Here is a 60274-nt window from a genome sequence, read left to right as displayed (position 1 = left end):
TTTCTGTGGCCGTCGCCGACATGTCAGGACGTGTCCCAGCCTCCACATGCGCGCAGATACACAGCTCCGTCCTGTTGGACTGTAGTGTCTCTTTAAAAGGCGATCCCATATGCACAGGATCCAGGGGGCTGGCCCTCGATCGGCCTGCATGCGCGTGTATGCGTGTGTATCTGTGTGTACGTAAGTGTGCAGCGCTGTGTGGAGAGAGCAAATCGAGATACAGTAGTAACCCAGAGTGAGGTGGCAGTCTTATTCCACATCGACACTGACTTTCCCTGCGTACATCCTATCTGTCTGTGTATCGCAGTCAGAGCGCACTTCAGGAGAAAAAGAGGAAAAAAGCGTCAAGATGGCACCTGGAAGTAGCCGTGGACAATCCGGGATCTAGCCTCTTATGTTTATTATTTTTTTCAAATGTTTTATATTTGGTCCTACGAAGCGCAAGTGACTGACCGCGCGAAGCATTTCATTTAAAGTGCTGTGTTCACGGCGGATTTATTTCCCAGAGAGAGAGAGAGATAGAGAGAGAGAGGGGAGTCTTGGGCTTTCTCCTCAGCCATTGATCTCCATTGGGTGGATTCAGTCGTTTGCACCAGAACGAGGATTTTGCGTACAACTCCTATTCATGAGCAGGTAATGTTGTATAATGAAGTGAGGCTCGCTGAGGCCAATTGTTTCATTGTAATCCTTGTGTTATTTATAATATTAATTGACATGAATAGGCTAGGTTGCACCTTCACACTCTGTCGTTCGTATTGTGTCTTTGAGGCTGTGATTTCACTTGGCCCTCTCTGAACGTGTTGTGTTCATTCTGTGTCTCTCTTTATGTCTTCAACAGGCGTTGATAGAAGTTGCCGCGTGTTGGTCCTGTTGGGACTTAGCTGGTGCTGTGGACTATAGCAACAAAGGACGGGAGCGCGCATTCATGGGACGCGACTTTGACAGCTCCTCGTTTCTTGTCTTGTTGTAACTTTATTTTCCTGGCTCAGCGGGAGCGAGATTGTGACCGGAGCAGGAGATCATGGCCGAGGCTCCGCTCCCCGACTTGGACGTGGTCATCGACCCGGACTTCGAGCCCCAGAAGCGGCCCAGATCGTGCACCTGGCCCCTGCCAAGACCCGACTCCAACGCGGTGAAAGCGGACAGTCATGACACGGACATTATACCAGAGGAAGAGGACGACGAGGACGACTGTGCCACTCCGACTACCGCCAGCGTCAACGGCTCTGGCTCGCCGAATGAGGACCAGAGCAGCAACAGCCCCGCAGCCGACGGAGGGCTCTCCTCCCCCGGCCACGAGGGCGGAGGCTCCCCGCTCTCCACGCACTCCCCGTCAGCCACCTCCGGAGCACTGACCCCCGGCGGCTTGGCTGCCCCGCAGACCCCGAGGAAAGCATCGTCTCGTCGCAACGCCTGGGGGAATCTCTCCTACGCCGACCTGATAACCAAAGCCATCGACAGTGCGCCGGACAAGAGACTGACACTGTCCCAAATTTACGACTGGATGGTGAGATCCATCCCCTACTTCAAAGACAAAGGCGACAGCAACAGCTCGGCAGGATGGAAGGTAAGAGAGTCGTTCCACTCACACTCAAACAGCCACCCAGCCCCCCTCCTTCCTCCATCAAAACAAAAACAAAAAGCATGTGGCCCGCTTGTAAACCCAACTGGCGTAGTTTACGCACACAGACAGACAGACAGACACACACGCACATAATTATGCCACTGCAGTTGATTTTTTCTGACGAGCGTCTATTTGGAAAGTCTGGCGCTCATTATACATCTCATTATCATTCTAATGGGAACTACAGATCAGTCTGAAAAACCTGGCATTAAGGAGGAAAAAACACAACGGGGAGGCATGTCGGATCTAAATTGACCCAAACAAACGTGTGATCTTGCTCTTATTCCCAGGCGATAATAAGACAACATCTGGATATGTCCATCTAAATTGCATCAGAAGCATGCCCTTGCTATTTCTTTCTTTTTTTTTAATGACATTTTCTTGTGATGTATGTGTATAGCAGCCTAGTCCTCTGTCACATGGCTGGAATTAGAGCAAACAAACAGTAACGTTGTTGTAACCGGTTTGTCTGGAAAGCCAGTAGCCTATTTTGAGTGACGCACATTGAAGACTCGAAAGAATGATATAATTACATAACACAGGACAGTCTAGTGAACAGCAGCAGCTTATCCCAGTAATAGGACAAGGAGCTGGATGTAAACAAAAAGATTTAACAATAAGTCTGCATGGAAAAGTAACCTCGGCAGCATTTGCTATGTAAACCTAGGCAGGGATCAGTCTCTTGGGTCAGGTAGGCCACACAGCCAAATCTCCCTGCCCTGGGGGAATTACATAACTAAGCAGTGTTGGTGAGCTCTGCTAAAGGGTGAAGGGTTGTCAAAGGCATCGTTCTGGTACCTCCAAAAGGCATATGGGGACCTGCGGAGAAAAAAAAAGGTTAGGGAAGGAGGGGAGGCGCAGAAGGTCAGAGAGCAGAGATTAACACCCATCAGAGGCTGAAGGGCCAGACCCCTTGAGGCGTGGAGCCTATGGGCCATATTTCGTCAGTGCTTCTCAAGTTTTGCTATGTGATATGCTTCGGGTTAATTGCAGAGAGGGACTGTGTGTGTGTGTGTGTGTGTGTGTGTGTGTGTGTGTGTGTGTGTGTGTGTGTGTGTGTGTGTGTGTGTGTGTGTGTGTGTGTGTGTGTGTGTGTGTGTGTGTGTGTGTGTGTGTGTGTGTGTGTGTGTGTGTGTGTGTGTGTGTGTGTGTGTGTGTGTGTGTGTGTGTGTGTGTGTGTGTGTGTGTGTGTGTGTGTGTGTGTGTGTGTGTGTGTGTGTGTGTGTGTGTGTGTGTGTGTGTGTGTGTGTGTGTGTGTGTGTGTGTGTGTGTGTGTGTGTGTGTGTGTGTGTGTGTGTGTGTGTGTGTGTACACGAGGCCCGCCGAGTCAAGGCCGGGCTCACCGTTACCATACAGGGCTGTTACTCCTGGAATTCAGGGCATGAGGGCCGGGCTGTCGGTGGTTTAGTGTTACGCATGGTCTGTCAATAAATCTTGGCTGCAGCTCACAGCCTATGCCTTTTTTAGTTTTCTTAGAGAAGACCTTTTCCATAACAGACCATGTAGTGGTTTACAAAAAATCTGGTGTTTATACACAACCTAGGCTCTGTTAACACCCACTCTGACTGCTACGGTTGGCCCCCTTTGTTTACAAACCCATGTTCACATATCAGTCTACATAGCCTAAGCTTTATATTAACACCTATACATCTGAATATGTACAGGTAGCAGATTGTGAGGAGATAGATCGTGATTTTGACAGAAATTAATTTTGACAACAAGCTTTCTCCAGAATAGCTGACTCCACCTTTCAGGCCAAAGCACGCCACACGCTGTGGTCAGGTTGTTGTAAAGAAAGCTCTTGAAACCAAAGACGTCTTCCTGCAGAGCCAGGTGTTCAGAAGATCACCTCTGTACAGGGACTTTTTTCAAAGCCCCTTCGCTCTCCATTTCACTCTCTTAGGTGTCACCTGCTCACAGAGCCGGGATGAACACCTTTAGATTCATGCAGTCAGGGCACCTTTGTCGAAGAGATTTGCTAAGCAAATCCTAGTAATCCCTCCCTGAGTATCTCTCCCAGGTTCCCAATTACATCATTCTTTTTCATATCTTTGTCAGTTAACCATTAGCCACGGTGAAAATAGGTTGAGACAGCCAAGCATACGACTTCCAATCTTTTACCACCTTAGAATGTCTTAACCCAAGAGAAGGTACTGCGCAAGCTTTTAATAGTAACACACTGTTCTGTCATGTACTTGTTCTTACACACACTTATGAGACACTTTCTTTGGGGGAAACGCTGCCCTTTCGCCAAGACATTTAATATGATACCCAACCGTAGTATTTTTAACGTTACATTCTGAAGTACATCAGTTGTGATTAAACAAAATCAAATCAAAATAAACCTTGCGTGTAGCTAAGAGTTTGTCAGCTCAGGTGTCTTGAGCCTATTTTTAGTACAACACACCATATCAGCACAGCCAAAGTTTTTCCAGCAGTAGCTCTGTCCTGGAGGGGCAGGTCTGGTCCACAGCGGCTCAAATGTGTGCTAAGAGAAGCTCTGGTATTGCGGGGGAGTGACGGACTGCGTCTCAAAATAGTACCTGTAAACACGCCTGTAATGCTCCCAGTGTGTAGCTGTGCGTCTTTCACCTGTGTGCGTCTGATGGAAAAGATTAGGTGCACCTGTGTGTGTGTGTGTGTGTGTGTGTGTGTGTGTGTGTATTTGTATGCAAGTGCACAGGCAGGCACATGCGTTCGTACGTACGTACTTGCTTGTGTGTGTGTGTGTGTGTGTAAGTATTCCTAGCTGCGTTTGAACTTTGTGCTCTAGTGTTACTTAACCCTGTTGCAACAGGCTCACTGTTCCCAGCAGCTGCCCATCTCAGGCCAATACCTAGTTATGTCACAGTGACCCTCCACACAAACACTCATGCAAACACTCATGCACACACACACTCACACTCACACTCACACTCACACTCACACTCACACACACTCACACTCACACAAGTTTATTCTCATTTAAGGTTATGAAGTTTTAACGGCCGCACACACTCGCATAGTACATAGAGTACATACTCGCATAGTACATAGAGTACATACACTTTCAGCCTGAGGTTATGTTGACAGCTTAAGTTCTCGTGTGTGTTCTGGAACCTGCTATACAATCCGTCACAGACGGACATGCTCAGACATAACCGCTGCTTTTGCCCGATCATGTTGGGGCTTATCACCAGGGTTCACGACTATGGGCGTCTGCTGAGGGTCTAAATATATACAGGGGCCTGGAATTAGTCTAACTCATTAGACTTCATTAATGAGATTACTTTAATCTTTAAGACACCTGGGGCCCAATGAGTAGTGATCATTGGCAACTCTAGGTGTTTGTTTACCACGTACATTAGTCTTAATGTCTGTGTTGAATTGATGCTTCAGATCGGCAGGTGCTTTCGTGTTCAACTCAAACATAAACCAGCGAGTCATCACCGCAAGAGTTAAAGACATATTTTTCGTAAAATCTGCTACTTATCAAGGAGACCCATATTCATACATACACAGATGATGCCGCGCTGCACCCCACACACACTCCCCCCCCCATCTGACTTTGTCTGCAGGCGTATGGAAAACAGGCCCTCATGAGCCTCATGGGCATGTTGATTATCATTTTGATGGCCTAGCACGCTGAAAGTGTTGATTCTTTCTTTGGGGGCTGAAATTATTTATTGTTCCTATCAGAATACGCCGGGGCTGACAAAAGTGGGGCGACCAAAAAGGAAAAAGAGAACCGCATTAATCTTTTCATCAGCTGTCCATCAATGCAGGTTGGGGTGAGCTTTATGTGGGCAATAAGATCCTGGGAGTCAGCCATGAATATAACCCCTGCATTGCATGGCTACTAGTGCTCGGAATTAAAACTTGTCGGAGGTCTTTATGATATGACAGGATGGTAGGAAAAGTCCTATAATACAGAAGAAAATATTAAAAATAGCCAAGCAGGGTGTGTGTGTGTGTGTGTGTGTGTGTGTGTGTGTGTGTGTGTGTGTGTGTGTGTGTGTGTGTGTGTGTGTGTGTGTGTGTGTGTGTGTGTGTGTGTGTGTGTGTGTGTGTGTGTGTGTGTGTGTGTGTGTGTGTGTGTGTGTGTGTGTGTGTGTGTGTGTGTGTGTGTGTGTGTGTGTGTGTGTGTGTGTGTGTGTGTGTGTGTGTGTGTGTGTGTGTGTGTGTGTGTGTGTGTTCTAGAGACCTCTCAGAAGGAGCTGGCACAGCGCCAAGAAGGAACTGAAGCAAAAAAAGAAGGCAATAAAAAAGGGGGAGTGGAAGAGGTCGGAGGGCGAGAAGACAGTAGAAGGAGGAGGAGAGCATTGGGGGTGCTGAGGGAGTAAATTAACAAGCTTTCCTCTAAATTGGTGTATTACAACTGCCCTCTGGCTGTGATTCCCAATGGAGGGGTGTGTGAGGCTAAAGGGGGCGATGGGTTATGGGAACCCACCAGCTCGAGACACCCCTCCAAGTCTGAATAGGATAGCAAGAGGAAAAACCCCCCCAGGCTCTGTTCTAGTTCCATTTCCAATCGTCGGACGCAAATGTTTTTCTTAAGATGCACGAGAAGGTTTTTCCTGCTGCATTCAGTTTCTACATCAGAAAAACGACCCTGTGGACCAAAGTATGCAGACGCCATGAGCAATGACAGGTCTATGTGATCTCATTCCAAAACCGTGTACATGTATCCGCAGCTATGACAGCCTCTGCTCTTCTTTAAAAAGTGCTTTTCCTCAATATTGTGTAGAACATGGCTCTAGGGATTTGAGCCCATTCCGCCAGAAGAGCATTAGTGAGGCCAGCCACAATGTTGGGTGATTAGTCCTAGCTTGCAATCAGGGTTCAAGAGGATCCCTAAAGGTGTGATATGAGGTTGAACTAGTGACAGTGGACAGAGCCAGCCTAGCTACCCCCCCCCCCCCCCCCTCCTGTTTCCAGTCTTTGTGCAAAGCTAAGGCCAAACTGGCTGCCTGCAGTAGCTTCATATTTACGGCACAGACACGAGAGCGGTATTGATTTTCTCGTCAAAGTCTTGGCATTAGGGCAAATAAGTGGATTTCCCATAATGTTGAACTGTACTCCTTTTTAAGGGAAGTCCTAATGTTACCGCCAGTTACATCTACAGTCATCATTCTGACAACTATGTGCTTTTTGCAACAGTGTGGGGAAGACCATTTCCTGTTCCATGCAACAAAAAAAGAGACGTCCATGCAAAAATCTACATTGCGTGTGGAGGAACTTGACTGGCCTGCATCAAACGAAAGACTAAAAAACTCCTGCCAACCAGCACCTTAAAAGCTCACTAATTAACACGGCATATCTCGTTTTGTCCAATTTGCACACGAACACAGACGTGTAAAAACAACACGGTGCAATTGTATGGGGGGGGGGGGGTTCGAGTTTCCTGTGTATGTGTCAAAGTAGTCGCATATTTTGTCACATTTACTGTCATAACTAGACCAGGCTTTAAACTGTGCCGTCATGCATATGGTATTTCAGTTGCAGAGTTTTAAATCCTCGTGTGTGTGTGTGTGTGTGTGTGTGTGTGTGTGTGTGTGTGTGTGTGTGTGTGTGTGTGTGTGTGTGTGTGTGTGTGTGTGTGTGTGTGTGTGTGTGTGTGTGTGTGTGTGTGTGTGTGTGTGTGTGTGTGTGTGTGTGTGTGTGTGTGTGTGTGTGTGTGTGTGTGTGTGTGTGTGTGTGTGTGTGTGTGTGTGTGTGTGTGTGTGTGTGTGTGTGTGTGTGTGTGTGTGTGTGTGTGTGTGTGTGAGAATTACGAACTTTGCGTCCCTCTCGTTTGTTTCCCCCATCATTTTCCTCATTCTAGTCCCATCCCAAACATGTCACACTCCACACGATCTGTTCTCCTCAAAGACACTCCTCAATTATTCACTACGCTCGGGATGAATTCAGATCACTGTATTAATTTTTTAAGAGCCAGTTCTTGGCTAAAGGCTAACCCGCTTTCACAGTTTCTGCCTCTCTTTCATTTCTCTATCTCTCGCTCTCTCGCTCTCTGTCACACACACACACACGCACACACAGACACACACACACACACACAAAAAAAAAACATCCCTCATTATTTTCCTGCCAGCTCCCTCATTTGTCTGGATGTAAAGCACTGCGGTGAGCAAAAGACAAGTCGTCCCCCTGTAGCCTGACGCCGGCCCTCTGAAGCAGCACTCTTGGAATCTGTTGCAGGCTCTAATGAACGGAGATAAATCTCTGGGCTTCTGCTATGCTCTCGTTACGCTCCACACTGCCTTTTCCGACTCTCTCGTTCTCTCTCTCTCTCTCTCGTCTTTTTTCATCCATCTACAGTATTTCTTTTTAGACACTTGAGACGTTACGGCCACGCTGCTGTTGTTGTTGTTGTTGCTGCTGTGAAATTGTCAAAAGATAAATAGTAGTAAAAACCTCAATGCGGGGTCCGCTGGGGCTGAGCTGTTTTTTGCACAGAGACCCTGGCGTTTGTTTCGAGGCTGATATTTAGACATGACTTAGAATTTCTCTGCGTGAGGATGACAGTTTAGGGACAGACAGGATTTATATGTTGTGTGTTTTGTGTTTGTCTGAACGTGTTGAACAGACACACGCCACAAAGCCAAAAAAAAAAAAAGACACCAGCTGCCCGCGCAAGCCCGCTCCTTGATAGCATCTGAAAACACAAACACTGATGATTCCTCGATAATGTTGGAGGCTGGATTCAAACGGGCATTTTGCCTTATGCACATTAAGTGGAAGTTCTTGACAGACATACCGTAGCCTAACTTATTTCTACACAGTCCTCATGATAAGATTATTATCAAGTGGGTTTATTCATGTGCATTTTTTTCTTGTAGGGAAGTCGCTACATCAATAAACTTTGTGCGTAAAGGAATAGTTTGAAATTAGCAGAAAGATATACTGGTTATGCTGATTACGCTGTTATTTATTTAGTTGGACTCGTCTTACCAGAAGGTCAACTTTAAACAAGTTAATAACTGTCAAAAGCTAGAGCTAGAAGAACTGTGGTGATTTTGGTTATCTTTCCAGGGCCTTTTCAATCACCTAACATTTTCTGATCCTGTTATCAAAGCACCCTCACACGGCGAAACAACTGCTCAGCGGTTTATACAACCTCAGATTAAAAACTGATGTTTCCTAACTGTTGGTTGCATGAAGACCAGTGTTCCAGCCAGATAAAGACGATAGCAAAGCGCACAGATAAAAATTTGCTAGAATTCATCCAGCTGGAGAAGTGAAAAATACTGAAGAGAAGAGCTGTGCTGCAATGACAGAAATACCCTAGAAACACCAAAACAGAACAGGGATGTACAGTAGACATCTTTTTTTTTTCCAACATCTTGGATAAGCACACACAAGCATACCAGCTCAGGACGGTGGAGCGGAGGACTTCAGTGGTTTGTCTGGCGGTTAAAGACTTGTCTTTAACTGGAGCACCAGGGTTAAACCTCTGTCTGCTCCTTAAAAAACAAGTCTTTGAATTCCTCCCTGTTCCAGACTTGCTGTTCTGTAGTTAACCCTGACCCATTGACCTCTCGGAAGAAAAAGTTACGCAAAGAAGTACAATTTTCTCTAGCCCGAAAGCGGCAGAAAGCTTTTAGTTATGTCAAAGAGAATGCAGAGACTGACTGACTGACTGACTGACTGACTGACTGACTGACTGGAAAGTCATGCTATTGACATGTTGCTCCCAAGACACACTCACTGCCCGCCACTGGAAAAATAAATAAAACATCCAGTAAACCAGCAATTACACATCACCCTTAGCTCAGTATGCTCTGTCCAAATAAGATATCTCTGCAAACAAACGTATGCAAAATCAAAAGTGCTGATGGGCTTAAAGTAAACATGACTGTTACACTTCTGCACACCATGTTTGCAGAAGTGTATTTCTGTCTGAGGCGTTTATATCAGTATATATATACACCCCAGTGTATAAATATATCAGTTGTGCCAAAAAAAAAGGCACCATTATTTATTAAACAAGCATCTGTGGTGCTTTTCGTGTGCTTGCAGAGATATTTAAATAAAAGTAAATTCACTGAGTAGTACGTTTGCATCCGCGCTACTGTAGCCTACGTATTTTCTTTTATGATTTTTAACTGTGGAAGGGCCGAAAGATGGCTGGCGTTATGTCTGTAGTATGAGCCCCAAGGACTTCTGTCATACACTACATTAATTATACATACTTGTATACATCCGAAAGTCTGTTAAATTACATTTTGGGAACCCGCTGCTACATATTTACCAAACAGAAGTGAATCTGGAGTCAACCCTCTCACGCGACTTGAAAGTGGATACCATGTGTAAGCAGAGAGGCACGCATGCTAGTGTCAACAAGGCGGCGGCCGAAGGTGAGGGATTGTTACTTGTTTGTCTCCCTAGCAACTGATAACTTGTCAAGCAGGCTAGTGGGTGGGGAGGGCACTCACAGTTTGGGTGACAGCTGATAACAGAGTGACCCACCGAATGTTTCTCCCCTCCCCCTTTTGCTTGTACACACACACATACAGACACACTTAGACACACACACATGGTCCGACTGCTATACCTCCCATTCTAGCCTCCCTTCTCAGTTTCTCCGATAACCACATTGCTGAAGTGGGCCCCTTGCCTCTCGGGTCCTGATTCCCCTTCCACTACCAAGACACACACACAACCAGACACACACACAACCAGACACACACACACACACACACACACACACACACACACACGCACACACGCACACACACAATCCACTCAGTGTGTGTGTTTTTCCTATATTGCCATATTTTCATCAAGTCATCAATAGCGCGTAGAAGTTTCATGTTGAAATGAAGATGTCATGTATTTGTGTGTTTTTGAGAAAGCAGGTGAAGGTCTGAGTCAGTCGTCTGTGCTCGGCTGATTCGATGTGATCGGCTCTAAACTCTGGCTCGCCGATGCGACTCTTGAGCTTTTTAAACTTTAATTTGTTTTCTTCCGAGCCTGTCTCTTTGGATTACACCCCTCCACCTAACTGGCATCACTGAGTCTGCAAAGGACGGCCTGAGCTACTGTTCCCGATTAACATTTAATTGGCTACAATAAAGCTTTCTGTGTCAGAGGAGGGAGAGACAGAAGGAGGAGAGGAGGTGAATGCAGTGATGGGGGATGGGGGGGGGGGGGGGGGGGGGGGGTGAAACGGATTCACTGCTGGCATACCATTCCTTCTGTGCTGCTCTCACTTGCTCTTAAAACTAATATATTTCATAGCCGCACCTGGAAATAGTTAATCCTAATACTTTTCTTTTGAGGGGGGGGGGAGTTTTTTATTTTATTGGTTAAAAGTGCAACATGCAAACAAAGGCCCCCCCCCACCAGAATCATACAACAGTTACTTACATGGTTATCGCCTTTCACTTAGCCATCAGGACGGCCCCTCAGATCATAAGATTATATAAGAAAGCATGGGCGACAGATGAGAAAAGCAGTAAAACGTCCTCACATTTAAGACCAACAGATACCAATAGTTACAACACGCTGCGGTCTGCTGTGCGTAGCTAGCCAGTGTGCAGTTTCACATTCCCTGCAGGCTCAGAGTTACGGCTGGAAGCTCTCCAGCCACCGACCCGGCACTCCCAGATTTGATAAGCAAAGAGAGTGGAGTTGAGAGTGCCGTCGAGCAGCCATCCTGCCAGCCACCTGTTCAACCCACAGGATTTCGATGTGGACACACAGGATTCTCTTGTCTCTGTGAAATCCTATAGGTCATAGTCACACATGCAGAGGGTGTCAGTTTCTGCTATGAGTTACACAGATGGAGATGTGTTGCTGTATGCAAGCTGGGCTCCAATGTTCCACATCCTCCATGCTTCACTTAAACAAGGGAATGATGTTTTTCAGTTCTTTCTGGGATCTGATAGTAGATCCCACAATGTCCATAGTGGATTTTCCTGCAGTAAGTGTGTGTGTGTGTGTGTGTGTGTGTGTGTGTGTGTGTGTGTGTGTGTGTGTGTGTGTGTGTGTGTGTGTGTGTGTGTGTGTGTGTGTGTGTGTGTGTGTGTGTGTGTGTGTGTGTGTGTGTGTGTGTGTGTGTGTGTGTGTGTGTGTGTGTGTGTGTGTGTGTGTGTGTGTGTGTGTGTGTGTGTGTGTGTGTGTGTGTGTGTGTGCATGCAAGGCCCACTCAGTTGTTTGTATGTAGCTGGCAGTTCGCTGTCCATTGTGTTTGTCCGCCTCAAGGTCCCCACACACACCGGCCTCTTAGCAGTAATCCCACTCTTCATGAAGTCACAACCATGGCCCTGGACTTCAGGGATTATTTGTGTGTATGTGGGTGTGCGTGCGGAGGCGACGGTTACTGTTGGATGAAGGCGAGCCATTGTTGAGCCTCTGAAGCCACTGAACATTCAAACAGAAAGACGAGGTTGATGGCAACAGCTGAAGTAACATCAAAGAGCGCGCGTGGGTTGATTTCTGGTGATGTGTGCATCTGAACACGTTGAATGGTTTTACACGAACACAACAGAGAAGAAAAAAAAATCCTGATTGTTTGTGCTTTTCTGTTTTGCCCTGTGCATCAAATGGGAAAATATCAGGTTTCTGTACTTTCTTTGCCTGCTTGCACCAAAAGCCAACTTCAAAAGGTACAGAGAAAACATGCGAGGGACAATTTTTTTCCTCTCTCAAGAGGCTTTCTGCGAAGCCGGAATCAATCTGCTCTATGCGGCTCTGCCTGTTTAAAACTTGACCTCCCTCCACTCGCACATACCTGAAATGCCTCAAGAACTATTGGACGGATTTCCGTGAAGTTTCGTCCATACATTCATGGTACACGCAGGACAAATTATAACCTTTATTATATTATTATTACCTTTGGTGATTCATTTATTGCATCTTTCACCGTCACCACGTCAGAATGTCAGCCTTAAGAATTAAGTTTGAAGCTCCACTGTCCTTTTAAGAAGAGCTTCATATATCTCCTGTTGAGGACTAGCTGATTGCATCGCCTTGCATCGGTGTCCCTGCCTGTGACATACTGATTACTAAGTATACACCTAAAGGCAGTCCTCTCTTCTTACTGACTAGGTTCCTGTATCCGTAATCATACCTTCAACTTATGGGAGGATGAGGCAATAAATGAGCAAGAACTTCTAGTACTTCTGCCTCTTGTAAATTTAGAATGAAAAACCCAGGTCAAGCCACAACCCAGATTAGGAGGTCACCGTGCAGCCGAAGAGCTGCCTGGTCCTCCTTCCTTTCTAATTCCCCCCTCCTCTTGTCTTATCTGCTATCGTTTATGAGGCCTAGGTAAACCTTTGTGTTTGCACACCTGGGTTTTATAAGAGAGAGTGGGGGAGGGCGGGCGGGGTTGATAAGGGTCAGCAGATACGCCTGCAGAGCACAGCAGCAGCAGATACGGGTCGATCTAATAAGCATGCCCCTATGTGTTTGCTGACTTGACCTTAAGGCAAATAATTGTTTGGACAAGTTTTTTTTTTTTTTTGGGGGGGGGGGCAAAGACTTCAGAACTGAAGTGCTGACGGAAGAATCTTGCAAATGAATTGGACTCTCTTTCAGGCTCGGGTTAAGACTGTAGAGTTTGTGTAATGTGACTCCAGGGGGGGGGGGAATATCTACCTTTTTTAAGCTGACGAAGGGAAAGGTCTGAACTGGACTGCTGGCCCAGTAACCCAGAGAGAAAGGTGTCCTCTCACCCACAAACCTGCAGTCCCAGTTTGACTTCTTCCACCATCTCCCGCAAATTTAACATGAGTGTTACATTTTTTATGTCCGGGTCTAGAACACAGATGGTACACTATGGATATGTGACCAAGGTTACCAAGTCAAATCTTTCAATCAGATCAACAGGGCACAATGGGAAATAGTGTGGAATGTTTTTTCTTTGTCTTTACAGTATTTTAGAGCATGGTTAAGTCAATAAACATGACAAAATTATACTTACTGCATCCATACAGTTTGTTCATTGACATATATTTTGTAAAATGTATGTCGACATTTTGGATGGCTATACCTGCCCACAGAACGGCTGTCCTTGCTGTCTTTAGTTACACTATACTTGACACTTAAAGCATATGAATGGGATTTAAGGCCACACAAATGACTTTACTTCAACCGAGCCCCTGCAGTGTCCAACAGCTTTTTGATCCCTTGACCGTCATACTTTTTCACATTGACCCCGGGAAAACTGAATATGTGCTCTTAAGCCAATAACATTAAAAAGGAAAATGAATAGTTAGGGGTGCTCCGCTGCTGCCATTGATAAATGCACGTTGTAGCAGATCTCTCTCCTTGCTTATCTCTTTGTTTTTCTGTCCCTCTCCGCCTCTCTCTCCACCACGTGCCAGGCTTCTTCTTTTTATTTTCTTCTTTTTTTTTCTTCGTCTGATGCTGGGCAGACAGAATACCCAGCAGTGAGTGAGTGAGTGTGTGTGTGTGTATGTGTGTCTGGGTCTGCAGCGTTTCATTGCTTATGGGGGCATGAAATCGCTCCAAAGCCCCAAGGCACATTGGGGCAGCGAGCGCTCTCCACCCAAACACAGAACCTTTTTCCCTCTCTGTTGTTCTAAACACTCTGCCACAGCCCTTCCTCTGTCTTCACCCTGTGTGCTGGTGTTTTTGCTAGGCATTATGGGTGCGTGCGTGCGTGCGTGTGTGATTCCTCTCTACTTGTCCCTCATCCCCTCAGTTCCCACGGCGACCTTTATCCCATCTGTCCATCAATCACTTTAGTCCCTCTGTGATGCTGAGGAGAGTAACTGATACCCGGAGACACTGACCTCAAGACCTGGGCACTCTCAAAATGGCTGCACGGCAAGGACAGAATGCCGAATACACACCGGCGAAACACACGCATGCACATTTTGGAGGGAAACCAAACCAGCGTGCAATAGTGTACATACCATTTAAAAAAAAACACACCACAAGCAAAGCCCACTCAGGGCGACATTTCTTACATTACTATGGTCACATTTCTTATTCCTCTGCTCCTTTGAACAAGGGGCCCCGATATAGTGAAGGCTTTGTGTTCAGCATGGGTGTGTGTGTGTGTGTGTGTGTGTGTGTGTGTGTGTGTGTGTGTGTGTGTGTGTGTGTGTGTGTGTGTGTGTGTGTGTGTGTGTGTGTGTGTGTGTGTGTGTGTGTGTGTGTGTGTGTGTGTGTGTGTGTGTGTGTGTGTGTGTGTGTGTGTGTGTGTGTGTGTGTGTGTGTGTGTGTGTGTGTGTGTGTGTGTGTGTGTGTGTGTGTGTGTGTGTGTGTGTGTGTGTGTGTGTGTGTGTGTGTGTGTGTGTGTGTGTGTGTGTGTGTGTGTGTGTGTGATACTATACTATACTATACTATACTATACGCAGAGGGGGCTGGGCCGATGCAGGGGAAAGCCCTGGCCTCAGCTGTTGTTGTGCGGAGAGATCCTCACTTTGCCCTGCATAGCCAACTTTCTCCCCTGCTCTCCTTCTGTGCTAGAAGCCTTCAGGTCACCGTGACAAGTGCGGACTTAAAGCAACAGAGCCCGAGAATTAAAGGTGCACACTTTGTAACTTTGGCTGTGTCAGAAAAGTGGCCATTTTTTAAGGTTTCTCATTCTCATTACTGAATAAACAAACTTTCCTCACAGGAAAATTGGATCCCTAAAACACCGTTTGAAGATAGAAAGCAAGGCACACATTCTTTTTTTACAAACATATTCTAGTCTTGTTTGGTTTTATGATGATACAATAATTTAATACTAATATGTTTTGTAAACTAACTGCAGGCTCCGTAAATGTGAACATCCCCTGAAACTGCATAGTGCACCTTTTTTAAGAAGAGAATAGAAAAAAGAAAAGTGGGCCTCTCGCCTCGTGCGTTGCCTTCTCCTCGTCTTCCTCCGTCCTCCCTCCATTTCTCCTGTCATTCCCTCAGCCGAGTGTTGGTGGTGGGGGAGGAGTACGTACAGTGCTGGAGCTCATGTGATCTGGCTGGAGTAGTGGAGAGAGCAGTCAGTGTGTGCAGTCCCACCCTGTTACACTCTTTACTATTATGTATGTGAAAGGCTCTACACACTGTGTGCCACTGTGACCAAACAAAAGGCACAGAGAATTCCTTCACGAGAAACTTTAGCACAATTTTAAAAAAAACAACTGTTGGTAATATACCTTAAGACTCTCTGAGAATTGTGTCTTTTAGTGATTTTGTAAGCTGTTTGGAAGGATTAAAACGTCTGCGTTATCTCCATGGAAAATAAGGAAAAGTTGGTGCTGGCCCTTCACAATCAGAAACAGGGGTTTGTTTATCTTGAGTTCTATGTTTAACAGTCACACAGCAGGCAATCCACTGTAGAATGGGCAAAGATAACAACTCTTCAGTGTAACAGAAGGCAGCCAGGAGACATGTTGCGTTTTGAGCAAAGGTCACCTTCTCTCAACGCTTTTCGCTTTATCACCATCAATAAATAGTGCATCACTATCTACACATCCGGCTGGAAGAGACAAGTTCAGGCAAAGTGTATCATGGGAAATTTAGGAAGCGACAAAACTCAAACAAAAGTAGACGCGGCGGGGTCCAAAAAGTTGTAGCAAAACAAACAAAGCTGATTGAATCTGAGGATTGATATAAGATATAATATTTAAAAAACGTGAATCACTTTGAATGATCTTTTCTCAGCTACTTTACGGCTAAACAAACACAAACCTATATGTAATTAACGGATTGCATCGACAATGCTGTTGTAATACATTCTATATTCCACCACAGTTCTATTGGCCTGTCCCATTTGTTGGTGTTGCTCTAGAGCGCGACGTCAGCAGCTGCCACTTTAAGTGCCTTATTTTGCACCAATACATGTCGTTAGCATTATCTCTTAAGGACGGGCTATGCTTGAAATAAACTAGGTCGTATGGAGTGTCGTCCAACCAAGATGTTCCAAACAGTGTAGCTGTGCTAGAAAGCTCGGCGAAAAAAAAAGCCGACCTTTTTGTATGGCCATTAGTGTGTGTTTTTCCCAATACAGTATAATTATCGTGGATACCTCAGTCTGGAGAGACCTTTGCGGGTTGAGTGCTGCTCTTTCCCCCCCCCCCCCCCCTGTTTGTTTCAAGTAGACGGGTCAATATTGGTCTGGAATCCATTTTCATATAAGCATGTTGAATCAATGTTTGCATTATTTATGAGGACTCATCACCCCTGATAGCTGTCCACTGAAAAAGATGGAGGCGTGGGGTGTGTGTGTCTGTGTGTGTGTGTATAGCTTGAGGTGTGTGTGTGTGTGTGTCGGGCGGGGGGACCGTGAAACAGACCTTTGCTGACCGCTGTATCCTCTGGGATGGATTATTGCCTATGCAGTGACATCACTGTGTGGTCGAAAGGCTTTTAGTCTGATTAATGTACAGTGTGTGTTTGCACGTGTTTGTGTTTTTGTGTGTGTGCACCAGGACGTGTAAACCAGATACAGATCTGTGTGTGATCAAGGTTTTCTTTACATGTGGATGCATGTTACTGCCTATACAGGGTTTATCTTAGTGCATTCTTGTGTATGTGTGCATGTTCGAATGTCTTTGTCTCTACACACCCGGATGATTCAAATCTTACCTTGTCCCTGGGCACCATATTATAGCTTTTTGTCTCCCCTCTCCTTCCCATAATCCATCATTTCCAGCGTGTTGGCTCTGTTGTGGAAGCTGTGTAAGCCTCCATTTCTTTAAATATGGGTTAGTGTGCCTCGCTCTGCCGCTCTGCACCCTCCACGCTGCCCCCTCTTTTTCATTCAGTTTGCCTTCCTTGGCTCTTTTATTGTTTTGCTTTTTCGGACAGCTTTTCCTACCTTCCTGTTTTTTGCTACCACTGCAAAACACACATGGCCCATAGAGTATAGGAAATAATGGAATAGAAATGCAGTATCTATGTTGGACTGAAATATAAACACTTATGTCAGGGTTTCTCCTAAAGCCTGCAGTTAGTTGGCTGCAGGCTGAGTGTTTAATTTCTGTTCAGTGCCAGGGATGTCCTCATCCTCTCTGTGGTAGCATCAAGCTGTCAAAGGTGTGTGTGTTTGTGTGTGCGTGTGTGCGTGTGTGTGTGTGTGCGCGCGCGCGTGTGTGGAAAGTGCATGTTGTGTTTGGTTTGGTGTCTATGTCTGTGGGCGAGAGTTATCTCGGTGTCTGTCTTCAAGCTGTGTTTAGATGAGACCATTGTTTTCCCTGTCAGTCTCATTCACAGACATCTACTGTACATCTTGTACACTTTTATTGATTGTTTTATCTGGCACAAAGTCCGCATTTTTCTCTCTCGTTTTAACAAGAATAACAACCAATCATAAAAGCAAATGTAATGCAGTAACAGCTTCTATCGTCTGAAGTGTGGGATTATGACGTTTTAGTGGCTCCAGTGCAAGCAGACTCCAGGTGGATATTGGCAACAATAAAAAATGGACGGCACAGCTCATTTCAGTTAGCCTGGCACCGCCCGCCTACCGACTTCCGCTCAATTTTCATTTCACTTCAGTACAAATTAAATTAAGTACGATGGTCTGGTAGGACCAGGCTACCTTTCAGTGGCGTTGACAACAAAGTCTCAAAAGGCTGACTGTGGAGGAATTCAGCAGTTTTGTTTTGACGTACTTTCATATGAATCAAGAGGATTATGAACCCAACGTAAAGTTCAAGTAAAAACATGAAAATCACCAGAAACTGAGGTCATGAGGTGTTTGCAAAAGACAAAACAAATGTCTGTCACTTTTGACACGTTTGAGTGGCTCTCTGTGTCATAGCAATGTGACGGGGGCACAGACAGCTCAGTTTCAGAAAAGGCTAGCCTGCATGCCTCGGGGCTGGGAAAGGAGCAGTGACAAATATGGGCCACTAATCCACTGCTTCACATTAGCCAGTATTAGCGTTCATCCGCCTGCAGTTGTAGCACCCTAACACACTGAGTGCCGTGAGCAAACGTTTATTTTTGTCCTTGTGAACCACGTTTTTGCCTCCACACTCGGCCCGTGTCTTTGTCTCGCTTGCTTTCTGCCAGTCTCCTCCGTCAAGCTCAAGCCTTTTCTCTCACTGTCTCTCTCATTCTCCCTGCCCCGGTATGATTACTGAAAACTGTACGGAGACAGTGCAAGAGCTCCTCGGAGAGCGGACCATGCCATTGGCTGGCTGGCACTCCACCCCCACGCGCGATTGGCCGCAGGCGTCAACGTAAGATTCAATCAGCTGGGTGGAAGTGTATGTAGGTCAGTGTGTAGCGATGTGAGTTTTCTCTCTCTCTCTCTCTCTCTGTGTTCCCCTCCTCCACCCACCTTAGTTTGGTGAGCAGGCTGTTGTGTTAATTGGCTACGTTCCAACTTTTAAATCCAGAGAGACTCGAGGCAAGAGAGGAAAAGGGGGAGAATAAAGCAGGGAGGTTAAAAAAGGAAGGGAAGTCGAAGGGGCGAGGAGGAGGAAGAGGGCAGATACGAGCGTAGAAGGGAGGGGGGTGATTTAACATGGGGTGCCCTGTTGCAGTCGACAGTGCAATAGTACAGTCTGTTAGTCACACACACACTCACACACACTCTCACACACACACACACACACACACACACACACACACACACACACACACACACACACTCTCACTCTCACACACACACAACATTCAAACAGACTCCTGGCAAATATAGCAGCTCAGGGTATTTATTTTCTCCCTGTTTGAATGTAGGGAGAGATGAAGGAGCGAGGGAAAGGGAGGATAGAGTATCGCGTATAAAGGGTGGCATGAGAGAAGGGGACAGGGGGCACTGATTGGGACATTAGCTTGAATGTCTACTACTTCATACCCCTTGCATGCTTTTTGCTTGTGAGTTTCCCGGTTGCTGACTCCTCCTCACCCAGACGCTGGTCACAGATCTGCGGACCACATGCGACTTACATAGAGGACGGCTTGGTTAACTAAGCTGCTGGGTCGCTGATTTGTGGACACAGTAAACCCATTGATGCAGGCAGCCATCCTGCCACGGCTACCCCACGCGCCCTATTCCACATTTTTCTAAAGCGAGCGCACCGCCCGGGGAGATGCCGCCTTCGCCAGTGAATAATTCACGCTAACCCAAATTCTTGTACAGTGCTTACTCTACCCCCTAAGTGCTCCCACACACAGAAACACACACACACAGACACACACACACATACACACACACACATACTCAAGTACCCCCCTCCCTGTAAGTGGTGGTCCCTAGGCATTGCCCATAGTAGTCTAACCCAGACAAGCAGACTGTCAAAAGCAGACAAAATAAAGTCGTGTACACTTCACTTTACTGCTCCCTCTGCAGCCGTGTCTGTCTGCATGCTTCACATTAAAAGCAGCCCGCAGCAGGTTGTCTTCTCCGCAGCCCTGCCTTTCCATGTCTGGCTGTCTCTCCAGCTACACATCGTCCATCCTTTTAACACTCCCCTGCATTGTTATTTATTAGGAACCTGTCGTTTCATACAGTAGCACTCATTGCATTGAGTGAATACATTCCTGCCTGTCTGGCTTTCTTGGTTTCCTTTTTTTAAAGCTCGTCTCTGTCCTCTTCTCGCCCTGCCCTAGCTTTGATCCTATTATGGTGGATGTAGGCGACTCTTCCCCACCCACCCACAATCATGCGCACACACACACACACACACACACACACACACACACACACACACACACACACACACACACACACACACACACACACACACTGGGTTACTTTAGCCTGACTTTACCCTTTTACTCAGCCAGCCACTGACCCACTTAGCGTGGAATAGCGCACCAGGCAGACAGCAGGCCTTTTACTCCAGGGCACTCTGGGGAAGCTAAGCTAAAAACAACAAAAGATGCACATGCCTACACACTTTCTGCTATGTGCCTTCCTTTAAAGGAATAGTTGATGATGTGGTGAAACGACCATGTGAAGCTAGAGCCAGAAGCCAGTTAGCTTAGCTTAGCATAATAAGTATCTGAAGTAAAAACCCTTTCTCGTCTCATTGATCCATACATAATCGGTTGTGTCTTAACAAACGTGTAGATGGAGGGAGGGGTTAACTTCCTTCTTTGGGTTCTCAGGCTATATTTCAGTATAGATTAACGGTCATAGGAACACGCAAACACCACAAAGTGTGTACTATATATATAGACTGTGACCACACCTTTTTAATTTTAAACACAAAATCGAATTATTATGCGGATGATGCAGGACAGTTGTGGTTCACTATACGCAACAGAAAATGCACATGTATTTATTTATTTTTATTTTATTTTTTGTTTCGACACTCTGGCACGGCTTAAGCCAGTTCAGCTCCATCTTCCACCTCCATCACGTGACCAGACAAGCGAGCGACAGACCGGCAAACTAATGTCACACCGCCACTTCCCCTTTCCTCTGGTTATTTCAGTCAGCTTGAGGCTGGCTGGCTGGCTGGCTGGCTGGCTGGCTGGCTGGCTGGCTGCTCGTGCCACCGCGGGCGAGGTCAGCGTGTGATTCGAAAGTCACAAGTTGCCTTTTTTTTTTTTCTGACGATGCACATTTGGAAACCACTTTTTATTACACAGGCTGCAGTGTGCTCTGTGTTGCCATTTATCCCCTTGACTTTGGCGTCATTGTCACCCCTTTCCACCCTCTTTCTTCATCGAATTTCCTCGTAGACTGGTTGCCTAAAGCAGTGTGAACTTGTTGCGTGACAGGCATTCTTGAGGAAGCCTTTCATTACCCCGAGCATGTGTGTGTTTGGGTCAAAGCACCAGTCAATCAGGTTTTTTTTTTTGAAGAGTCCTCCATGAAAAATTCACACCCTCTAAGGTCAACGTGGTGTGCATCTGTGTCCTTTTTTTGTTAGTATGTGGAAGCTGTGGTGGTGTTGACCCTACTATCAGAGAGAGGCCCTTTCGGCTGAAAGGCTTGTCAAGGCTTTCTTTCTTTCTCTCTCTCTTTACCTCTTTTTCTTACACTCTTCCTTTCTTCTCTCCTTTCCCCCCCATCTCACCAGTTTACAAGGCCTTCACACACAAGCTCCAGAGGATTACCAGACACACCCCTTTCAGAAGCACTGAGCCCTACAGCTCCTCTCTCTCTCTCTCTCTCTCTCTCTCTCTCTCTCTCTCTCTCTCTCTCTCTCTCTCTCTCTCTCTCTCTCTCTCTCTCTCTCTCGCTCGCTCTCTCGTGTGTGTGTGCACGCAAACTTTTGAGCTAGAGCATTCGAGATCTCACACATTCTAGCCACTCTGCCTCTTCGGACAGAAAGAGAGAGTGGAGGAGGAAAAATAAAAAGAGTTGGATAGAGTGGAGTGGGTTGAGGGGGGGGGGGGGCAGTTTGAGTGATTTGCTGCTCACCAACACAGAGAGAGAGAGAAAGGGCCAGAGAGCAGAGTTTTTGGCCTGCAGCCAACTAGTGCCAGCATACAGCTTTTGTGCATAGAGTTGACTTAGAAAGGACCTTTCAGAGAGGGAGAGAAAAGAGTGGGAGATGACAACACTGAAAACGGGCCACGGGAGAACGTCGGAGCAAGAGGAGAAGGGGGCTCAAATGGGAAGGAAAAAATAAACCACAAAAGGGTGCTGTGAGGGAGAGGACAGGCAAATAATGAGAAGGGAGAAAAATGAGAAATGGGAGGAGGGTTTAAACCAGATGATAGAGAGTCATTCATGAGCCTTTACAGTAGATTAGAGAGATCAGGCCACAGCTACACCCTTTTTTTTCACTTCTATGCCTCCGTCCCATCCCTCAAAACTCGAAGAAGGTCCTAAAGGAAACGCTAACACTTACATTTCTATCTAGGCATCGCACTGTAGTTTCTTGTATTGTCCCCACATTCAGTTGAGGTCAGGGGTAGTGCGCTGATGACACTGTGTCACTACCTGGTAACTCTGGGTAACGCCGTCAGCCGCGGCTTATTGACAAGGCTTCCGTCTGCATTGTTATTATACATTTGTCACGCCCACACAGACTCACACGTGCAAAAATATATACACTACACAAGAGAAAAGGGGGTAACTGCGTACAGTTGTCAGTGGTCTATTAATAGCGGAGACATATAAATACAAAGTGCTGCGTGCGGGGAAAAGAGCTTCACAGGAGGGGTGGGTGGTGGGAAGGGGACGCTGCGATTCAATAGAGGCCACTGTTCACCTGACTGTGTGTGTGTGTGTGTGTGTGTGTGTGTGTGTGTGTGTGTGTGTGTGTGTGTGTGTGTGTGTGTGTGTGTGTGTGTGTGTGTGTGTGTGTGTGTGTGTGTGTGTGTGTGTGTGTGTGTGTGTGTGTGTGTGTGTGTGTGTGTGTGTGTGTGTGTGTGTGTGTGTGTGTGTGTGTGTGTGTGTGTGTGTGTGTGTGTGTGTGTGTGTGTGTGTGTGTGTGCGCGCGCGCGTGTGTGCGTTTCTCCTCGTGGATGTGTGCAACAACAAGCTAGTGGCTGTAAGGAAATACCAACCTGAACTGTGAACAGTAGTAAGCATGTTGGTGTGCATGTGTATTGTCATGTATGAGCATTAAGCATTAAGCTGTGAGCGCGTGAGAGGGTCGGGACAAAAGAGAAGGCTGAAGGGAGGCATAGGAGGGCCTCTCGTGTCCCCACTGAACCCTGTCACCTCCGGGTAAACTGGGGACAGATGCCCACACACTGGCACCCCCAAATAACCCCCCCCCCCCTTTAGCATGGTGGGGGTATTTAAGTTCACAGCCAAATTAAGACCTGGATAACAACATACAGACCGCTTGGGCTCTGCTAATGAAATTCCATGCCAGTCACCATGGCATTGGAGTTCACTTCAAGCAGTGACAGCAGACAGGCAGTGTTGTGCTGAATTGTGGAAGCTAAAAAACAATGGTAACCCTCAGCATATGAACATTAATATGAAGCTTCATTTTGCCTCATTGCTTGTTTTCGTAAAAGAGGCAGCTCAGCTGGCAAGTGGGGGATGATAACATTTGCTGTACATAATGCAAAAGCGGAAGACATTAAGCCAAATGGTTGGTTGGGGGATCAGAAGGCAGAAGGAGTGCTGGTTCCCTTTGGACAGAGATGCATATTTGAACAATTCATTGCAATGTGTCTTCTAACCTTTCCCTGATGGCCTCGCTCTACCCCAGACTTCCTGTCCCTCTCCTTGTGTGCCCCTTTCAATACAAACTTCTTTTTAAAGCCCTAAAAGAATAGTATAACGAAGAATTATGTGACCTGGCAACCCAGGTCCTTTGCTCTGTCCTTTTTGTGCATAATCAAATAGGTGCAAATAATCTCAATAGGTAACAACTTCTGCACGCTTGTAGCACAAACGTAAAGTCTCCATGACAGGTGCAGACGGAATAAAAAAGTAGATTTTATTTTTTGTTGGCTTTTGGGAAAAAAAACATTTTAAGAGGGCAGAGGTGTCATAATCTATAAAGTGGACCGTCCTGCTCTTCAATAGGGAGATGTAAGAGAAGTAGAAAAAAAAAGAGTGTAGGCTTCTATTATGTGTTGCTCAGTGCACCCTCCCACATCTGTGGTTTAAAGTGTCTGTTTAGAGTTCATGTCCTGTGTCAAACGCCGAAACACGCATAGATGATATCAGGGTTAACTGACATATGCAATAACGGCTGAACTCGGAGCGAAGATGGCGTGCAGATTCAAGCTGACACAGCAGAGCGGAGTGGCACCACGGCTACATCATCATTTCCTCTGGCGATGATTAATAAGCTTAACAGAAACGTGCTCCTCACACACCAGCAACTGTGTATATACAAAAGCCAACGTTTGCTTGTGCTTGTGCATGAGCACGTTCGCACACACACAAGTAAGCCCCAACTACGCACACAATGTAATCGGACATTATTATATAGGACAGGACACACACACACATGCTAGCGCAGAAAGATCGGTGAAGTGGGTCAAGCGGTTGAGAAACAATAGCTTTGCCCTACAAACGGAGATTTCAAAGGATCCACTGAGGTCAGGTACACAGGAAGTAATGCAACAATAAGAGAAGAGAGGGGAGGGCCGTTAGAGGGATCAACAGAGCAGTGAGACGGGGAGAAATCTTTTTTGATTCATTTTAAATATGAGATCAGAAGGTAAGAGTTTGGTTGTGTTATATATCAAATATTTCACATTTGCGTAAACACCTGATGCAAGGTAGAAAGCCTCCCCTGATAACTTCTAGAGGAAATCTGAGCAGTTATGACCCAATACGAATCGCTTGAGCAGGAAGGGTCAAACCGCGCTCACAATAAGAGAAGAAGAGCAGGGAGTTTGGACACACTGGAGCTGCTCTCCTTCCTCAAAGCAGGAAGTCATGTGACTCCTCAGTGGGGGCAGAGCCAAGAGGGACTGAGGGAAGAGGCCCGAATGCTTCTGGGAGAAAAACCCTCCCGAGGTGTGTGTTTGACGGTTTTTTCGTGTGTGTGTGTGTGTGTGTGTGTGTGTGCGCGTCTCAGCCGTTGGGTGTTTGCTTTAGCACGGCGCGAGAGCCTAACCTTTGCAAGGCCCGCACCTAAAATACACATTCAGGACTCAGGACACACTGTGCAAGCGTATGTGTGTCAAAAACCTGCACCACCACCTCCTCCGCCTCCCTCCCCTTCCCCAGCTGCCCAGCTGGTGTGTAGGAGGAAGAGGGCTGACAGGGCCTGGCAGTGCTGACATCAGCAGAGAATGAGACACACACACACACACACACACACACACACACACACACACAGAGATACATATGAGGTCAAACAGAAACACTTTCTATTGTAGAAGTGCTGGGTAGATCTGCTCTGGCTAGTTAAACTGAGCTACACATTCTGAGCCTGAGAGAAACAGAGGTTGATTGAAAGAAAACAATTTTCCCATTTTCTTCATAAGTGCTCTCACTGGCTCTAATAGCTCAGTATTAAACCGGCAGGCTCTGAGGTCAAACTGGTATAGATCTTGGAAATAAATCAAAGAGACAGCTCCTCACTTAGTCGGCAGTCAATAGACCAGCCTCCAAAGGTTTTAGTTTAAATCATAATGTACATTTTGATTTATTACAACTTAATGTTATCCTTGGAGAATTGGGTATAATTTATTATCAGTTTTGGTTATATAGTATACACACCAAGGTAATTAATCAGATCTGGTAAGATGGGGACTTTTCTGCTGTGGAGTCGAATGGGGCAGGACTGTCAGGGAATTGAAGAGGTTGTTTTTTTTTTTTGTTGTTGTTGCATGCGAACGACAGCCAGCATCACATTTTCCATTAGACAGATAGCACAAGGGAGGTCAAGAAGCTACAGGCTTATATGACTGACCTTCCCTCGAACTCAACTTAAGGAAGAAGAACAGAGGAAAAACTAATTACTAAACTAATCAATACAACATCATTTTGGCACAACAACAAAAAGACTTATTAACTACAGTGGAGGTTTACAGTGGACGGTTTGGGCAAACATTTTATGATTTACCTTTGTGTTCTCTTCACTTTTCAGCCTGTAGGTCCGTTTAAAAAAATGTGTCTAACTGTCTGACCACTCTTGGTTCCTGTCATCTTTTTTGAAGGGATTTCAGATGTAAGAACTTATCCTGGTTACAATAATTCAATGTACCTAATTACAGGTAAGAATGATAAAGATCAAAAACCCACGTGTGTGTGTGTGTGTGTGTGTGTGTGTGTGTGTGTGTGTGTGTGTGTGTGTGTGTGTGTGTGTGTGTGTGTGTGTGTGTGTGTGTGTGTGTGTGTGTGTGTGTGTGTGTGTGTGTGTGTGTGTGTGTGTGTGTGTGTGTGTGTGTGTGTGTGTGTGTGTGTGTGTGTGTGTGTGTGTGTGTGTGTGTGTGTGTGTGTGTGTGTGTGTGTGTGTCATGGTGCAACATACGGTAAGAATCAGGAGCCTGTGGTCTGTTGTGCGTGTGTGCTTTTGTACTGTATCTGTTTTTAGCACCATTAGAGTGAAGAGCCCCATGAACACCAGCGGGGCCCCCGAAACTAATCCGGACCAGATGTGAACTCCACTGCTGCACCACAAACTTCAAAACACACACAACATAAAGACACACATTACAAACAAGAAACGGCACGTCGACAGTCCCAAACAATCAAGCTCAGACTTGAGTTGTTGCCTACTGTTTAGTTAGAAAAACATGAGTATGTCTGATGCTATTATCGCAAATAATCTGCCTCAATGCGATCGTCCCCTTCTGTGGAGTACATTGTGAGGTTCGAGAGGTCGTGAATCTTTGCACGGCAACGGATAGAAACACTGATTTGACCCTTCTGCGACATACATTATATAAAGTCCCCTGGGCAGGACCTGGATAGAGTGTAAGGGCATTAAGAGGGCTGTGTTGTGGAAAAACAGGGTGAAAGTGTGACTCGGTGTCACACACACACACACACACACACACACACACACACACACACACACACACCAGAGCAAAGGTACACAAAAAGGACAAGGGAAGTGATTAATTACACATGGACATACCGGAATGTACAGAGGGAAAGTCAGTGGCAAGTGTGTGAGTGTGTGTGTGTGCGCCTTTTAGGGTCCGTGTGTGTTTTATGATGGACATCGGAGGCCGTAAGGCTGTTTGGGGGAAAGGTATCCCACTGGCACCCTGCAGGGTGTGTGCACATGTATGTGTTACATAACTTGCAGTGTGTCGTGTCCATTTTCTCATTAACCCTGACACCATGCCCTTATATAAACACCTCCACCGCAATAGGCACGAGGTAGTCTCCCCATAGACATGACAGCATGTGCGACAGTGGTATCATACCTTTTTGGCTTGTGGCCGCTTACATCTACTTTGTGGGAGATAACAGTCAGGAAGATATGGATTTGTGCAGAAGATTGACAGACAGTGACACGATAGCAGAACTCAAGTTGTGTTACAAAGAAAAAGGAGCATTTTCAGTTACAGGGGGTCGCTACTTCTGTTTTATTTCCCTCTCTGCATTGTCATTTAGGCTGCTATCAATCTCTACAGAGGAAACATCTGCAGTGGCACATCTTTCATGTACATATTACATATTCCCAATGTAATCCATAGACTACTCAATGTCCTCAGGTCACCGTAAAAAGCTGCCTATAGTTCTGCTGGACTTCAGTGGAAATACAAGAAAGCACACAAGGGCGAGTAGTGTTCAGGGAGGCAATAAACCTCCGTCAACCCCTCACCCAAGCCACGCACATAAAAGCAGCATGTGGTCCTCCCCTTCCTGACTCCCTCACCCTTGCCCTCTCTTCTCTTTCCCCCCTGCCTTCCTTTCTACTATTGAAAAAAAATAGTATTACTCTCCATGGATGATTTCTGTTTTGCTTCCCAGCCGTTATTCTGTGTAAATCGGAAACTCACTTTTTAAAAGTTTAATTAAGTTAATGAGACCCTCCACATACAAACACAGGACTGCTCTATAGTGGCATCGGTGAATAAATTGGGTTTTGGCTACGTAGGTTGATGTTTTGGGCACCAGTTTGGCACATCAACTGGAAGGAAGCAATTAAACACTAATAGGTATGATGTTAATCCAAAAAAAAATTCAGGAAAAATCTCAAAAGAAAACAATTTAATGACGATATGATTATTATTACATGCGGATAATAAAACGTAATGTGGATGCAGAAGGACTTCAGGTAGCTACATAAGCGTGAATGAGCTGGACGCAGCTGTGCCAGTCGATGTAGGTCAACGGCAGAAATAACAACTCCTATGTCGACCTATTTTGTTGATCCGTGAGGAAAATAAGGCTCGGTGATTCCATGATTCTGGTCTTCCTGGGGAACCCGGGTTGACTTCCCTCCCCTTTTAAGCATAGATGTGTATGGTGTTCTTTCACAGATCGCCTGACATTGTCTATCTATGCAGGACAAAAATGAAGAGGAGTTACACTTTCAAACCCTGAAGACTAATAATAAATCCTCCCTCCTCTCTTCTCCTTTTTTCCGCTACGCCCGTGGAAATCTAGGTGTGTGTGTGTGGATTGCGGTGGTGTAGCTGGCAGGCTCATTTCCCAAAAGCTATTCCTTGTCACATGCACCATATCTACCCACAGGAATAGCAACATTCCCCTTCCCGATAATTATGAATGATTCTGCCCTCCAACCCCCCACACTCTACCTCTAACCCTCCACTCGTCTATGCTGCTCGTATCACACAGAGATGCAATTAATCATGCAGACGCCCTGCTAGTCTTAAAACTGAGGGTGCCCTCTTTTTCTCTGTCTTCCCCCCTATACTCTTTATCTAGCTCTGTCTCTCTCAATCTCCCTCTCTCACACTCACACACACACACACACAGTTTGAAGGTCTCATTAATCACCTGTTCACGTAGAAAAAGTGTGTGTGTGTGTGTGTGTGTGTGTGTGTGTGTGTGTGTGTGTGTGTGTGTGTGTGTGTGTGTGTGTGTGTGTGTGTGTGTGTGTGTGTGTGTGTGTGTGTGTGTGTGTGTGTGTGTGTGTGTGTGTGTGTGTGTGTGTGTGTGTGTGTGTGTGTGTGTGTGTGTGTGTGTGTGTGTGTGTGTGTGTGTGTGTGTGTGTGTGTGTGTGTGTGTGTGTGTGTGTGTGTGTGTGTGTGCGCGCGTCGTCAGAGCTCTCGTAAGCCAGGATAAACACACGGTGATGGTCCTTACCAGACTTGCCCTTCGGTTCTTGTCTATTTTAAGACAAGCCGTTTTAGAAGTTGAAATACTTCAAGCTCTTACAAAAAGGGGGCGGGGCCGCGACTCACCACAACAATGGTTTGTAAAGCCAGGGCAGGGGATCTGTCATCTCAACCCCACACGCAAGGCACAAACATTGGCCCTCACACAGCAGGCTAATTATTTTAAAATCCAGCAGCAGCAGCAGTTTAACACCAAATACATTGAGAACACGTTCCCGTCTGGTTGCATTTATTGACTGGCAGAAGGAGAATAGTTCCCTCTCAGTAATGCCTTGAGCATATTTTCACTTCTCATAACAGATCCAGAGAGTTTGGACGGATTAAGCACACATTTTTCTTTCAAAGGAGCGCCGGTGAAGATTTATGCATGATGTGCGCAAGATGGGGCTTGGACATTATGATGATCTTACGGTGCCACGAAACAATAGACATTTCTCTACGGCTAGACATTTAGCATTACCATGTATACACACACTAACTATCCCTTTTAATGCCTCTTTTTAAATGTACCATCAGGACAAATAATTGAACATGTGGGAGACAGCTCTGTTATTACAGTTTACGTCTGGGTTATGAATAAGAATAAATCATCCCATTGTTTACCCCTTTTGACTGTGATCACAGTGTCACATTCATATTGTGGGCGCTGTTGAATAGTAACAGGATTAATGTGACAAGGTACCTTCATTAGGCTAGATTGTTACGGTCCCATTTGGTTGAACAGTTTACGTGGTTAAATTTCTTAACAGACCCTACTGTGTTAACTTATCTGCATGTACAGTATCAAGGTTTGGTAAAGCTTTCATTATGTACAGCAACAAAACATTTACAAAAAGAAAATACACAAATATTAAATAAGATGTTGTGAGTGAACACATTCGGATGCTGTGCTTTACTCTCTTGCGAGCCCCTTTTTTTCTACTGTCCGAATAAGTCGTCTTTGTTTCAAGCTGCAATGTTTGTGTTGTCAGTATACTCCCGTCTCTGTATGAGTGTGAGTATGTGTTCTCTGTGTGTGTGTGTGTGTGTTTGGGTGTGCGTGCTTGTGTTCTTGGCAGGCGCATTTGGTCCGTAGCTTGAGGACGCTGTGTCCTAGAATTAGGGTTGATAAAGCCAAGCAGGGATGTCCTGTGTTGTCCCAAAGCAAGGCATTCAAGTCCAGTACTGAACTGTTATGAACACTGTGTTTGTGAACGCACACTGAGTGGATGTGTATCTTAACCTCATAGGGTAGGGTTTGGTTTGGTTTGGTTTGGTTTGGTTTGGTTTGTTTTTATTTTGCTTGCTTGTCAGAAATGAGATTTGTTTCTGTCAGGGGTTCTTTCAGGATCCAAATCATAAAAAATTATTCAGTAATAGATTTCCATGCTGTGTCCCGTCTGTCATATTGTGTGTGTGTGTGTGTGTGTGTGTGTGTGCGTGTGCAAATGGTATGTGTGTGTGCTTAACTCTCCTTTACTGTGACCGCGTGAGCCAATGCTCCATAGGAATTGAGATGACCCGCCAGCACTGCTCAAAACAGACTTGACCCAATGAAGCCTTACTCGGGTAACGTGACAGACCATGCCTCTGCACAGGCACGCACTGATTGGCTGCGTGAGATGGGATGGGTCTCCCACCTCTCCCACCTCCGCCTGACTGATTGGAGGAAATGTACGAGTAAACAAGGAGTCCTTTTGAGCATGTGGTCTTACACAACTACATACTACATGCAGCAGAGGGAAAATGAGAGGGAGGGCTAGACTGATGGGAATGATACAGAGAGAGAGAGAGAGAGAGAGAGGTTGACATTCCAGTAGTAAGGTCTCAGTGATGACAAGAGCAGGCTTTTCAGTGATTTAACAGGGCCCCAACTCTTGGCATGTCTATGTTTTTGTCACATTGGCGTGATCTCATGGGAAGAGGAAACTTGATATTTCTGTTCACACCCTGGAAATGGATTAGTCAGCGTCATTAAGGATGTCATAGATTTAATAGACCCATTTCAAGACACAATTGATTTGAGGTTTAAAGTGTGTTTCTCTGCTCAAAGGCCTTAATCTATTCACACACACACACACACACACAAAGACGAGGGAAGGAATATAAGCAGAATGAGGTGTAACAGGATTCATTCTGCCAAGCTTCATATCCTCGTCCAGTGTATACACGTACACACACAAACACACACATACACATAAATACAACTTAAACACACACTAGGCTGAGAGAGACAGCCTGCCACTGGCAGGAAAATGCACACATGATTGAGGAGAATGGAATGTTCTGTCTGCAGTCCAGCGCTCAGGGCAGCTGGAACCTGGACCCTGTGTGTGTGTGTGTGTGTGTGTGTGTGTGTGTGTGTGTGTGTGTGTGTGTGTGTGTGTGTGTGTGTGTGTGTGTGTGTGTGTGTGTGTGTGTGTGTGTGTGTGTGTGTGTGTGTGTGTGTGTGTGTGTGTGTGTGTGTGTGTGTGTGTGTGTGTGTGTGTGTGTGTGTGTGTGTGTGTGTGTATTTTTGTGGGTGTGAGCTAGTGTAGGGTCACAGTATAAATAACGGCCCTCCCTCAGCTGTGTTAGCGCAATCCAGACACGCTGTTCATTTATAAACCGCCTTATTTTTTTAGTTGTGACACAAGATATCTAGGATGTTATTCCAGGTTCATACTAGATAATGTCAGCCTGATAATAGCCCAACCCGAGGGTCCTATAGGGTCTCAAGAATGAAACCGGGCATTTGACTTGACAACTGATCCCTTTATCCCATGTTGTGTATCATATAGCAGACAAGAAAGCAACACCTCGCGATGTCCCACCAAATAATAATTGTGTGTCAGTCTGAACACAGTGTGTCCCACTCACAATGTGCGCAATATGCCCACTATTCTTGTTAAGTGTTTTTTCTTCTTTTTTTTTATTTTCTTTTGTTGCTGTTTGATCCAAATCCAACAAACAAAGGAGCGCACATTAGCTAGTGCACATGTATGGAATGACTCTGGAGAGCATTCCCCCAGATTAAGGTATTAATAGACGGGCGTTTGTCCATCCTACTGGAGTATGATAGAGGCTTTACTCAGACACAGATCAACTCTGCCTGCATGCATACAGAGTACATTCACCTATCGCCGCAATTTAAGTAATATGTCAGCTCTTCTAAAGCATTTCAAAGACCACATGGGATTACGCATAGTACATACTTCAGTTTGTGTTTGTTTATAGATTGAATGTTTGAATGTTCTCATCAAAAAGGATAAAACAATGAGCTCTTTTGTCACTGCCCAGCTTTTATGATGCTTTTTTATCATTGTATAGTCGTCATATACCAGCCGTGCCGTTCTTTGCCAGGACGCTACCTGCCGCCTGTCTGCACACAGTTAATCGTGTTTGCATTCTCTTAAAAAAGAAAGAATACTTCAAGGCAAGACAAGCTTTATTTTTTACCACAGCCCATTGTCAACCCCTCGTCTTAAATGGAAACTAATGTTGCGCAAGCTGTCCGCTTGACCCAACAACATTGGTCACTGTTGACATTCAACTCAGATTAGTGCTGGTTTACATAATGGCTGATAAAGTGTGGTTATGTTTGGCCAGGACTGACTCACACATACACACTGTGTCAGTGGGTGGTTAAGTACACCAGAGGTGTGAGGCTCAGGTCACAGAGTTGGTCCAATCACAGCAGTGGGGGCGGGGCTAACATGTATGGAGCTTTGACCTCAAAGCACTTTGACCTTTGACACAGTCTCCAGGCTGTATGACACTGAAACCCTCTGACCCAACACTTTCCTGTAGCGCAATACATGAGGAGGTGTGTGTGTGTGTGTGTGTGTGTGTGTGTGTGTGTGTGTGTGTGTGTGTGTGTGGGTGGAGGTTGAAGGTTGTGTCTGGGGCAGGCTGTCTAAATAAAATGTTGCTCTCCTGGAAAAGTGAAACTGACCCGCTTCATACATTTCAGTTCAGATATGTGCTGCTGTTGCTGGCTGATGAAATACACTTGCAATACCGTGCATACCCTCCCTTTTCTGTACTGCCTGGCTACACACACACACCAATTCACAATTCTACACAAACCACGATCACTCCACCAATCACCACTGCTGGAGCTAGCACAGCTACAACCAATTAGAAAGCTCTCTTAGAAATCCTCTCAACCAATCAGGGGCACCTGCCTTTTTCTGAGTAACCTCACAAGTCCAAGGTATTAATCTTATGTACATTTACAACATTGCGCCTGTGGTAATAAACTGGCTTTAAATCTCCTTAAAATGCCTCCTTTAGTGATGTCAATATGCACACATCTGTGGCATTCAAATGAACATGAATGCAAATAGATGAGTTCCCACCTACGCACCTTCAACAATCTGAATAATGAGAGAAAGGAGAGCGAGAGATTCCTAGCGTGGTTGCTGACAGTGATTAATTGTTCCCACATGTTGCTGACGGACAAAAAGGCCTCTGTGTTCCTGAACTGTGGCTGCAGCTGGTGTACACACACACACGCGCACAACACACAGACACACACACACACGACCAACACACACACACACACACAGCTGGGGCCTGTCTCATAAACCAAGTTCAATTTTTGTCAGACCGTCTTTGAGGTGGTTCGCTTCAAAAATGCAACAAAGGGGGGACCTGGATAACCTGTCCTGTGAACAGTTGACTCTGTTGACCCAACGCTTTGTAGACCGGTTTTCCAGACCAGCTAAGGTGGGGATCATGTGATCATTCACGTATAGCTTGTGCAGACGGAATGCTTCATTTGGTATCGGATAAGATGGATCATTTCAGCAGTGTGAGAAGGTTGGCAGCAGTCAAAAGCAGTAAGATTCGGTAAAAACAGCAGTTCATAAAAGTGCTTATTGTGCTACAGTGAAACAATATGTGTCACCTGAGTCTGAGGCCAAAAGAAGTATGTTTTCCAAATGTTTATCCATTCCTTCAAAGTAAAGACACAAGAAAAATGTCAGGGTGGAATCCAAAGTTTTTAATTTAAGGCAGGAATGGGAGAGAAAGAACAGACAAATTGAGGAAAAAGATAGACTAAAAAACTTTCAAATAAATCCCTGAAATGAGCCAGGCAGTGTCGACACTGTCATTATCCCTCGGTAGGTTCCGTGTGAGCTGCGTTGGTGTGTTTGTGTATGTTGTGTTGTTTAGCTCTTGTCGCTGTATAGTAGGAGTTATGAATCAGAGCTGCAATCTCAGGGAGCTGTTTTTATTACATTGGGAATGTCCTAGAGGAGCTACGGTAGTAAACATCCAGTATCCCACTCACACAGCGACGTGCCATGCATAGAGCAGAGGATTCCAAGAAATAAATGGTATGCATTGAATATTGATGTAAGGGGAGGGAGGAGATAGGTTGATTTTAATTGTAATGTAAGCCTACAGGACTTCGGATTTAGAGTGCACAAAATAAGTGACCCCCCCCCCCCCCCTCCCCCCTCCCCCCGCCTCCCCATATTGTTTTATGAGGATTTTCTTAATTTTTCCTACACATAAAGGTTTTTTTTCTATTGTTCAGTAATGTTAATTGAAGTACGAAGGCTGTTGTCAACCTCAAGTGTAATTTAAGAGTAATTGAATGAACGCCTGGGAAGTAAAATAATACGATGGGTCGTGTAATTGAATACGGTCAGAATCATGGCAGACAGAAATGAGATGGTGTGGTCTGCAGGAGAGACTGGATGTCTCCATGAAATGTGAAGCAAAGAAAATATCTAGACAAAAGATTGTTAAAAGGTCAGTCCACTCACTTGGTAAAACAGTATATTTTCCACCTAACATAACCACAAGCATATCTACTGTATCACCCATGTGCATACATTGGCTTTAGTTTGTTGATATCTTGGCCAGCGATACTATTACTACATTCCCAATACAATAGATGTGAATTAAATATTGTTTGTGGTGCCTTTTTTGAAAAATTAATCTTTCGTAGAAGAAAAAAAATATATACAGTATATCTTGGAATTCTTTGAACTCACAACGTAATACTGATACGTGGACGGCACATTTTCTCTTCCTTTCATCCTGCAATCCTCTTTTTCTCATCATGTCTCTCACCATCACTCTCACACTTTTTTTCTAACTTTTGCACCCATTTTATTTTCCTCTCTCTCTTTCTCTCTTTATAACACTGTCCGTGCTTCGGCTGCAGATGTGCCGTTTCCTTTTATTGCTGCTCCATCACGCCTAGTTAGGAATATCTCGGCTGACATTTGAAGAATACGGGCGGAGGCACGAAAAAGAGAAACATTAAACAAGTGTCTGGGCTGGAGGAGGGAGCGGGGGGAAGCGCGGGGATAAAGGTGGTGTAGGGTGGAGCGAGGGAGAAGGATTGATGAAGTGTCAGCCGCTGGCAGGTAAATGTTTACAGCAGCGGGAGGACCAAACTCACATTCCATTCATTCTGCTTTCATTCATCTCTCTCTAAAAGTTCTCTTTCTTTTTTTCCTTTGCAAAGTCCTTCTTCTGCAATTATTTACGTCGCCCTGACAGCTGGAAACATTTAGCTTGTGTGTGTGTGTGTGTGTGTGTGTGTGTGTGTGTGTGTGTGTGTGTGTGTGTGTGTGTGTGTGTGTGTGTGTGTGTGTGTGTGTGTGTGTGTGTGTGTGTGTGTGTGTGTGTGTGTGTGTGTGTGTGTGTGTGTGTGTGTGTGTGTGTGTGTGTGTGTGTGTGTGTGTGTGTGTGTTCTCTAATAAAGCAGCTTACGTCATGCCTCGAGAGATGCTGGCAGAGGATAAACATTGGTCTCACTGGTATCTCTTCTCATCTTACCTCATTGCACAAAATACACACACACACACACATACACACACATTCACTTGGGAGACATGCATTCATAAGCAGGCACCATTCATGATTAAATGCAACAATTTATGGATTCACTATTGCGTGTGCTAAGCACAACGCCCTGCAGAAGCAACTTGTGCATTTACAGTTTCAAAAAAACACTAATGCAAAACTGAACACAAACATACGCACACTCACACAGGGTCATAGGTTCAGTTTGGCCCAAGAGATCAAACTTTCTGGCTCTGCCACTGTAGCATTCAGGATGGTAACTTAAGCCTGTTCTTTTTTTTCTCTCCGTTTGAACTGCCTTTGACCAGAAAAACAATCCAGACCAAATTGCCTGTAAACTGTTGCCCAGGAAAGGAAAGGGACTGTTGGAAAACAATATTGTGATTTCCACAAAAAACTCAAAATCTTTGGCCCTCTTCGTTTGGAACTCAGAAATTTGTTCTGTTTTAGTGAGTAAAAATATACATAGGAGGAAAACGGAGAGGAAAAAATGTGTGCGTGTTGTGGATGCTGGTTGGGTTGTTTATATGGGAGGATATAGCATAGCCCCAGAGTCCCTCAGGTCCCTTAATAGCTACGTGTTTGTGAAACGACAGAAACTGCAGAAGAGGAAGGGGGTATGGAAAGAGAAGGAGACCGAAGCAAAATAATTAATTCAGCAAGGACGTCAGTAAGTTGCTAGGCAGAAAGTGAAATCAGAACAAAGTCAAGTCAAAAAGGTCATAACCATTAATCCTACAATTATAGAATCACAAAACGGTTATCCAAGAAAATATTATTTAACTGAGTTGAGAATGTGACTGAATGTGTGTGCATTTTTGTCCAATATTTGTGTACGCTTTCATCATTATTCTGTCATTTAACAACCTTGGAATCATGTCTTTTAAAGAAACCAGATGGGTGTTTGTGTGGGTGTCATATGGGTCGGATGGACATGAGCATGGTCGTAATTTACAGATGAAGTCATGTTGAGATTTTAAGGTCATGTAAAGCCACAGCATTTATCACATCATTTCTTGTGGTTTGAATATAACCCAACATTGTGACATCAGTTTGAAATCCCTGTTGGTTCACTGATGAATCCATCAGATCCACATGAATTCTTGACTATAACCGTCCTCCCCCAGGATTATCAAAATGTGCCAAAGGTTATAGAAGCTAGATCCACCTGTCAAATCATTTTATAATATTCAGATTGTGACGCTAGAGGAAAAGTAAGGGAAATATCCTCAGGGGGAACAATGAGTGTCTGTATAAATCTTAAAGGAAGTCAGTTTTATACTGTATACTATCTATGGTTTTGACCAAAGTGAAACAACCAACATTGCCAACTATAGAGCATTGCCACTAGCATGGCTACACATGAGTGTGACTGCTATATGATCAGTGTACAAGAAGAAAGAATATCTGCAGCACAAGTGTTTATGTAAACAAACCCAGCAGTGAGGCAACAAGTGATTCAATAGTGTTACAGTATATCTTGATCATTAGCAGAGGCTGTCATGTGTGCACCAGTTCCCCCACAATGAGCCTCTGGGGCTCACACAAAGAATGAGCTCAGAGTTGATCAATATACCCCAGCCAGGACTCACACACAGGCGCGCACAAACGCACATGATCTGACACGGAATGCGCTCCTTAAGCAACACAGGGACTCTTTGTACGTGTTGTGATTTTTGCTTTGTTTGTGTGTCTAGTTACCAAAAGCAACTATTTATATTTCTGCAGAATCAGCAGCGGTGGGTGGTCTATGGATCACACTCAATTGAGAGACATTGATTGAATATTGTATTGGTAAAAGAAAAGAAAAGAAAGAAAACAACAAATCAATATTGATTTGCCATTGATATTCATTGTTTGGATAACTGCTTTAAAAGTATTTGACACAAATCACTCATCAATGCCCCCTCTTTCCTTTGTGTTACAGAACTCCATCCGGCACAACCTTTCCCTCCACAGCCGTTTCATCCGCGTCCAGAACGAGGGAACGGGGAAGAGTTCCTGGTGGATGATCAACCCAGAGGGAGGGAAGGGTGGAAAGGCTCCTCGGCGCCGCGCAGTCTCCATGGACAACAGCAACAAGTACACCAAGTCTGCCCGGGGTCGCGCAGCCAAGAAGAAGGCTGCCCTGCAGGCTGCGGCCGCTGCTGGCGGCGAGGCCGGCGCTGACAGTCCTTCAGGTCTCTCCAAGTGGCCTGGAAGCCCAACGTCACGCAGCAGCGAGGAGCTGGACGCATGGACAGACTTCCGCTCTCGCACAAACTCCAACGCCAGCACACTGAGCGGTCGCCTCTCGCCCATTCTGGCCAACCCCGAGCTGGACGAGGTGCCCGACGATGAGCCACCTCTCTCGCCCATGCTCTACTCCAGCCCCGGGGGAGCGTTGTCTCCCGCTAACGTTACAACAAGCATCGGGAAAACTGTCCCGCCTGAGCTGCCCCGCCTGGCAGACCTGGCAGGTACAATGAACCTTAACGACGGGCTGACGGATGACCTGATGGACGAGTTGCTGGACAACATCAACCTGTTGCCGGCCTTTTCGGCACCGACCACTCCCAACGGATCCCCAGGGTTCAATTTTGGGTCCAAACCCAGCGGGCTAGGCTCACCTTCCGCTGCTTCTTCTCCTTCCTCCAACTCTTCTCCTAACTCTGGAGTCAATGGTTACAGTAACTCCATCTTCGTCCCTCACACCACAGTCCCCACCCTGCGTCCGTCCCCCATGCAGACCATCCAGGAGAACAAGCAGACCTCCTTCTCCAGCATCAACCTGTCTCGCTTTGGCAGTCAGACATTACAAGACCTGCTCAACTCTGACAGCCACAGCCACAGCGATGTCATGATGACCCAGTCCGACCCGCTGATGTCACAAGCCAGCTCCGCTGCCGTTGTTTCCCAGAACTCCCGCCGTAGCCTCATGATCCGTAATGATCCTATCATGACCTTTGGGACCACCACAGCACTCCAGGGCAGCCAAGGGGAGATGCTGCAAAGCAACAACCACAACCAGAGCACCCTGAGGTCCCTGAACGGAGGCCTGAACCTAGCCAACGAGGCCAACGTTCTGGCTAATGCAAAGCAGCAGCTCCTGCTCTCTCCCTTGGGGGGGAATGGTTCCTCTTCCATGCAGATCGACACCTCCATCTTCCTCAATGGAACAGTTAGCAGCAGTGGAGGGATCTGCCAGGACCGCTTCCCCACAGACTTGGACCTGGACATGTTCAACAGCAGCCTGGAGTGTGATATGGACTCCATCATCAGGAACGAGCTCATGGAAGCAGACGGGCTGGACTTTAACTTTGACTCTTTGGCCAACATGAATGGAGTTGGCAACTTCACAAACACCAAGCAGAACTCTCAGAGCTGGGTACCCAGCTGAGAGGGTCAGGCCGGGAAGGAGCAAAGCAGGTGTGTATGTTTGAGTGTTGTGTGAACAGGTTTAAATCATGTGGCTTTTGAGAAAATATTACATAGTTATGTGAAGGAACTCATCTTATTTTCACTCAATATGAATTCCGACACGTAAACTCATGGTACGGACGACTATAGTACAGATCCAAAGGTGGTGCTCTTTTTGTAGAGGTCTCTGTAAAACTAAAGCTATTGCCTCGTTTCCACTGAGCAGCACAGTTCGATCCTGCTCGCCACGGTCCTGCAGGGCTCGGTAACCCTTGATCTGGCTTGAGTTTCCACTGCCGACAGTACCCTTACTTGGTAGGTGGGGTTTACACCGTACGCCAATATCCGCGGTCAGAGTATACTATCTATCAGTTAGAACCGTTGAACAGTCTAGCCTACTAGTTCATTCAACAGGCTGGAGAAACGGCACACAGTAAACAAAGAGCTGCGCACTGAAATGTTTCTCTAAATACAAGACTGTTCAGTCTTCACACTTGCTGAGATGACTCCACACAGCGCTTTATCTCTCGCATAGAAATTACTATTACAAGAATAGGTGTGCAACAGTTTGCTCATTTTGGTACCCTTTCCAACTTTTGACAGTGGAAATGCAAATAAATACGTGCCGAGCCGCACCAAACCACACCACTCAGTGGAAACGAAGCATAAATAACTACTGATCACTTCTCAACTATGAGCGTAAATCGAATTACTCATTTTGTAAACAGACACTGGAAAAAAAAGAAACGATGAGCTGTTGGTAAAGCGTAAGAACCTAATCAGAGTCAATGTCACACTCCTTGTCCTGTGGAACCACATTCTCTCTGCTGCTGCATCTCTCCACTAAACCACTTCAACCCACCGGCAGATTTCTTCTTGCTTTTAGGTCACCTACCATTACCCACTCATAATTATCTCGTGTCCTTTGTCTCTCCAGGTCTGAACTATGTAGTGCAAGAGAAGATCAGACACACACCATCCTTTTTGCCAAACCTGCCATCAGCACAACGTCAAATACAAAGCCCTGTGTTTACAGAAGAAGACTTCCTCTGGAGGGCTTCACCCTCGCTCCCACACTGGTGAACCTTGAACAATCCAGTAGACTGTAGAGATGCTGCACGTCGTTAGCACTCAACCCCCTCCTGTGACACCACAACAACAAACAGAAAGCTATGGCAAACTCACAAATCTTAGAATTATGCAATTTTCCTTTGACACCCGGTCTGTTGATATCAAAAAGACACTGCTAATCAGAAGGGGTTTCAGGTGGAATACAAGGACTAAATATCAAGCAAATATTGAAGGAGACTACGGTGCAGTCGTTCCCATTGAAGATTTGAAAAAGAGACACAAGTGTAAAGTGGAAAAAATCAAGAAGCGATTTGTTGTCTAAATCTAATCCACTGGTTTCCTGGGCAGTGTTATGTTGGAGAGAAAAAAAATGTCCCGCTGTTCCCACTTGGTGATTTTAAATGTTCAGTGTTTGTTTTTTGGATTTTCTGTATGATCATAATTGTTTCTGCAACATACATGTCTGTACAAAGAGAACTGGTGTATAGATGAAATGAATAGATGGAAACAGAGTATCTAACTGACTCACTGCGAAGCCACGCATACAGTACATGCAAACACACCTACAGACAAAACTTACACTTGTGCACCGTTGTGCAAAACTTCGGAGCCCATTCAAGTTACAATTTTCCATCTTAATGCCATGCACTTCCAGTTTAGTTTGTTTTAATAAATTGCTTGAATGAAAGTAAATGCAGCATACTGAGGGTTGTATAACAATTAGCTGAATATTACAAAAAAAAATATTCATTATCTTTTGTGTATATATCTAACTGTAAAAAGAAATGTAAAAAGAAAAGAAGATCTTTGTCATGGATATTTTGTACAGTGCAGTGCAACGTTTTCAGAAGGAAAGGGAGAGATCTGGTGGGTCTTATTCGTAGATTTCTTTAACTTCACTGCGTATGTTGTAGCCAAAATGAATACCTGTGTCCTAGAGTTGTGAACATTTCCAACCCATTACAGGTGCTATGTAAACAGTGTTGAATCCTGCCCCTAGAGAAAGCCGTTCATGCTTTGTGTTCTTTTTTTTTCTTCGTGTTTTAACCCCCCAACGACCCGCAGATGCCCAAAGCTGCAGCCACTTGTAGCACAGTGAGGTTGAACCTGTAGACAGCAGTGGGGAGCAGGGGTTTTTTAAGGCTCATTCCTCTAGAAGCCATTTGTTTCTCGAGTAAAACAATAAGCTATCTCTGTATATTGCCAAATTACTTGAAACAAACAGTAGGATATGCTGGCAGCCAAATCACAGCATACACACACACACACACACACACACACACATGCACACAAATATATTACACACACGTAGGTAGAAAAATGAATACCAGGGATCTGTGTTAAGCTCTGCTGTTTTCTTCATGTCACGAGCTTGTGGGGCTTGTTATGCATATATAGAATCACTCAGGGGGGGTTGGGAGGGGGGGAAGGGTGGCTTCCAGTTAAAGTAACATCAAGTCACATTCTAATGGTATTTTAAAGAAAATATTGATTTAAAAAAAAAAATCAGTAATGCTTATGTTCGTGAACTTGTAACCTGTGAAACTTTTGGCCGTCAAGATGAAGAGGAGGAAAGAAGATAAAATGTCAGGATAGAGACTTCAGGCTGTTATTTTTGGTTTTGCTGTCATAGCCCTTTTTTCTCCCTCTTTGTCGGACTCGTGACACACGACGTACACACACATCTCCTCATGGACATGCTTGGTGCTCCTGCAGGTGACTTCCTGTATCTCCTGAGTACATGTTAATGTGTGTGTGCGTATGTGTGTGTGTGCGCGTGTATGTGCTTATCTGTTGAATTAATCTCACAAGGATGTGTAACTATCCCTCATGGTGCATACAGCACAGTCGACTGTATGCATGTATGTATTTATGCATTATGAATTGTGTGAAATGCATATATACTCGCTGTATGTCCTTATATACTCATGTAGTACTTGACCCTTGGATTTTGTGATACCTCTAAAAGGTAAAGTTGAAGAAATAATGAACAACGTTACACGCCGGCTAGGAGGGAAAATTGTTACCAGCGATTTAACTGTTCAACCAGATTTTTTTTTTTTAAATGGTGCAAAGCGCCATTGTTGTAGCATCTGGAGACCCTGGTATCCCTTCTCTGTCCGGCTTAGTGTATGGAAGTGTATGCCCCGCTGTGTATAATAGTGTACAGATGTGTACAGTGTGTATATCACCTTGAGGCCAAGGCAGAGGAGTGTGTGTGCATGGTTGGCTAGAATGATCTACTGTGCTATCTGAGGATTAGTGCATGACCTAGCTGTAACCCCCCTCCTCCCCAACCTCGACCCTTCCAATGGTGCCGTCCTGTGACAGAAGTTGTAACACAGAGAGGAACCCTGTGTCTTTAACACTCAAACCCACACTTGTGCACTTGTATTTTTCTCTTTTAAATCAGGGCTTACAGAGCAGCACTTGCACCATCCTCCCATATGAATGGGTTTACTATAATTACAAGTGTGTGTGTGTGTACATCAGCGCAGACACAGGGCCGTGCCTCCTCCACGGACATCTCCTCAGCTTCAAACTTGTTAATATTCCACTTGGAGCTACAGTAGGTTCACGTCCCGGTGCTCAGAGCAGGAATGTGGTTTTGACTTTGACATGGTAAAAAGCGTCAGCCGACAACGAGCTGGAATTTTTTTTCTTCACACCTTGTCACATCTTTAAAATATGTCCAGAGCATTACCACATGTCTTTTGGCAGGGAGAATCCTGAGCCATCACCTGAACTGCTAAGGATTTGAATTTGCATACACTGACTGTACTTAATATTTAGAGTGCTTTCACAGCGCTCCTGTGAAGAAGGCTGACAAGGTGAACCCAGGGAAGCCTGTAATCCGTTTTATTCTTTTTGTATATTCAAACAAGTGGGTTATTGATCCTTGATAAACTGCAAATCTCAATCGCGGGGAAGGTATTCCTAACTTTTTTTTGTACATTCAGTGTGTAAAATGTTTGGGCTATTCGGGGAGATAGTTTACACATAGTCATTGTGGAGCAGGCCTTCCACACAACCACTCAGTGCTACTGCTTCATCCAGGCACAGATGATCTCTTATTGTGCCCAACACACACCTGCAGCACAACACGTGCAAATTTAAAGCTAAGAGACGCAAAAAAAAAAATACCAGAAACATACCACTAGATACCTTAATCACCTCCATGACGTTTCCCTTTCATTATCGTCTCTCTAACCTTTTCCATCCTTGTTTAGAGGCCCAGGCCAGCTCCCCTCCATACGCCCTCTGAACTTTGCCCCTTTATTAATCTTGCTTCTTCTCGACTTGATGTTAGTGGGTATTTTTCCTGTGTATTCCATTTTGAATTGTAATCTAGTTTGTATAAGAAATGGCGCGCATGTAAATAAAGCTTGGTGAGGCTCCACACCCTCTCCGTGTCCTTGTCTCAACTCATTTTCCCCGAGAGAATAACGAAAGTATTCGGAGTGCATGATACACGAATGCCCCGAAAGCAAAGTAAACGGCTCACGTTGCTATGAGACAAATTTTTAGCCCAGCAAAGGGAAATTGTTGCAGCTCTGGCCTGCCTTGCATGTGATTTTTAATTCACAAGTTAACTTGCCAACTGTTTTCCGAAAAACAGTGTGTGTCTGAACACTTGTGCATGAACAAATGTAACCTCACACTCTCTCCAGAAGATAAATCTCTTTCTCATGTCAGTCTGGAGGGAACAGCAAAATAACTCCATGTTCCCTTCAAGTTCCTGGAAGTCCTCTTGCTCAATGGTTTTTTGTTTTGTTTTTTTGGTGTGGGAGTAAGTATGGATTGAATGAGAGCAGACCTGCAACAACCATGTGATAGCACTGGGCTGGGTACTTTTACTCGTTGCAAAACATGTTGGGAGGGAGGGGGGGCAGTCAGAGATGGGGGGGGGTCACTTGCATGTCTCAAATTTCCCCCAGGCCCCTGCGCCATATATTAACAGAGACCTTGGCCGGGCCAACCCTCTGATACACTCCCTGTTCCCCTTCTTGCCTCACCCCTGTTTAGAACAGCCAAGGGGGCCACTTTGCCCCTTTCCCAGAGTTCAAGCCTGTTATCATAAAAAGATTATTTCAGATTTATCCTGCAATTTGAGGGCCCGCGTGTGTGTGTGTGTGTGTGTGTGTGTGTGTGTGTGTGTGTGTGTGTGTGTGTGTGTGTGTGTGTGTGTGTGTGTGTGTGTGTGTGTGTGTGTGTGTGTGTGTGTGTGTGTGTGTGTGTGTGTGTGTGTGTGTGTGTGAGTGAGTGTAAAGAAGAAATAAAAAACTAAAATGCAGAGAAAATATAGCTGAACATTTGAATGAAAAGCAAAACCTGAAAATATTTTGCTTTGCAGTTATTTCTGTGGATGGACTGGAAGAATTTATTTTGGAAATGTTGACGCACTACATCATGGTTTCTGAAAAAGCATCCTGGTTACAGCACTGCTCATTAAGACTTGCCAGCAAATCATTATTATTACCAAAGTGATTTTATGTCAACAAACTTTACACACAGCATCACAAACATTGCAACAACAAAAAAAGGCCTACATTTTCTCATTCAAAGAAAATCAGCTCAATTAAAGCCTGTGCCACCACCCACATTTTAAATAGGCCCCATGTTAAGGACATAAAATTACAGACCCCCTGCAAATCTTCAAAGTGCTGTATATTCACAGCACTCCAAAGCCTTTGGTCTTTGTCAGAATAAAAACCAGTCTGAATGATTTGTGAAACCCGAGCTATGTGTTGTCATATACAGTATGGTACATTCGTAAACCACACTGTCATTGTTGCCAGAGACAGGACGGGCATTGGGTACTTTGGGTCTACCAATGTTGCCCTTTCATTTGTACTTAAATATACAAAAGCACCTAAAACAAACAGAAAGTCTATTCTGTTTGCTCGGTGTCTTCAAGCACTCTTTCGTGACGGTATGAAAGAAGTTGGAAGAAACAAATCCTCTCCAAACAGCCACTGGCTAAAGGCTCAGGGTTCGTCTGTCTGCAAACTCCCAAATACTCAAACACGCTTTATGACTGAGAGAGAGCGGCCTCACCGCAACTACAAACACAGAAAGCCACATTTTCAATAGCAGCTCGCAGTCAGCTGGTCACGTGACTGACTACATGTCTGGCCCGGCTGCAGTCACAAGCAGTCTGCACGAGATCATAGAGGTTTTGGGTTGGCTAGGACTTATTCAGAGCAACTACAACCAGTTTCAAGATTCGGTCATTTTGAGCCAACTTATGTGCATTATCCTTATCCTTGCACGATGTCAGGCAATTATGTATAGGGTTAAAAAATGTATTTGGCTCTCAAATTGTCACTTTTTTTATATTCAGGGCATTCCCAAGCTATCTCATTGTGTACATAGATATACAACAAAATAAGCAATCTCTTGCCTGTTTTTAGTTTCTGCTTGTTGTCTCACTGGGTGGTTTCATGTCATGTCATATACCTAACTGACTGTGTCTATTTGTTTGGCCCTCCGTCAATTTTCTCCACCCACATCTTGGTGTTTTCTCCGCCTCTGCCTTGTTCCATGTCAGTAAGTTCTAAATGGCATCTTTGTTTTAGTACAGGAAGCAATTTACCTCTGTACACAGAGCTCACTGAATGTCAGAGGAAATCAACTCACAGTGGTTTTGAAGAGTGTTCATGTGTTCATGTCATTTGCATTTTTTATTAAAGAGGACCTATTATACTACTTTTCTGGTCTTAATTTCTTGTTTTACACTGCTATAGAGCAACCTGACACGAATCACATCACAAAAAACTATGTAGATTTTCGGGAAGCTCTTTCTCTTATTTTGGCGATCCAGCACATCCTGTCAACACTTGAGTGTGTGTGCTTCGGCAATCTCCGCTCCCTCCGCCTGTGCATCGGCCATCTCCGCTACCCTCCCCCCCCCCCCCTGCAAACCCCACTCCGTTGTGATTGGTTACCTTCCTTCCGAAACACTTTCAGTGGCGGGAAGCGCGAGCATGGACCTATAAGGGCGCGAGGCAGACGCGAACAGGGAAGTGACAGCATTACCATACATGGAAACATCCGCGTGGTCACATCACCAATTTTTATGCGACGTCACCAATTATGAAAGGGTAGACCGCTTTGAAGACGTGACTTCTCGACTGGCTAGAATAGTGTTTAGTGCTCTGCACAGACACCCCAGACGGTCAGCAGGGAATACGTCGAAATGCATGTAAGTCATTATTTGATAATTTAGTATGGTTAAGCATGACTATGAATCATCATAACAACGTTTATAGGTCATAAAAGTCAAAAAGCATCATAGGTCCTCTTTAAGCATTTTACTTTTTGTTCCATCTATCTATCTATCTATCTATCTATCTATCTATCTATCTATCTATCTATCTATCTATCTATCTATCTATCTATCTATCTATCTATCTATCTATCTATCTATCCATCTATCTATCTATCTATCTATCTATCTATCTATCTATCTATCTATCTATCTATCTATCTATCTATCTATCTATCTATCTATCTATCTATCTATCTATCTATCTATTCATATCATCTTTCTTTCTACGCATCTGATCAAGTGGTTCCTATAAAGTTTGACGGTGTGTGTATTTGTAGTCTAAATGATATATCACCAATGTCCTTATTTCAACGCACATAGAACCAACACCAATTTTCCCATGACAGCAGGATTGCTTTGCATGTGCATTGGGTTACAGGTGTTTTCATGTGGGCTTGGATCTAGGTATGAGCGTGCAGATTGGGATGATACAGTCACTCAAACACCGGTGTTGCTCTTATAAACAGAACTGTGGTTAAATCACTCCGTCTCGGATTGGGATGTAATTCTACCCAAGAGGGAGCGGCGTGTCATGCGAGTCCTTCCCCGCGCACGTGTGTCTTTGTTTTTATTTATTGTTCATAGCGTGTGTAGTTTCACGGCTCAGCACTCAGTACATAAACTGCGTGCTGCTACTTCACAATAAAATCCTTTAAACACACTTGAAACCATGAAGCAAGGGTACTACTAAGTCTGCTGTGTGCATTCAATACATGGAAGTGTAGCGTGAGCCAAACATTGTCTAAGGTAAAAAACAAAACACACACACACATAACTGATACTTACATTCATTCAGTGAGACATTGTGTTCATGTAAGCCAATTCGAGAGGGGGGGTTATTTTGTTTTGTTTTGACCAACCAGTGACGTATCTCACTTTGCAGAACAAAGGGATATGGGCAGTGATTCAGAGGTCTGGAATCAAGCTAACAATATCCTGAGCTGCAGTTTGCCAGGTAATGCATTATTATACAATGCAAAAGCCAGCCACTGTGAGTCATAGTTCCATCAAATGTGACAGCTAACAGGCCACAGAAGAAGATGAAGCCGCAGTATACAACAGCAGGTGAGGAAGAAATACTTTCTAAAACTTTGACACAACTTACTGTGTCCACGTAGTGAGTGTGGTGTGTTGGTTTACATAGAATATAGTATGTATGGGCTGATGTAAGCTTAAAGGTGAAGTAAGCGGTTTATTTATGTTAATATAAGTGTTAAATCGCTCTTTATTCATACAGTGATCACTTACATAATGTGCGCGTTTCATAAAGCCGATCTCTCAGTCAGCTGCTTTGCATGTAATCGGCAAATAAACTTATTGGAGGATCCCGAAATTTTTATCCAATCAGAAGAGAGAACGCTACAAACCGACACTTGTCTCACTCATAAATAGTATATACACTCCATGGTCTCGCTGCCGGTGCACGCCAGAGCAACAGATGGGTGAATGTGTATGCGCCTACAATGGTGGAGCAGGTAAAAATCCTTCCCAATGTCTGTTTTGATGGTTTTTATCATGTTTCATCACAGTTATAGATCTGAGATGATGTTAGATAACTCACTGCTTGAAGACCGCAGTGCATTAATGTGGTGACTTAGGGACGAGCGAGGGGATTGCTAACTGCATGTAACTGACAGGAAGTTAGCTAAAAGAACCATTCCGCTTACAGCACCTTTAATGCAGATAACAAGATTGATGTATATGTCAGCTGATATGTGACGATTACAGTACAGAAATGAAATACATTAGTGACAATGTCTTCAGAGTCTCCAATAGATTGTGTTACTAGAATTTAATTTGCCTTATGATTGTATAATATTTTAATGCTCAATACATGCTTTCTGCCTGTTGAACTTTGTCCCAGTAAACTAACAGCCCCAAAGTGTTTTGCTAAGACAAAAGTTGTTGTTTAGCCTTGAAGAAGAAAACTGCCTAATAAGATTTTGGCACATACAGAGGTATGACGCATTCATGTGCACAGTAGTTGAAGAGAAATGACTCCCATATTCTGTTATCAGACATTGTATGAAGAATAACACCAGCTGAGATGAATTTCTGGGAATATCTACCTAATTCTTTCGCCAGCAAAACAAGGGCTGGACACACCAAACTTAGTGTGTGTTTGCGCACACACCACCTTCTCTTGCATATAATCCCATGTACACTGTTCATTTCTTTGTATTCAACCATGTACCAATTCAGATACATTGTTGATTCCCTTGTATGCTGTTTGCAAGTAAACTTCACCTGCTTTCAAGAAGGCCTGACTCAGTTTCAATTATTCAAACACTTGGGTAAATGATTCTAGTAACAGATTGTTATTGTTATTTATTTATTTAACCAAATTTAAGCGATTGTCTTACCAATGAATCTCGATCTCGATCTAACTAGTTGTATCTGCGTTAAGATGTGCAGCCCTTTCTCTTTTTGACCACAGTTCAAAATTCATCTTGTGCATTTGAACAATTGCAAACATATTTTCACCGCACGAGTTGGCAGCATTACAATAGAGAAGTATACATCTTCTTTGCCCACTGAGGTGGTTTTTTGGCCATTTTGGCAGTTCATTAAAACATGCACAGCAACACTAACACTAGAAATACTCTACACAGCACGACAGTTAAAAAACAAAAGTACAATCAAAGGGGAATAATATAACTGATTAAAATGTAAATTCTTAGCTATTGACATTTAAATCATCTTAATATCTTGTAATATGTCCACCTATAATCCTCACTCAAACCTCATGACCTGTGACTCAATTCTGTTTTCTAATCCAAGTCCGCTCTAGCCTGGTCCAACCCATGGGCTAAGTCCGCTCACTCATGGACAGTTTCCCGCCCCACCTTATATGAGGCCAACCTGGCTGTATAATGTGTTCAGACAGCACATGCAACCAACTTTGTTTGAACCATAACAAAAGGCTTAAGTACTTACATCTTTGAGCACATTTTAACAAGCAAAAAGACAGAGTGCTGCATGGCCGGACTGGAGGGCAAGGACTCACTGTAGCCTCTGGCTCCCAGTGATATTAGTCATAATGACAGGTTGGGCGACAAGTGGATCCTGACATGAAGATAAAAACTGTTAAATACACAGTCATAAGTGATGTGCAGGATGTGTGTCTGTGCACTCATGCCAGGCCTTCAAAAGTCAAAGACACTCTGCACTGGTGTACTTTTACACCATCTATCTATCTAGCTTGTTAATCCTTGTCTTTTCCCTGCAACCGCACACACACATTTGCACACAAATGGAGACACATGATGCCCTACACACAAAGGCATCGGCTGGCTAATGAGAAGTGAGTCATCAATATAAGTGTAAACAAGATGGATATTTGATGGATGTGTTGCGATATGGCCATTAGTGGGCTTCTCATCCCCCCCAGCACTGACACTCCCCTGTTGATGGATGCGGTGGGTCTTCTCTTAATCTGGATAGCTCGCCAGATCACTATACCCTATCTGAACTACTGCTCCGCATACACACACACACTCTTGTACACACACACTCTTGTACAAGCACACACATGCTAATTGCTGCTGGCCACACGAGGACGAATCCAAGACGAGTGGCGAGACCTGAGAACTGAGCAATCGTAAATGATACCGCTGTGTGGGTGTGTGTGTGTGTGTGTGTGTGTGTGTGTGTGTGTGTGTGTTTGTGTGTGTTTGTGTGTGTGTGTGTGTGTGTGCGTGCGTGCGCGCCCGGCCGCTAAGTGCTGCAGTGGAATGATGTCATCTCTGTAATGGCACACCGACCGGCACACAAGAGCGTTGGAGCATTGTCCCGCAGCACCTCCATTCACAGGCTTTGATCAGCGTCATCAGGGCAGATTATAGCTCAGCCTCACAGCCTGTGGTGGGAAGACAGCTCACTTCACACACGGCACAGACCTTCGAGTAATTACAGATTGACACAGGCACACAGTGAACATGTACCAACAGACAACAACAACAAAAAATATCATCATTAACGTCATCATCATCATCATCATGGATTTTCACATATTGCTGTAATGTGGGTGGAAGATTTTTGTTCCTCCACAATCACAGGCCTTTCAATTCCCTCTCTTCCTATTCCTTGGAGATCCACACTTTGTTGATCCATATGGGCGCCTGTATCGCAAGTACAAATGTGTGAGGATGTGATGCGCAGTATCGGTGTGAAAAGTGATAGGCAGAGAGAAGAGGTGCAATGAAATGACAAGAATAGAGTGGAAGTGAGAAGAATTGGTCAGCTTAGCAGAGAAAGAGAGAGAGAAAGAGTCAGATGTGGCAAAAACAGGCATATTTTTTTTCAAAAAGGATAATATCAAACCTGGGAAGTGCTATATTCAAATGTAAACAGTATAAAGGAACACCTGCACGTTCACCAGACCTCATCAGAACACTTGAGTTGCTCCAAAAAAACTAAAGATAAATGTATCACCTTGGTCTGTGGCGTCATTCAAACTCTTTTTCTTTAATGATTCTCTTGTGTTTGTCTATTGAGGATTTCTTCATTGCTTTTCTGGCTGTCTATGCCAAAAGTCTGACTCATTTTTTCCCCCGTTCTTTTGATTGTTTGTCTGGTTTGTCTTTGGGCTTGTGTACTCTTCACTGAGTTAATTATGTGTTCCTGTGGGTTCACTTTGTTTTCGAAGAAATTGGATATCAAAACTCAAATGAAAATGACATAACAGAGCTTCAGTAAAAGTATATTTTACTCAACAAACACATGTTTGACATGGACAATCATCCACTGAGGGAGACTGTGAGATGTGGCTAAAAGCTATGGGTGGATTTTGAGTTACCCTTTTTATGATAAAACTATAACCGGGATAGTACAGACTTTCAAGCTCATAATAGCATATTTTGCATGTGTTTGGAAGAAGAAGGGTCTAAAAGCAATGACCAGAAAATATATAGGACCTCTTTTAAATTGAAAAACTGAAATGCACCTGCGTGTTTAGCCACAATAGCCACAATAATGCAAGCACGGTCTTTCTGGGCTTCCGTAGAAACTGGCTAATTTTTAGAATGATTTTGGATTGAGGGTGCTTTGAGAATGTCGATGTATTCATTTTTGAAGAGGTGAAAGTCAGAGAATGACTGGATATCTTTGCCAAGTGAGTTTTACTTTCTTGAACTAATAGAAGGAAGTCTTATTCTAGATGTTTTTTCATGTCTCACCGTGGAATGTAACATCAAATACAGAAAAAAATAATAATTCAAGCCTGTGTAAGTGGATGATGACTCCAGTACACTCATATTTCATCTTTTCTTTAACAAGTTTGGTTGAGTCACTCGCTGCCTGGTCACTCCCTGTAGTTTTCCACTGGCGCTCCCCACACAGATGACCCTGACCTGTGAAGGTAAAGGGCGGGGGATATAACATGAGGTGTGGGGGTGAGGAAAAGATTATTATATATTTTAGAAGAAGAAGAAGGGAAAGAAATCAGTAGAGGCTGATGGATGTTCTTGGTTCTTGTTATCCAGCTCGGTGAAGCATCGCCATGGATTCAAAATGATTTTGCTCTTTCTGTACCAATCGATGGGAGGGCTTCAACCATTGATGGGATTGAACTGGATAACCGCACGCGCCGGCAGTGCTGGGAGTGAACTGTTAGAAGAAGGGGGGAAATCATTGTTTTAGATTGATGCTTTTCATTTGTCACATTGATTTTTGGACTCATGAGTGACAGGGTTTGAGCTTGTGATGTAATCTGACTTATATATATGATAAAGCCTACACCGTTTCATTGTATCTCTTGATTTATTTTGTAATAGAACCAAATGCAAAACGAAAGCATGTAGGCTACTGTATATGACACGATGAAATCTGCTTCAAATCTCATTTCCATCGCAGTTATTTCCTCAGCGTCTGCTCTCCCCCCGCCTGCTCTTTCTTCTCACCTTCCTTCCATTCATTCTCACACCTCTCCCCTGTATTATTGTGTGTGTGTGTGTTTTTTCTTCTCTCATTTCTCCGCTGTCAACCCCACTTGTCCTCAATAACAGCCCCACACAGAGAAAGATGCTGGGCTGGATGCAGGGAGGCAGATGAGGTGGAATAATCATGCCGGAAACAGAAAAAGCTGCTTGTTCAACCCTCTCACTTCTTTATATCAAGCCAGTAGATATTGAGTTCATCTCTCCCTCACACACACACACAAACACACACACACACTTAGGCACATACCTAGTCTGTGTTATTTCCCCATGTGAGGGGGGCATCATGCTCGGCTTGCTCTCAATCCTGTTGCTGTATAAGCCCGCTAACCCCCGTCATGTACCCATCCCCCACCACCACCCTCTGGGTTGAGAGCATTACCTCTCACTGTAGCATGTGGCTGCATGTGACTGCATTACATTTGTGTGTGTGTGTGTGTGTGTGTGTGTGTGTGTGTGTGTGTGTGTGTGTGTGTGTGTGTGCACTGGGTCATAGGGCGCAATATACTAAACTGTGCTCTACCAATGCTTCCTTTCTATGGTGGAGGATGCTTCACAAGAAGTCATGAAGAACAGCTGAATGAAAGTGTGAACATGGCTTGCGTCATCCACCAATGACCTACATGTAAATGTGTTATCCTGCAGAGTGCGTGTTAATTACGTCTAGAATGATAACTAACCAGCCCATGTTGCCCACATCGACTACATTGACAGAACTGTTGTCCTCACTATGAACGTCCCTGTGAGCTTAATGACTTTCTGAAACCTAAAAAGAGAGCGATATATACATTTGTATTTGGTGTATGTGTTGATAAGTGGTAAACCTCATGAGGGGCTGTTTTTGGCCATGCTGTCCTAATGGGATTATGGTATATTTCAAGTTATTTCATTTTGTTGTTAACAGCTAAACATTATGTATCAGTGAAAACTGGCACATTGCTTTCTGGTACAACGCCTTTCTTGACTCCACCACTATACTAGGTTGGACATGTTTATGGTGGCCAACTTAGGCAAAAACACTACAGCCCAGCAGATTTCCATCCGGAGAAATGTGCTTCAAATACAAATAATTAACCAATTTAAATTCAAAAACACATACCAAAAATACGACAACAGAAACGTGCTACACATTTTGAAAACCTTGAATACACAAGACTATAACGTACTAATTGAGCTAAGCTGCAGTTGGTAATCATGTGATCTTGTAAGAGAGGTCCCTGTGTCAACATCTAAAAGCTTAATTATTTTGAGATAACCACAAAGTAATGACAGTAACATACAATGAACCAAGGGCCCAGGTAGCAACAAGCACTTCTTTGTCTGTAGGTCACAATATGCTTTATCAACTGTAATTGATTCAAACTTGGCCAAAACAGGAGCCCAACAACACATTTTGCCCAAAGGTCCCCAAACAGTTTCATATGGCATTTTTTTTTGACTTACTGAAGTGAATAAGTTGCAAATGTTCATTGTTTATTTCAGATAAAACTCAAAGGTAGTTATGAATTTTAAGAAATCCTATTAATAAAATGCTAATTATTAATCTTAAATTGCTGTGTTTGTCATGTTGCTGTATTAATGTTGAGTTACAATCGTTGATTCATTCTGAAAAATGTATGTATTGGCGTCCCAATATAATGATTCATGGATGGGCGTATAGGTGTACAGTCAGATCAAACCCTCACCCACCCCCATCCTACACACACGCACGCACACAGAATGTCAAGGTCACAGTGTTCCCCACATCCATATATCTTCCCTGCACGTAATGGAGGGTAGGACACACACACACACAAAGACACAAAGAGAGAGTCAAAAGTATTGCTTTGGGGCGTCTGTGTGTGTGTGTGTGTGTGCGTGTGTGCGTGTCCGCGCACGTTGGAGTGAATTATGGCCTGCAATCTCCATTAAAACCACCAGGGAAAGCACATATATAGCTTCATTACTCCCTTTCTCCATCTTTAACTCCCTCCCTCCCTCCACCCCTCTCCTGTTTTCCCCAGCCTTTAAGTGATAGTGGTGATGGTGTGTCGGCTGGCCAGACAAAAGAAGAGCTAATCTACCATAAATATGGAGCTGACAGGGAGCTGAGGTCAGCATCTAGTCATAAATCTAACAGTGTAGATTATAATTGATTACATTAATACATTTCACTATAGTTTCCCAAATGGTCCAAATGGTTCAAGATCCTATACTCCTACATGAGTGCCAATCAACCAACGTTGCACTCCACTTGCGCTCTAATAGGTCTGGTTAAATATGGAAAAATGATTCCTAATGACTGTTACTTGCATCCTGTGTCTCCTTTAATGTCCATCTTGCATAGCAATGTCTCCTTGTTCTCATCATTTGTCCGACAGCATGGCCATGTGTTTATGTGTTTACTTCTTGTGTGACTGTGAATAGTTTCCCTACACCCTTCTCTTAAAGGCCTCTTTCTCATCTGTGTTACATATGTGTTTGTGTGTATATGTACGGCACGCACTCCGGCTTTAATGTGTACATCTGTGTGTTTATGTGTCTGTGTGTGCCTGTGAGTCCATGTACAGTAAAACTTGCGGCTTCGCCCTCTGACTTTGTTTATTAACCCTGCAGAACCCCCTCGCATGAGAGCCAAATATGCAGAGCGGCACATGGCCCATGGAACCATCACGACCACCTTCGTGCTGTGTCGGTTCTGTGTGCGTGAGTATTTGCACTCATGAATGAAGGCTATGAAGTTATTTTTAATTGAGAGGCCTTCACATTGAAATGTTTGATTCTATGATTGCTTTTTGGATTGCGTTTTGTGTTGCGTGCAAGAGTCAAGTGAGACCAGACGCAGAAAAGTCCATCACCTTAAATCACGGGGCGATCATGACAGGATTAAGGAAACAGAGAAATACAGCAGGGGAAAATCAGAGGGAGAGAAAGAAAGAGGGTTTGATTTTTTAACGCTAGAAGAAGGTATCACAATGACAATTGTCTTGGTTCTCTGGCAGATATCACCCAAGAGAGAGATGGATGATCCTCACCGGGGAACAAAGGACATCAGGTCTGGGGGAGGGGGGACGGCAGGAGGAGAAGACCTTACTGATGATGATGGTGATATAGAGTGTGTGTGGCAGGTAATATAATGCGGATTGCTACAGAGCTCCATAAAATGCTCTGCAGAAGGGCCTGCTCTAGACACACAGGAGGTCATCATCATGGCGCACTTGGCTTCTGTGTCTTCTGCTGTCAGTTATATATGAAAGGTTCTTCTTACCCTTTTTAGACTTTGTTGACCGCGTTTACTGTGTGTTTAGTTTTTAGGTTACAAACTATGGTTTGGGGCTCGACACATGTGGTCTGGATGGGAATGCTTGGTATGAGGAATGTCGTTTTTTCCTGTGTTGTGTTCCGCTTGGCCTGTTTGTGTGTGTGTGTGTGTGTGTGTGTGTGTGTGTGTGTGTGTGTGTGTGTGTGTGGGTGGGTGGGTGGGTGGGTGGGTGTGTGTGTGTGTGTGCGTGTGTGCGTGTGTATCGAGTACATGTACAGCAGGGGTCATAGGGGATGTTTTCACATGTGAAAAGCAGAGAAACTATGTGACACACTCCTGTCAGAGTGTGAAGTACACTTTGAAAGAGAGCCTCATATTGGCATTTGTTGCCCTGAGGCTTGTGTGAGTACCTGATATTTTTCTTCTACATTCCACAATTTCAGCAGCAGCAACAAAGAGGCCAAATTACCGAATATTGCATAACCAAAACGTTTGCTTCTCTTGTTTATGAGTTGCTTATAGTTTTCAAATTGCAATGCCTTGTTTTATTCTTTAATTTTTTTTTAAAGAGCAGGGAGCAATGTGAGAGAGATGTCTAAAGGACATTACAAACTAAATGAAGGTTGCTTGTAGTCCAGGTGGATCAAGGGCAAGAGAAACAACATTTTCTAACTAAAATAGCAAATCCGGCTTCCTTTGACTTACAGTTTTTCTCGATTGCTAAACCACAGTGGGCACAACTGGAACGACAAGTGCACAACTCTAACAACAGTATGCAGAGCAGCGGTTCATTCGTACCAAACTCTAGCTCGTTTTTCATTGATTAAACACAATTTTCAAAACTCTACACACCTATCTCATGGCTTAACCACAGCCTGATTTCCAGACCTTTTTTTCAAACACTAACACACTACTGCCACAACTGTAAACCACACATTCAAAACAGAATGAATGCCTAGTGCATTTCAAACACTGCAGATTGCAATTTCAACTGAAACACTAAGATGTCTTGTTTTAGACTTGTTAGTGAACATATATACAGTGTAAAGGGAAAGCTCAAAAATATATATTTGTAGAAATGGACCAATGAAGACAGGTTGTTGGAGGGAGAAGAGTGGCAGTGAGAGTGTGGATGTGTGGAGGAAGACATAGAGCTGTAATGTCTGATGAAATACAGTAAGGGCTACACTGATAGACCCTGTTGTGAATCATGGTCTCTCATTGAGAGAAGCAGGGTTGAGAGTGAAACCCAATCTGCAAAAATCTAAAGTTGCATCTGTAATACGAATTTTCCAGCAAATAAACAGCTTAGAGTTGCATCCTTACAGTAAATGACAACATTACAGGATAGATTTCTGTATTACAATTATAGAATATTTACACAGATAAATACTACATTTGGAAATGTTTTCAATTAAAATATAGAAAATGTGTAGCTATTGAAGCAAACTTCAGATTTTCATTTATTTTTGTTTTCCTAAAAAAAACTGGTATGTTATAAAATAAACAATTTCATGTGAAAGAATTTCACCCTTTCATCAAAGAAAATATTATGTAATTTGTGTGAAATAACTCAAATTATTCAAACTGTAAAGATTAAAAGTTTGTAATTTGTGTATTGGGGTTTGAAGCTAGTGTTTGTACTCAGAGCATATTCTGAGTGACAGTGTGTGTTATCTCAGTGAGGACAATTCATAGTGTTTGCTGCACTGAGCCTGTTTTGCAGGTGAAGTGAACTGTTCAGCTCCAATGACTGTTGGTAGTGCAGACTGTAGTTAGAGTTTTGCACATTGAGCTACAGTTGTGCCCACTGTGGGTTAGCAATCGAAAAAAACTGTAATACATCTATAAAATGTAACCCGCTGTGTTGTGTTTTGCTGAAATGTGTCAGTCCCATTGCCTGACACATACTGTGATTTATTTCCTATAATATGAAGAATGGCCATGGATGTATATAACTCATCATTTCTCATTCTATCTGCTCCTTAAAGGGCCTGATTGTTCCATGGCTAGAGTAGCAAACGACATTCAAGAAAAAGGAGGGCTTTTTTCTTTTCTTCATATATGCAGAAAAAAAGACACAAATGCACAGGTGTAACCTTGATAAACACACCAAAGAAAGAGAACACTATAACTGCAAAAAGAACAGTAACTGCAAAAGAGCGAGGCAGGCGGGGGTGCCCTTCACCAGCCCCCCAACGTGTGCTTGTTGAGAACAGCGTATTGTGAGAGTGCTCGACCATAGACCTTGATGTTCACTTAATTAACTGAATGTTTTTTTTCCCGAGCCTAACAACGTGGGGAGGGGGAAACATTTCTGGTGCGGCGAAAGCCGTCTGCATTAGCATTTCTGCACCTTTAAATGCTTCACAAATACAGTACTTTTCCAAATTAGGTCTTAGATATTGGAGCGCGTCAGTGTGTGTGTGTGTGTGTGTGTGTGTGTGTGTGTGTGTCACGCGCGAATGTGTGTGTGTGTGAGGATGTTCATGTGTGGTCATATGGCCTTGATGGAAAGGAGGAGGAACAAGATGAAACCTGCAGACAGGTCAGCACACGCACATCTATTCATAGAAACAGACATAAGCTCCATCAAGATAGGCTTGAGTCGCCTGCTTTTTGATTAGCATACGAGATGAGATGGATACGCCTCACTGGGATCTGTCAGGGTCATGGCAATCTCAGGGGGAAGAAAAAACACTCTTCCTCTGTGGGCCTATATAAAATGTAACTCACTACCTAAAGGGTTTTAATGCATATCTTTAAGAAATTGTTCACACATTATGGTAAATACATCCGTTTCCTTTCTTGCCTAGATAAGGGGATCAATACCATTCTCCATATTGGTGGGATACATATGAAGCTACAGCTAGCAGACAATTAGCTTAGAAACGGCTAACCCGGCTATGTATTAAAGTCGGGAATATAACTATTTTTTATTTTGCTTTATATCAATATATAACGTATTAATTAGTGAGCATTACAGTTTTTTTCGATCGCTAAACCACAGTGGGCACAACTGTAGCTCAATGTGCAAAACTCTAACTACAGTCTGCACTACCAACAGTCACTGGAGCTGAACAGTTCACTTCACCTGCAAAACAGGCTCAGTGCAGCAAACACTATGAACCAGCCTCATTGGGATAACACACACTGTCACTCAGAACCTGCTCAGAGTATAAACACTAGCATCAAACCCCAATACACAAATTACAAACTTTTAATCTTTACAGTTTGAATAATATGAGTTATTTCACACAAATTACATAATATTTTCTTTGATGAAAGGGTGAAATTCTTTCACATGAAATTGTTTATTTTATAACATACCATTTTTTTTAGGAAAACAAAAAGAAATGAAAATCAGAAGTTTGCTTCAATAGATACACATTTTGTATACTTTATTGAAAACATTTCCAAATGTAGTATTTATCTGTGTAAATATTCTAAAATTGTAATACAGAAATCAATTCCTGTAATGTTGTCATTTACTGTAAGGATGCAACTCTAAGCTGTTTGTTTGCTGGAAAATTCGTATTACAGATGCAACTTTAGATTTTTGCAGATTGGGTTGCACTCTCAACCCTGCCTCTCTCAATGAGAGACCATGATTCACAACAGGGTCTATCAGTGTTGCCCTTACTGTATTTCATCAGACATTACAGCTCTATGTCTTCTAGGTCTTCCTCCACACATCCACACTCTCACTGCCACTCTTCTACCTCCAACAACCTGTCTTCCTTGGTCCATTTCCAAATATATATTTTTGAGCTTTCCCTTTATACTGTATATATGTTCACTAACAAGTCTAAACAAGACATCTTAGTGTTTGAGTTGAAATTGCAATCCGCAGTGTTTGAAAGGGATTCATTCTGTTTTGAATGTGTGGTTTATAGTTGTGGCAGCAGTGTGTTAGCATTTGAAAAAAGGGCTGGAAATCCACAGTGTTGTGCAGGCTGTGGTTAAGCCATGAGATAGGTGTGTAGAGTTTTGAAAGTTGTGTATAAGCAATGAAAAACGAGCTAAAACGAGCTACAGTTTGGTCCGAATGAACCGCTGCTCTGCATAGTTGTTAGAGTTTTGCACTTGTCGTTCCAGTTGTGCCCACTGTGGTTTAGCAATCTGTAAATGTGCTGGTATATGAACATGTTGTTATCTTTGGAGATAACCAAGCTGTTTCCCCCCATTACCAGTCTCAATATACCTACTGTATCTTTACAGTTAAGTCTTGATAAGAAAGCAGATAAGCGAAGTTTCCTACATGTAAGTCTCCAAAACATTTTTAGTATGCAAAACCTTGAAGCAAATTTGAATATAGCCTAGTAAGTAAAAATAGATTTATA

At 44.2% G+C, this 60274-nt stretch overlaps 1 protein-coding gene across 1 annotated transcript; it reads left to right on the top strand.

Annotated features, from left to right (window-relative positions):
• The first annotated feature begins 206 nt into the window (after positions 1 to 206).
• On the top strand, positions 207 to 43784 carry foxo3b (forkhead box O3b). The gene is made up of 4 exons (XM_080048035.1): positions 207 to 633; positions 839 to 1567; positions 37881 to 39361; positions 40290 to 43784. Exons 2-3 carry the CDS (start codon positions 1022 to 1024, stop codon positions 39330 to 39332), a joined length of 1998 nt encoding a protein of 665 aa, XP_079904161.1. The 5' UTR covers positions 207 to 633; positions 839 to 1021; the 3' UTR covers positions 39333 to 39361; positions 40290 to 43784.
• The last annotated feature ends 16490 nt before the right edge of the window (positions 43785 to 60274 follow it).

Source organism: Ammodytes marinus, assembly GCF_949987685.1.
Source record: "Ammodytes marinus genome assembly, chromosome: 19".
NCBI classification, from domain to species: Eukaryota; Metazoa; Chordata; class Actinopteri; order Uranoscopiformes; family Ammodytidae; genus Ammodytes; species Ammodytes marinus.
This window is presented reverse-complemented; position numbering and strand designations above follow the sequence as displayed.

Excerpts from the sequence above, each read along its gene's own strand:
- foxo3b (XM_080048035.1), top strand. The coding sequence starts at position 1,022 with ATGGCCGAGGCTCCGCTCCCCGACTTGGACGTGGTCATCGACCCGGAC. Across the intron at positions 1,568-37,880 it reads ACAGCTCGGCAGGATGGAAG|AACTCCATCCGGCACAACCT; the intron begins GTAAGAGAGTCG and ends TTTGTGTTACAG.